General features: G+C 37.3%; 7 protein-coding genes and 2 long non-coding RNA genes across 10 annotated transcripts; 7 read left to right on the plus strand and 2 right to left on the minus strand.

The window, feature by feature from the left end:
- The first annotated feature begins 8126 nt into the window (after positions 1–8126).
- Positions 8127–9203, plus strand: LOC126704186 (RNA polymerase II C-terminal domain phosphatase-like 4). Its single transcript, XM_050403210.1, has one exon. It carries the CDS (start codon positions 8127–8129, stop codon positions 9201–9203), a length of 1077 nt encoding a protein of 358 aa, XP_050259167.1.
- A 12735-nt stretch (positions 9204–21938) lies between these two features.
- Positions 21939–23360, plus strand: LOC126704188 (zinc finger BED domain-containing protein RICESLEEPER 2-like). Its single transcript, XM_050403211.1, has 3 exons — positions 21939–22288; positions 22380–23262; positions 23331–23360. Exons 1-3 carry the CDS (start codon positions 21939–21941, stop codon positions 23358–23360), a joined length of 1263 nt encoding a protein of 420 aa, XP_050259168.1.
- A 4-nt stretch (positions 23361–23364) lies between these two features.
- Positions 23365–24432, plus strand: LOC126703291 (zinc finger BED domain-containing protein RICESLEEPER 1-like). The gene is made up of 2 exons (XM_050402252.1): positions 23365–23968; positions 24069–24432. Exons 1-2 carry the CDS (start codon positions 23395–23397, stop codon positions 24167–24169), a joined length of 675 nt encoding a protein of 224 aa, XP_050258209.1. The 5' UTR covers positions 23365–23394; the 3' UTR covers positions 24170–24432.
- A 2432-nt stretch (positions 24433–26864) lies between these two features.
- LOC126703358 (uncharacterized) lies at positions 26865–29561 on the minus strand. Of its 2 annotated transcripts, none has more exons than XR_007648025.1 (4): positions 29259–29561; positions 29019–29159; positions 28616–28871; positions 26865–27182 (listed from the first exon to the last, which is right to left on the minus strand). It is a non-coding gene; the product is annotated as an uncharacterized LOC126703358 (long non-coding RNA). The 2 variants fall into 2 exon arrangements; XR_007648024.1 differs by having other exon boundaries at positions 26865–27193.
- A 389-nt stretch (positions 29562–29950) lies between these two features.
- On the plus strand, positions 29951–30745 carry LOC126704189 (RNA polymerase II C-terminal domain phosphatase-like 4). The gene has a single exon (XM_050403212.1). It carries the CDS (start codon positions 29951–29953, stop codon positions 30743–30745), a length of 795 nt encoding a protein of 264 aa, XP_050259169.1.
- Positions 30746–34632: 3887 nt separating this feature from the next.
- On the plus strand, positions 34633–35778 carry LOC126704190 (RNA polymerase II C-terminal domain phosphatase-like 4). Its single transcript, XM_050403213.1, has one exon. It carries the CDS (start codon positions 34633–34635, stop codon positions 35776–35778), a length of 1146 nt encoding a protein of 381 aa, XP_050259170.1.
- An 8381-nt stretch (positions 35779–44159) lies between these two features.
- Positions 44160–45326, plus strand: LOC126704191 (RNA polymerase II C-terminal domain phosphatase-like 4). Its single transcript, XM_050403214.1, has one exon. The coding sequence runs from the start codon at positions 44160–44162 to the stop codon at positions 45324–45326; it is 1167 nt and encodes a 388-aa protein (XP_050259171.1).
- Positions 45327–48927: 3601 nt separating this feature from the next.
- Positions 48928–50076, plus strand: LOC126704192 (RNA polymerase II C-terminal domain phosphatase-like 4). The gene has a single exon (XM_050403215.1). The coding sequence runs from the start codon at positions 48928–48930 to the stop codon at positions 50074–50076; it is 1149 nt and encodes a 382-aa protein (XP_050259172.1).
- Positions 50077–55100: 5024 nt separating this feature from the next.
- On the minus strand, positions 55101–56237 carry LOC126702610 (uncharacterized). The gene is made up of 3 exons (XR_007647801.1): positions 55898–56237; positions 55480–55637; positions 55101–55335 (listed from the first exon to the last, which is right to left on the minus strand). It is a non-coding gene; the product is annotated as an uncharacterized LOC126702610 (long non-coding RNA).
- Positions 56238–61445: the final 5208 nt, after the last annotated feature.

The raw sequence follows: 61445 nt of genomic DNA on the forward strand, positions 1-61445 counted from the left end.
CATTGAAAAATCATTAAGACTCGGATTCTCGGCTACGAACAATGAAGCCGAATACGAAGCTTTACTTCAAGGGATGACAATGGTTCAAAGATTGGGTGGAAGAGCAATAGAAGCATTCTCGGACTCCAGATTAGTGGTCGGACAAGTGATGGGAGAGCTAGAAGCTCGAGATACTAGGATGCAAGAGTATCTGGGACAAGTCAAACGGCTACAGACGAGTTTTGAATCCTTCAGTCTGACGCACATTTCCAAGAGCGTAAACACTCATGCAAACTCGCTGGCCACTCTTGCCACGTCCTCGGCACGTAATTTGCCACGAATGATCCTAGTCGAAGATCTGGTCAAGGCCAGTCCCATCAGCGGAAACCCGACCCAAGTCCATCAGATTAGACAGAGCCCCAGTTGGACGGACCCCATAAGGAATTTCCTCCAAGACGATATCCTACCAGAAGAAAAACTAGAAGCCGAGAAAATACGTAGAAATGCTCCTCGTTTTTGGCTATCAGAGGACCGCAAACTTTATCGGCGCTCCTACTCTGGACCGTACTTACTCTGCGTACATCCAGAAGAGTCCGAGTCTCTTCTTGAGGAGTTGCATGAGGGAGTATGTGGAAGTCACACCGGAGGAAGATCGCTGGCGCACAGGGCACTCACCCAAGGATACTGGTGGCCAAACATGTAGAGACAGGCCCAGGAATACGCTAAGAAGTGCGATCAGTGCCAAAGATTTGCCCCGAATATCCACCAACCCGGAGGGGTTCTCAACCCACTCTCCAGTCCATGGCCGTTCGCGCAATGGGGTCTTGATATTGTCGGGCCCTCCCCCAAGGCTGCGGGGAACAAGCGATACATAATAGTCGGAACCGATTATTTCACTAAATGGGTGGAGGCTGAACCTTTGGCCAACATCAGGGACGTGGACGCCCAGAAATTCATCTGGAAGAACATTATCACCCGCTTCGGAACTCCGAGAACACTCATTTCCGACAATGGTCTTCAGTTTGACAGCAAGAATTTTAGGGAGTATTGCCGTGAATTTGGGATCATTAATCGATATTCCACCCCCGCATACCCCCAAGGAAATGGGCAAGTCGAGGCCGTAAACAAGGTCATATTGAACGGATTGAAGAAAAGACTAGATGAGTTAAAGGGGAGATGGGTAGAAGAACTACCGCACGTCTTGTGGACCTATCGGACAACGCCGCGGCGTTCAACCGGTGAAACCCCCTTCTCAATGACTTATGGGGCTGAGGCCGTGCTTCCGATCGAGAACAATTTCCCCACGTTGAGGTCTAGCTCGTTTACCCCAAGCGATAACGATGAGTTGCTAGGAAGAAGTCTGGACCTAGCCGAGGAAAGAAGGGAAAAGGCCACGATTCACATGGCCTATTATCACCAGAAGCTGAGACAAGGGTATGATGTTAACGTCAAATTGCGGCCTCTGGGTCCAGGTGATCTCGTGATGAGGAAAATTCTTGGCAGCGCAAAGAACCCCTCTTGGGGCAAGTTGGGGCCCAATTGGGAGGGACCATACCGTGCCACATCCGTGGCCGGAATAGGCGCCTACTACCTAGAAGATTTGGATGAAAAAGTTGTACCTCGACCATGGAATGTAAATAATCTCAGGAGGTATTATTATTAATAAGAATGGCTTAGCATACGTTTTCTTTCATGAGTATCCGCCACTTGCTGGTCTACGTGACAACTATTTATAAGTTTTAAACAGAACCTAAGTACTGCATGGCTCCTCGGACCACAGACTTAGGGGAAATTAATACTTAAGTCAACTATTTATAAGTTTTAAATAGAACCTAAGTACTGCATGGCTCCTCGGACCACAGACTTAGGGGAAATTAATACTTAAGGCAACTATTTATAAGTTTTAAACGGAACCTGAGTCCTGCATGGCTCCCCGGACCACAGACTTTGGGGAAATTATTACTCATGACAATTCATGGTTTTAAACAGAACCTAAGTCCTGCATGGCTCCTCGGACCACAGACTTTGGGGAAATTATTACTCATGACAATTCATGGTTTTAAACAGAACCAAAGTCCTGCATGGCTCCCCGGACCACAGACTTTGGGGAAGTTATTACTCATCACAACTCATGGTTTTAAACAGAACCTAAGTCTTGCATGGGGAAATTGTTACTTATGATAGATTGGGAGATTGTTACTTAAAGGAAATCATTTTTAAGGCGTGCGTATAGCCTAGCACCATCGCAACCGTCAAATGCGCAACCCCAAAAACCCATTTTATTTTGACCGATTACCTGTATCCACATCGATCGTAAATGTTTAAAGAAGGGTGCTACTGATGCCCATCTGTAGTAAGCAAAACGAACATTTTATATTAATATTCCGAGTACATTAGAAAGAGAAGTCCTTACAAAAAAGGGAAAAGTAGGATAACTCTCATTTAAAATAAAATAAAATAAAATAAAAAATAAAAACTATTCACAGAGATTGAAAGCCTAAAAGGCTAAGCTTGAGCAGGAGGATCTTCTTTCTGCTCGGGTTGAGGAGGAGGAACCTCGATGTAGAGTCTGCGGCGGGATCCTCCGCCATATCAGGCACAAGGACGGCATCAGGCACTGCCAGGTCCTGCTCCGAAGCCACTTGGGCGTCTTCAGGATTCGCACGGATCTCCCTAGGATAGAAGATGCTCTCGGGCAGTCTTAGTGCCGAATCCGCAGGAACTCCTGCAGCGTCGAGAGCATGAGCCCATGAAATGCCGCAGTACTCCCTGCATACCTCGGGAATCTCCTCAGACAGCCTGGCCTCCGTCTCTTCAGCCCCGAGCTGGTGAGCAGCATTCTTCTCGGCCTCTGTAGCCTCTCGGATCAGCTGGGCCTCCTCCTTTACTCGCCTCAGCTCATCCTCTACTTTTTGCAGGGCAATCTTGAGATCCTGCGCTGCCTGCCTCTCGGTGACGAGGTTAAGCTGCGTCGTGTACAGCTCTTTGCGCTGGTCCTCCGCCTGGGTCTCAGCACTCTTTAAACCAGCCTCTGCACTTTTGCGCCGGTTCTCCGACACCTTGAACTCGTCCGTGAGTTTAAGATGCTCGTGCTTGAGGGACCCCAAGGCTTTTTCCATCTCCGCCCGAGCCTGGGTCTCAGCCTCAACCCGACTACGGCTATCGCGACAAAACTCATCAGCCACGAACACCTGCTGAGTAATCTGCGAACGAAATAAGAGTGTTAAAGAAATCTAACGGGGATAAGTAAATTAATAAAACAGTAAAAGGATTACTTACCAACGCGAGATCCCTTTTTAGGGATAGGAAGAGCTCGTGCTGAGAGAACCGTCTATAGGCCTCCATGTCCCGAGGAAGGAGTAGGGGTTGCTCTAAGGCGTCAGCCACGTACCCTGCTCGGCCTCGGTTATACTCTCGGACCGAAGCATTGGAAAGGATGGCCACCCCATCCAGTTCCAACTTGGGGTTCCATGCACGAGGGGCAGCGCGCACTTCAGCAAGGTTCTCCTCATCTCGGTTCTCCGAGGAGTTGCCCCTTCTGCTCCTTGGCGCCCGCGTGGTCTTTTGCTGCTTGGTCGGCTGGGCAATCACCTCACCTTCCTCAGTAGTGTCAACCGGCCTCTTCTTCTTCAGGTCCGGATTAACCTTAAGACCAGGGTCCGAGACGCCCTGAGGGACCACAGGGGGAAGGGTTTTGACCTGTGGTGGAGTTGGTCCCTTCGATGACTGACTCTTCGATGACTGACCTTTCCCTCGGGAGGACATCAGCTCCTTTAGAGTCTTTCCCTTTCCTGCCATGGGCTCTATCTCTTCGTCTGAAGTATCGTCCGAGCAGATAACGATTGAGGGAATACCAACTGTGGAATGTTGGTCCTGCTCTGCTTCGGGATTAGAAAGCTCCATCAAGGGGTTTTGCTGAATTTCCTCCTCGAAGTAAAACTTATCTATCTCTTCCTCAAGGGAAAGACGAGATGATTCAGCCTCTTCTTCAACCAAAACAACAGCGCTAGGCTCGTTTACCGGAGGTAGCTGCTCTGCTAAGTAGAGATTTCTGACACCTGGCAACACAACTGGTGGCAAATCGTGGTCAGCTAGGAATCTGTCCTGGGACACGTCAATTCTAGCCAGTCTCGGACTGCCAGCCCTTATAGCGTGACCGACTGCCTGAAAAGCGCTGCTCAGAGGTTGATAACCCAGAACCAGATGGGCCGCTCGCAACTGTCCGTCCTCGGCGACGTAAATCTCCGACCTAAGAAGATAGTTCAACGCTGGCACGTTCACAAAGTTTATCCGAGGAGCAACATGAATTTTGTCTGCAAACAAACCAAGAAAAGTGAGGTTAGACAATGAAATTTTCCAATTACAAAGAAAGCAAGAAAAATAACCCCTCAACACTAAATCCTTTCCCAAAGAGGACCAATCCTAAAAGCGCTGCACCTGGGTTTCCTGCCCGAGTTGGACAATGAATACCGTCGAACCACTCCCCAGAAGCAATGAGGAAGTCATTCTTCACGGTCTTATTGGAAACTGGAAGACAAGAGATCAACCTAACGTCCTCGTTCCGGGATTTAAGATAATACCCATCATCCCCGAGGCGGTGACATTCGTACAGATAAGCCACATCGTGCCAAGTAAGGCCTAGATTCATCCGCTCGTCTAAGACATCTACACAGCCTAGTATCTTGAACATATTCGGGGCACACTGATACGGCGTCAACCTATGGTTGAACAGGTATTCCCTTGTGATCCTACGTATGGGAAGTGTCATCCCTCCCTCTATGAAAGCAATCATGGGGATAACGACTTCTCCCTCAACTCTATCTGTCAATACTCCTTCCAGAGGACAGTATCGCAGCCCAACCCCAGGGGGAATGTGGTATTTAGCCCTAAAGGCCTCCATAGCGGCTGAAGTTTTTACTAATTTTTCGAATCTACCCATCTGAACTGAAAGGGGGAAATGAAAGTAGAGACCAAGAAGAAAAGTAAAGTCCGAGGAGGGAATTGAAACGGTGAGAAAAACGAAATGTACTGGTACCTTCACAAAACGCTCAATGGGACGCCTGGAAATCTCTCTTGGACGAAACGCTTCACAAAGACGGCTACGGCGGCGTAACGGACGCAAGTGTTCGTATAACTCTGGGGTTCGATGGAGTTCTCTGGAGTCCTTTGAGGTTTGTGAAATGCAGATGAAAGAAGGAACTGAACCCCTCTGACGTCTTATATAACCGGGAGGAGAGAGAAAAGATCATCCCTGCCTAAAAATACGAGAAGAAACGATGGCCGTTCGATCCATGCCAAGCCGTTGGATGAAGGGAACATAACGCCTCCAGAAGTTAATGGCCGCGCCTCGTAAATTGTAGCGCGTCAAAAGTAACAGTCCGCACGCGCGCCCCACGATCTCCTTATTTCCATCCTCTCACAAACATCAAAACCCCGCTTTTCTCCTCGGAGGGAGGTAAAAACCGGAGTTTTGAGGGGCTATTGTGGGGCCCGGCCCAAAAACGATGGGCTATTCCAAACGCAGGCCCAGCCGAGGAGCGTCCTGGCCGAAGAGAAGCCTCATATGAAGCGTTACTCAGCCCCAATAGCGCCAAGGAAACCTGTCCGAGGAGTAACTCCTCCTCGGACATCATGAAGCCCAGACGAGGAACTTTCCCCAGCTATTTCAGCTCATCCTCACAACATATAAAAAGAATTAAATCCAAAATATCTCATGGAAGGCTACCACCACATTAATTGCGCCCCAACCACCCTCTTGGCCGCATTAATGAGGAAAAGACACCTGAACAGTACCGCCTTGGCCTCTGCAACTCACGAAGGGACTGATGAGGGCGTCTGATGGGACAGGTGCTCAAGTGGATGCTTAGATGATCAACAGGTGTAAGGTTGAGATGAAAAGAAGAGAACTATATAATGTAGTGGAGTCCCTCAAAGAAGGGGACGAGAGAAGGAGATCAGGAACAAAAAGAAATAAAATCATACTTGAGAAATATCCATTCTTGTGTTTTTATTTTCTATTTGCAAACAATACTGTCCATGCATTAGACCGAATAAGTTCACTGAGGCTAAGTTCTTTGACCCATCCTCTACAAATATTTATTGTGGGTTGCGCTTTGGGCCAAGGCCTAATCAACATAAGTTGGGCCAGGAAAATCGTGCAACTACAAAAATATATATAAAAAGTGTTATTTTTGGTTTTATCTAGTAGGGACATAATTGTAAATTTATACAAATCACATTTTATATCCTTCCATATTTCTTTTCAGCCAAACAAAAATTTCTATCTTTCTATTTTTCCATTTTCCTATTCAAACACAAATGAGGGAAACTAAAATCCCTTCTATCATTTCACTTTTCAATCTTACCAACCAAACGAACCCTAAGTGTTATACCATAGATTTGCCAATTAAATCCAAACATATAATTGCTTTGAATTTAATTCTACTTGAGAAAGATAATATTATTTGTGTAGTTTTGGTCTAAATCATAGCCCATACACACTAAAGTATTAGCAAGTACAATTGATTAAAAAAGCTATCAATTGTTGGGAAAAATATTGTCTCACATTAGTTTATGTGTGTGTTTGGGATGAGCTGAATTTTTTATCTTATCTCTATTTTTAGCTTATTTTTGCTACTATTCATAAGTTTTACTGCACTTTTTGGTACTATTCATGAGTCTCACTACACTATTCAACCAACTTTTACCTTTATCTACTGTACTTTTAGTAAAAAGTTTTTAGTTTTAGCTAAATAAGTTGTTCTTAAATTAACACTACATCTACTTTTTCACACATATATCCACAATTGATGCGAAAATGTTTACATTTTAATACATAAAATTGAACATGAAAAAAAAAAAGATGTGAAATAATGGGTGTGAGAGAATCAAAATGTTTTTGTACCCCTTAAGTAGTAAATCTGAGTATGTTCCATAGCGCTAATGAGTTCACATTTAAAAACACGAAAAATAGAGGGTAATTCATAGGTGCATAAAAATGTAATTCATAGGTATAATCAGCCTTTGGTGGAAGAACAAAAAGGGTTACACTCATATGCAAGATTAAGTGTTTGTTCGAGAACAATTTATCCAACTTTTTGTTGAAAATTTTTTGATGAAAATATGCTAAAATATACTTGTATCTTGAAACATTTAGAAAAAGAGAGAAAAAACAAGAAAAAAAGTTTTAAAAAACTGTATATAAAAGTAAAAAATTAAAAGGTGATGCCAAATTCATCCTAAGGGTCCGTTTGGATACAGCTGAAAACTGAAAACTGAAACTGAAAACTGAAAAACACTGTAGCGAAATAATTTTTAAATGTGTGAATAGTATCGTGGGACCCATTTTTAATGAAAAAGTTGCTGAAAAGTGAAATTTGTGGGTCCGTGAACAGTACACGATGTGCTGTGATTGGTCCAAAAAAATTTGAAAAGTCAAAGTTTGCAGCTACTGTTCATTGAACAGTAGCCGCAACACCCAAAACGCTCCAAAACGCGTGAAAAAAAAAAAAAAAAAAAAAAAAACGGAAACGCAGAAGCAGAAGTTTTCATCCCAATCCAAACGCAACCTAAGTTTCTTCTAGGTAAACTCCATACTTCTCCTGTAGCCTCTTTCACTTCTACTTAGAATCAAGAAAACTGCAGAGTATCAAAATCAAATGAATTGGCCGGATACAATTCTTTAATGAATGGGTTAATTAAACTAATTAACAGAATTAATTAGATTATTGATCTATAAGATGACTACAGCTGGATTAATCACCCACGTGCAATGCACGTGTCACAACTAACTTTGCTAACAGATAAATATTACATAGGAAACACGACAAGTAGCACAAGTACGCAGACTAACAAAACGATTGCAGTTTCTGCAGTATAATTCAAACTGCAACTATGTTCATCTAGGATAGAAAAAGTAAGATTAAAAGAAATATTTTTACTATTTAATCTCAACTATAGAGTGAACCCATTTTTCAGTTTCAGTTATTATTTGTTAATCGTTATACACAAATAAGAGAGAGAGAGAGAGAGAGAGAGAGAGAGAGAGAGAGAGAGAGGCTGTCTTGTCACTATCTTTTGCTAATTAAAGAAACTTCCAAGATTCACCATGAAGATAATTTCCGAGAGGGGTTTTCCACAAGATGACTATGACGATTATGATGATACACTTGAAGAAAATACTGAGGAGACTTGTGAACATCTATGTGTTTATAGAGGAAAGTGTGAGCTGTGAAAGGCTAGCATTCAAGAACGTTCATCGGGGTATGTGGTTGTGGCTTAACAAAGAAGAAATGGATCGGATTCGGAAGGTCGAGTCAGAGAAATTGTTAGAAGATAAGAAGATGGTTTTGGTTCTTGATCTAGATCAAACTCTGATTCATTCAACAGAACAAGAAAAATATCTGAGAACCCCTCAAGAACTCATGCAACATGAGTTAAGGGATAGCCTATTCCGTCTGAGTCGACCTTGGGAAAAGATGATGCTCAAGTTGAGACCTTTTGTTCATACTTTTCTGAAAGAAGCGAGTACCATGTTTGAGATTTATATGTGTACAACGGGTACACGAAGCTATGCGTTGAAAGCGACTGAGTTTCTTGACCCTGAAAATTTTTACTTCAAGTACTCAAGAATCATTGCACGTGAAGATTTATTTGAAACAGACGAAAAGAATCTTGATCTTGTGCTAAGGGAGCAACGCATGGTTCTTGCTCTTGATGATACCAAGAGCGTGTGGAGAAAGAATGAAGTAAACTTGATTCTTGTTAAGAAGTATCATTACTTTGATTCAGATGATGACTTGAGTCATGTATCTCTTTCTGCATCGGAAACTGATGAAGATGAGGCCACTGGCACCCTCCCCGCTGTTCTCGAAGAACTTAAAGTAATACACAGACTGTTTTTCAACCCAAAATTTGAAGCTGGTTTAAGTCATAGAAATGTTGGATTCATATTTGCTCGCCGTAGCGTTCTCCGAGGGTGTACATTATCCTTCAAACATATTTTCCCTTCAGATTTTATGCGTGAAAATTCGCGTCTCTGGCTGATGGCGGAGGAGTTAGGGGCCAAATTTTCAATGGATATTTTGTTATACCCCATCACACATATGGTCACTTGGTTTGCCACAGCGGAGGAGTTTCAGAAGGCAGAGCTGGAAGAATTTATTTTGATCCATCCAAAGTGGCTACGTGCTTGCTACTATGCAGTCAGTAGGGTATCTGATTAAGCCAAAAGATTAGTAGTTGAGATGATCTTTGTTCACTTCTATTAGCAGCACAGGTATAATTTCCAATTTTTTGCAGTTGGTGAAATAGGGGATTTTCTTTTTCCTTGACAAAAGAAATTCAGGGTTCTTTACTTTTAATTTTTAGAGCTTGATTTTAAGTAGTTAGTGCTACGTGAGGAATTGAATTCTTCCTCAATAGTGATGAGGAGACATAGTTACAATGGTTTATCTCCTTGTTGATGTCTACAATTTCTTATGTGAATGTGGTGTTGGAAATTAAAACGATTCTACCCTGTTGGATATATCCAAATTTTGCTATTGTTAGATGGAAACTAATTTTGTATCTGCAATTACATGAATTGTAGGAGTGGAAGAGTATTTAGCCAAGTTAGTCTAACATTAGGTGGTAAATGGATCTTGAATCGTAGTTTAACGTACATAGAGAATGGAAGCGACAAGTGATTACTATCACCAAAAGTTAATAAACAGTGAACAGAAGCCACAATGCATCAACACTAGGTTATGCCGAGTGAATGATATGCAAGAAACAGCACTGCATTGGCCACCTGTTTTTCTTTCAATACTAATGTGGTTCATAAATTTTTTAAATTCGCTCATCATCCATCGATCCCCAGCACATTGCATGTCATAGGCTTAGTAATCACAAAAGTTTATATGTAGTTCACTCTAATCCCATGCATCCCATAGCCACCATCCCAAACTGCTTGCTTGTTAATTGAACCAGCCCTAGCACTGCGTACACACAAACTAATCCTAAGGTGCCCTTTGACCATGGCACTCGCTGCACGCCTTACTCAAGCTGATGTTGCTAAATTGGACATATTTTTAGATGTTACTTTAACAACATGCAATTTTTTTTTTTGGGTGCATTTTGCTTAACCAGATTTGAGACTCCTTTTATTTATTTATTTTATTTATTTATTTATTTATTTATTTTTTGTAGATTTGATGCTACAAAAAAAAAATTTAAAATTGATAGGAGTTTATTTTGCATTCCCAGATGGGAATCCTAATAGCACTTCAAAGACTAGAGCTTGTGAGTAGTTATCGCCGTATCGGACTCCCATGTATCTCTTAGGATCTATGAGATTTGTCATGCAGCCAGGATTGTAGGAATTATTTTTTAGCTTCCATGATGTCTAATACACAAGGAGTAGTCCTCGGGTGGCTCAAATGCTGGGTTGAACAATTCAGCCAAAAGGGATAAAAAGGGTTCATTTTAACACTTTTTTTTTTTTTTTTTTGAATGGGGTTCATTTTAACTTAATTAGTTACAATACCTGAGATGTAGTGCATTATATACTACAATTGAATGTAAACACTTTGTTATTATTTGTTTTCAATTAGTTTTTTTTTTTTTTGAAACCGGTCCGACCATATTATTAATCATTCAAGTGAATAGAATCTGTGTACAATGCTTCAAGAGCTGGAGGTGGAGACTCCTCCATCCAATAGACATCCTCCTCTATCAAACTAGCATGCTTAGCTAAGGAGTGGGCCACACGATTTGCACTACGATTGACCCAAAGATAAGACAGACACCGACACCCTGTTGCTAATACATGAATGTCTGCATAAATATTTCCTAGCCTAGAGTGGATGGCACTTGAAGAAGCCAAAGATCTCATCACAGTGACATTATCGCCTTCAATCTCAAGCTCCGCAAATCCCGCATCAACTGCAAACTCCAGAGCTCTTCGACATGCAAGTACCTCAGCCTCTTCGCTATCCCCAACAGCAGGTCCTTTGGCAGACATAGCAGCCAATATCTCCCCCAAATTATTCCGTATAACCACCCCAAAACCTGAAGAGTTTGAATTGGTAAACACCGCGGCATCGAAGTTCACTTTGTAAAGCGAACCCACTGGAGGTCGCCATGCCTCAACTGAACCAACCGTTCCCGAGAAACCGAGCTGTACCTGTGCCATCCTAAACTCCTCCAGATAGTCTCTAGCACGTTGGTTCAGTCTGCCCGGGTCGTGGATGACTCCTCCATGCATCAAGGTGTTACGTTGGTTCCAAATCAACCAACTTTGGACCCAAAACAATTCCAGCTCCTCCTTGGACAATCTACCTTGCATTTCTTCCACCAAATGTAGCATATCCACGTGACCAATCCTGCCCTTTTGCAAACCTCTTGTGCAACCAGCCCAAACATGTTGGGCTAGTCCACATTCCCACAACGCATGGTACTCTGTTTCAATGGCCGATAAACAGACCCCACATCTTGCATCCTCAATAATCCTTCTTCGAGCCAAATTCTCACGTGTAGGCAGAATCTCCTGACAGGCACGCCAACCAAACACTTTAATTTTGTTTGGGATCTTGAGCTTCCACAACCTTGCCCAGACCGGACCACCAATCACCTCCCCTGAACTCTCCCCCTTCTCTGCTTCTTGTTTTGAAAGCAACCTCGCAGTGTGATATCCAGATTTCACTGAATACTCACCATTCTTTGTGTAGAGCCAGAAGATGGTATCAGGGACCTGTCTACGGCTTAAGGGGATTTGAAGGATAGCTGCTGCATCAGACCTCTGAAATTTAGACATTACCATCTCCCGGTCCCAGGAATTTGTTCTCCAATCAATGAGGTCCGAAACCCGCCACTCCCATTCCTCTTCCACTGGTGGGTGCAGTACTCGGTTTGTGACTTGATTCGGAATCCACTTATCATAAGTAACCCGAATGGCCGTACCGTCCCCCACTCTCCAACAACAACCCCGCTTCAAAATAGACTGTGCTGCCATTAAGCTCTTCCACACATAAGAGCTGTTAGGAACATCCGAGGCCTCAAGAAAACTGGACTGTGGAAAATAACGTGCTTTGAAACACCTGTATAGCAATGTGTCCTTTGTTTGAATCAACCTCCACCCTTGCTTGGCTAGCATCGCCAAATTGAAATCCTTCAAGTCGCGAAAACCCATACCACCATCTTTTTTGGGCAGACATAATGCCTCCCAATTTTTCCAGTGAACCTTCCTTTTGTCTCCGGTTTGACCCCACCAAAACCTTGCACACAAGGCATTAAGTTCATGGCAAAGCTTATCCGGGAGCAAAAATACCCCCATAGTATATGTTGGGATTGACTGAGCCACAGCTTTAATTAAAACTTCTTTACCCGCTCGTGATAGCATTCTCCCTTTCCATCCTTGCAGCTTCTTCCAAACTCTATCCTTCAAGAAGGAAAAAGCTTGGTATTTTGATCGACCAATAAGCGTAGGCAGCCCAAGATAGGTTTCAAATTTATCCACCTCCTTCACCCCCAGCATGTGTTTTAAGATTTCTCTCTGCCCATTCGACGTGTTGTTGCTGAAATACATGGAAGACTTTTCAAAATTAATACATTGGCCGGAAGAGTCTGCATATAACTGCAAAGTATCTGTGATATTTTGCACTTCCTCCTGAGATGCCTGACAAAAAAGCAATGAGTCATCTGCAAATAATAAATGAGAAATGCGAGGTGCTCTTCTACAAACCGCAACCCCAGTCAGCCTCCCCTCAATTTCTGCTTTAGTCAGCAAAGCTGTGAAACCCTCAGCACAAAGCAAAAATAAATAAGGTGATAATGGGTCACCCTGACGAAGTCCTCTTGAAGGCATAATATTACCATAAGCTTTGCCATTAATACAAACTGAGAATGAGGGAGTAGAAACACAGCACATCACTCTCTCAATCCAGGTCATAGGAAATCCCAATCTGATCATTATGCCTTCCAAAAACCCCCATTCAACCCTATCATAAGCCTTACTTACGTCCAGCTTCAAAGCTAGAGACCCCTTCTTGCCTGATTTTCTACAGTGCATAGCATGCAAGGTTTCGTATGCCACTAATACATTATCAGTGATAAGTCTGCCTGGAACAAAAGCACTTTGGGTAGGGGCAATCAACTGAGGGAGAATCTGTTTCAATCTGTTAGCCATCACTTTAGAAATAATTTTATAAATTACATTACAAAGGCTAATAGGTCTAAAGTCAGATATTTTCTCAGGAGACTTCACTTTAGGAATAAGAACAATATGAGTATAATTAACTTCAGGAAGCATGTTACCAGAATTTAGAAAATCAAGTACAGCAGCAGTCACATCATCTCCAACAATGTGCCAATATTTTTGGTAAAAAAGGGCGCTCATACCATCAGGTCCAGGCGCCTTTGTTGGTCCCATTTGGAACAATGCATCTTTGATTTCCTCCTTGCTATAGTCACAAGCCAATATATCCTGCATTGCTGAAGTCACCTTATGTTGAACTGCACTAAGACATTCCTCCATTCTTTGACATGTACCCGTCTGGAAAATATTCTTAAAATACTCTACTGCCACACCAGCCACTTCTTCAGGTTCGTCCACCCAGTTATTGTGTTGATCTCTCACCCCATGAATGAAGTTTCTCTTCCGCCTTTGAGAAGCTTTTGAATGGAAAAACTTAGTGTTCTTGTCCCCATGCTTCAACCACGATACTCTAGACCGTTGGGCCCAGTACACTTCCTGTTTGAGAAGCAACTCATCCAATGTCTTGCTTGCTGCCAAAAACTCATCCTTGTTTGCCATTGTCGGTTCAGCCATGCTTAAATCTTCCACCCTTTTTTGGAGTTTCTTGATTTCCTTCTCACCTGGATTATTATCAGATGCCCTCCATGCCTGGAGTACTGATCCACACCTGCTAATTTTCTCCTGCATGCAGCGTAAACCTGGCTCCGTAGTGCCTACTGACCTCCACGCCTCATTAATTACCTCCTCACAATTAGCCTTCAATAACCAGGCTTCTTCAAACCTAAAACTCCTTGTACTCCTACCTCGGTGTCTTAAATTTGTTTTGGCTTGCAGCAACAAAGGTCGGTGATCTGATGCATGTGAAAATAAATGAATCACTGAGCCCGCTTGAAACTTAGCCTTCCAACTTGAATTGACCACCACCCTATCCAATCTCTCCTTCGTGTTTTCCAGCCCCGGCCTTTTATTATTCCATGTAAAGGGATAGCCAACAAACCCCAAATCTGCCAATCTACAATCATCCAGTGCGTTACGAAAGTCATCCATTTGTTTATAAGGAGAAGGATACTTACTTTGTTTCTCTGAGGAGTGTAGTATAGCGTTGAAGTCGCCCACACAACACCATGGTCCATCCACAAATGAGCGTAAATGATTAAGCAAAGCCCATGATCTTGGTTTTTGGCTTGCTTCTGGCCATCCATAAAAACACGTCAACATCCATGCAAAGCCGTCATCTTCCACCACCCTAGCTAAGATATGATTATCTGTAAAGTTTATCACTTCCATATTCACCTCCGTATTCCAAATAAGAGCTAGACCACCACCACCAGTAGGCTTTTTAACTATAAATTTATTTTGGAAAGGAAGTTCTCTACAGTGTTTCTCATAACCTTCTCTGTCTAAGCATGTCTCCATTAAGAAACATGCATTGGGAGCTTGATCCTTCACTAGCTTGTGAAGGCTACGAACTGTCCAAGAGTTCCCAAGCCCTTGGCAGTTCCAGCTTAAAAGTCTCATTTTGCTCGGCAAGAGTGCTCCTGCACCCCCGCCGCTTCAACTGTTTGAAAATCTGCAGAACGTCGACCACGTTTACCCAACTGACCTTCAGACTCATTATCAACTTCTATTTTAGCTACCTGGATACCTCTTTTCCCCAACGTTGGTGGCCTATTTTCTGTTTTTACTAAGCTCGGCCCACACTCCATCCTTGCAAGTCTTGTCCAAGTGGGCTTCGGCTTAACACCTTGAGGCCCATTAAGTTCCTTCCCCTCCACGCGGCCCACAGTAAATTCAGACTCATTGACCTCCACGTGTTGTGGCTTATTAATAGGGGATTTACTCTCCTTATTTAAATTTGATTCCTCAGACTTGGTAACCGCTGGAAATGGCTCCAAACTTTCCTTAGACGTTCCATCCGTTACGGAAGCAGCATCCGTCAAGCCCGGAACAATCCCTGCATTTCCGTCCTTTCCATTTACGTGCAAAGTACCAGCTGTAACGGTAGATCCTTTTGACACCTCCTCCGCCGACCGCCTCACCGGACTGCTACCATTATCGGTCTGAGCCTCAGTCGGTTTTACATTATTCGAATGGTGATTCTTGGCCGGACCCATCCTTGGCGGAGATCTAGAACGGCCTCCAGCAGCTTTTAGCCACTCCCCGTACTGGTATTCCACCTCTCCTCCATTCTTACACCGTGCAAAATGTTCTGCACAGTGTTTTAAATCATGTCCCAAAAGTCCACAGAAGTGGCAGAATAAGGGGAGTCTATCATACTTAAACGTAACCCATGATCTCTTTCCGTCCGAACCGCCGATAAAGCCACCGCACCGTAGAGGTTTGGACGTTGGGACAGCAACCTTGACCCTCATATAGAAGCTTTGTGCATCCAGTTTTTGTCTCTTCTCTACCTCCTCCACCTTTCCCAAGCGACCACCTATCTCTTCCGCCACCTTGGGAGACAACATATCGAATGGCGCTCCCCAAATCTGAACCCAGAGAGCCACTGAGTCAAACGTGACGTTCGCCGCTGTCATGCCGGGTTGCCACCTTCTCAACAAGAGCACTTGATTGTCAAAAGACCAAGGTCCTCCTTTTAGCACCCGTTCCATGTCAAACTCTCTATTGAACTTGAATTGAAAGAGATTGGACCCTACTTCTACTGTCTGAACTGAACCCTCCAGACCCCAGGCTTGCCTCAACGTTGTCTGAGCAGCCCGTTTGTTGAAAGGCTTGCATGTGAGAAACTTGCCGATCAAACTCAGATGACAGCTTTCAATTTCTTCCTTCCTGCCTTCATCCGAGATCAATATTACTTCTTCTTCCTCCAACGTTAACTTCATCTTCTCCAGACCTTTTATTACGTCTTCAGCCATGAAAAGGAAACACAGATCAAAACAAAAAAAGGAAAAGTCAAACCCTTAGGAAGCCCAAGGGAGGGAGTAGGCTCACAGCTAGTCGAGAGAAAAGACTCCTACGTGAGGAGAGATTATTAGGTACTTTTAGACTTGCAAAATATTCAAAAATTTTCAATTAGTTAATGCAACTAGACTAGGTATTGAATTTATATATATAATGTAACTAAGTTTCGGGTATACATACATACATACATATATATATATATATATATATATATTTTGGTAACTAAGTTTTACCTAAAGGTAATTTTCAGTTTTATATCCTATAATATATAAATCTTTTCATGGTATAAAAAATAGTAAATAAATAAATAACGTCCATAAAACCTAATCCATATGTCCTGCCAACGCCAAGTTAAAAAAAAAAAAAAAAAAAAAATTTAAAAAGGTCACAGTCAAATACAAGATTAAAGCTTCTTCTATCAAAAAGAAAAAGAAAAAGAAAAAGAAAACCAAAATTTTCTTCAATCACAAACATTATACTTGTCTAATCTCATTCATTTGTATGGAAATTTAATTTAAATGAATGTGGTGTTATCCATCTATATCTATATAATATCTAAAATCTGAACCATAGTATTTATTGTTGATATGCTCTTCTTGAGCCATATCAATGCAGCATTTAGGTTCATTTAGTTCACTTTAGACCACTATGATCCATTTGGTCCATTCAATCTACTTTGGTTCAGTTCACTCCATTTAGTCCATTTTAATTCAATTTGGTCCATTTGGTCTAGTTTGCTCCATTTTGGTCCACTTCGGTGCATTTGAGCAATCATAATATTTCCTTGAAAAAAAATTGCAAAATTTAAAACACTTTCAAATGAGAAATATAGATAGATTAATTTAAAAAATCTAATATATTATAACAATTATACTTGTAAGGACACGATTTGTAACGACCCGCAACGGTGTTGGGCTCACACGTAAAAAGGCCCAAACAATATCATTTGTAGAGCGTGGGTTTGAAAGACTAGGTCTTGGTCACCAGACGGTGGGTTTTTCATGGTGTTCATACATGGTTAAGTCGTCTTCGCCCTAAGAGTCTTTCTCCTGGAGGCGGGCTGGGAGGCTCTGGTTTTTGGCCATTTTTCCCAGCCTCTTCCTTTGGATCCTTACTTTTCCTTTTATACCGGCCCGTATCCTTTATCCAACGTCCACGTGTAGGATCGACCTTTCCAAGATTGATACTTGTCCCATCAACCCATACCCAGAGTGGTTGGGGGTGGTTGTAAAAGCTGAAGGGTATGGTTCTGTCAGGTGCAGAGTATTGAATGGCAGTAAGGGCAGCTTTTTCTTTGTCCTTGGTCGTTAAACTATCCAGCTTATCCTTCCCTATTGACTTAGATATTTTTAGATTTTTTCCAAACTGTTCCTATACCGTTTTTGTCCTTCCTTCCAGGAGGACCTCGGACATGCCGATGACTGAATCGTCCTCGGCCGTGTCCCAATACTATTTTGTACTTGTATTACCTATCCTTGGCTATAGCTTTCCTCGGCTCGGACCTTAGGCCCCAATGAATAAATGGGTCAGGGCCGCAAATTATTGGGCCCCACAATAGCCCCTCAAAGTCCTGCTGTCCGACCTCCTGGTCGGAGAGAAGGGTTTTGGTAATGCCAAGCCTTTATTACGGCTCGTTTAATTCTGTCCTTCATTAATGTTGGCGTCTCTTCATCTATCCAGGAAACATACCGAATTACTAGACATTCTTTTGAATTCATTCATGATGCGTTACTGTCGCTTCATTACCCGAAACGCGCCTTTAATGATTTCCCTTTGCGAGACCATTTAAATTCGACGGTTATTGACGGTGTGGGGAAGTGGAATGGGTATATTCTCGTTTACCAATTTTCTTGTAAATATGGATAGATTAAATGCCTCCCGTTTTGCCCTTCATATAAGAAAGAAAACAAGAGGTTACCTCTCTTACACAGAGCCCTTTCAATCCTTTTGAAGTCTGAAAATCCTTAGCTTCCCCCAGAGTTTCCCTTATCCGCTTGCTTACACCTTGAATCGTGATAAGTCCAAGATAGGAGTGGGAATGAAGAGACCATACCCTTCCCAGAAATGCTACGTTCTTGCGAAGCTCAAAATGGCTCGGTCAGGGCAGGGATGGGAGAGACTCAAGATACTTTTCATCCTCCTTTCAGTCAAAATCCGAAACAGGGGCTCGTCGCGTCAAACTTTTGGTACGGCTGAGCTGGGATCACCCATTATCAGTACCAGCCGCTCTCTTATGAGCATAGCTAACATGACACAAGCGTATTAGGAGTTAGGACTGACGCAGGGACAAAGTATCCCTGCTTCTTCCTCTCTTCCTTCACTGGTGCCTCCTTTTGCCTCTCTTTCTTCTTCTTTCCACCACCAGATCCATCCTGGTGCTTTTCTTTCTTCCTCTTCTTCTCCTCTCCCACCAAGGAAGGTCCTCCTCTTAATATGGGTGCCAATGGGGCAAAGTTTGGAAAGACTTGGGAGCAGAGCTTAAAAAGATTTCTGTTTGTTTTTATTTTTTATTTTTTTTGTAACTCTTTTTCTATATAGGCTTGTTTAAGCTCTTCATTGTACACTGTAATACCTCTTTATATTAATAAAAGTCAACATTGCTTAATTTTGTACATTCTATCTCTTCTTTTTAAAATAATTGTGCCATGAATAAACGTACTACCATATGACTTCTTTTCTATTATTGTATTCTGAACGATGCTTAGGGCCGAAATCCTAGTTAATAAAAAGACTTTGCTCTGTGCTTATTGGAACTATCCGGCATAATAATGCCGACTTGAATAAATGGTACTTAGGGCAGAAACCCTTACTGAGAAAAAGATATTTATAATGAACTTAATAAAATTGTTTGGCACAATAATGCCGACCTGAGAAAGCGATACTTAGGGCCAAAATCCCTTACCAAGATAAAAGATATTATTATGAACTTATTGGAGCTATCGTGTATAATAAGACTGACCTGAAAGTGGGTTGTATACCCCAAATTTGAACGAGGTGATGGCTGAATGCTCGATGCCATGTAGGAAGTAATCATTCGAGGATATATAACTCAAAAATGTACAACCCCTGTTGGTCGCTGAGTAATAAGGCGTTTCGCCATCTTCCTAATAACTTTCCTAGCCTTGACCTTTTCTGTTATTTGGTCCGAGGACTGAACGACTTAGAATTCTTCTTAAGTAGCTGACTTCTCCATAGGTTTGAGTCCGAGGACCATGCAATATCCTGGTTCTGTCCAAAACTTGATTTTGATAAGTAGTTGGTTTCCCCACAAGTTTGAGTCCGAAGACCATGCAACACCTTGGTTCTGTCCAAAACTTGATTTTGATAAGTAGTTGGTTTCCCCATAGGTTTGAGTTCGAGGACCATGCAATACCTTGGTTCTGTCCAAAACTTGATTTTGATAAGTAGTTGGTTTCCCCATAGGTTTGAGTCCGAGGACCATGCAATACCTTGGTTCTGTCCAAAACTTGATATTTAAGTAGTTGGTTTCCCCATAGGTTTGAGTTCGAGGACCATGCAATACCTTGGTTCTGTCCAAAACTCAGTTTTCTCATCTAAGTAGTTGGTTTCCCCATAGGTTTGAGTCCGAGGACTAGGGATGGCAATTTTGGCCCGACCCGCGGGTACCCGGTCTGGCCCGACCCTAATGGGCCGGGTTTTACCTGGTCCGATTAAGGATAGGGTCGGGTATGGATTTTTAAAAAAAAACCCGAAGCGGGTCCGGGTCGGGTCCGGGTTTTATTAAAAGAACCCGAAACCCGGCCCGAAACCCGCCCCATTTAAAACCCGGTACCCTAAATTACTAAAATGCCCTTTATATATATAAACCTATAATTCTAACCTAAATCCCCAAATCTGAAATCACTCACTCAGCCTCACGCAGCTCTCCCTCACGCAGCCCTCCCTCACGCAGCCCTCCCTCACTCCCTCACTCCGACTGGCAGCTCTCCCTCACTCCGTCGCCCATCTCCAGTCACGCACAGCTCTCCCTCACTCCCTCACTCCGACTGGCAGCTCTCCCTCACTCCGTCGCCCATCTCCAGTCACCCATCTCCAGTCACCCATCTCCCTCACTCCCTCACGCAGCTCACGCAACTCTCCCTCACTCCCTCACGCAGCACGCAGCACACAGCTCTCCCTCACTCCCTCACTCCGCAGCTCATCTCCAGGTTTGTGTCACCGGTTCTTTTTTTTTTTTTTTTTTTTTTAAGAGACCTGAAAGGGTATTGTTCTGTTCTTAAACGATTGATTATTGTTCTGTTCTCAGGAACATTTGGATGATAAGCATCTGAGTCGATTCTTGGAAGCTGATACCCTTGTCAATCTCAACGAATCCACTTAACGGACCACCTCACTCCCTCACTCAGCTCTCCCTCACTCCGCAGCTCATCTCCAGGTTTGTGTCACCGGTTCTTTTTTTGTTTTTTTTTTTTGCTGTAATGTTTTTTTTTTTGCTGTAATGTTGTTGAGCTTCATTGTTTTTGTATTTTTAATTTTAAGTTTAATTTTTTTTTGCTGTAATGTTATGGAGCTTCATTGTTCTTGGTCTTTTCTTGATTTTGACAAGTCAATGTTGACATCTATGTTATTGAAATTGATTCAACAGTATTTTTTCATCTCTGTATTTGCCTCCACTTATTATCTCTCTGCCTTCTTAGTATAAGACACATGAATTCTGTACCAAGCTTTTGATCTATTTACATTTGATCTAATACAGATTGCTTTTTTCTGATTGGTTTTGTATACTTATACGGGTTGCTTTTCTGGTAAGGTTTTAAAGACAGTATATTGTTATTCTAATAGAATTAGAAATTTCCCAGTAAGCATAGTTGTTATACTCTTTGGATTTCTATTATGTCTTGTGGAATATCTTGTATTGGTGATATTTGGGTATTGATATTTGTTTTTACTATGTATTTGGTGGATTGATATGTGGCCCAGGGAATGTTGGGATTCCAATTGTTTACCTCTTGAGAAGTAAACACCAGAATTTCAGATACCTTTTGTAATTTTCTTTTTTTAGAGAATTTGGAGTTTAATAGGATTGGCTTATTTATTTTTGATTGGCAATTTTGTATATGATTTTGTAATTTGTTTGAGAAATTGAATATCCCTTTTTGCAAAATGATTAGTAGCTCAAAGCTTGCTCTTGAACAAAACTTATCAAATTTCAACATGCAGATCCTAAAATGGAGATGGAAGACACAAACACAGACACAGACAAATCTGGTTCTTCCTCGCCAAGTGGTTCTCCCTTGAGAACCGGATGTTGTCCCTTGCCGACTTTGCGGTCTCCTTCGCCATTTTCACGGTCACCCTCACCATTGTCACCTGGCAGTTCACCCTCAGGATCACCATTAAATGAGTAAGTGTTTGAATTTGTAGTTAATCAATGAGTATGTGTAATAATAAATTTGTGATAATTTGTTTTGATTCTAACTCCCAAACTTTTGAACCAATTAGGAATCCGAAATCTCCGACGGTGGACTTAGTAGGAGAAGACTTAGAGGTAGAGGAACAAGAAGGGACAGAGAGAGAGCAAGAGCCTACAAATGAGGACTTGGATACAAGTAGAAAAAGAAAGACTACCTCAGATGTTTGGTCTCACTTTACAAGGAAGAAAGTTGACGGAAAAGTTAAAGCCCAATGCCATCATTGTAACAAACTTTACTTGGGTGAGTCTAACCAAGGTACAACTCATTTACGTAATCATTTAGCAAGATGTCCACGAATGAAATTTAAAGATATAAGGGATATGAGACAACAAGTTTTGATCAAACAACAAAATAAGGTGGATGGAACCATGAGTTTAAGTACTTATCAATTTGATCAAGTTAGAGTGAGGAATAAGCTTGCCCGTATGGTCATCCTACATGAATATCCTCTTTCAATGGTTGACCATATTGGGTTTAAAGAATTTGTGACCGATCTTCAACCTATGTTTAAACTTGTCACAAGAAATACTTTGAAGAGTGACATTTTTAAGATCTATGATAATGAGAGGGAGAAAGCTTTGAAGATGATGGACAAGAATGGAAGTAAGGTGGCCATTACAACCGATATGTGGACTTCAAGTAACAAAAAGAGAGGGTTTATGGTCATTACCGCTCATTTCATTGATCATACTTGGATGTTGCAAAGCCGGGTTCTAAGGTAATTTTTTTATCTATAAATTGAATGTTAAAGACTTTACATTTAGAATGATTTTTGAATTATGTTATAATTATTCATATTATTTTTCTAGGTTTGTTTATGTTCCTTCTCCACACATAAAAGAAGTTCTTGCTGAAGTCCTTGTTGATTGTTTTTTAGAGTGGAACATTGATAGGAAGTTGTCTACAATTACTGTTGATAATTGTAGTACTAATGATGCCATGATTAGACTTCTTTTGAATAAGCTTGATACTAGTTCTCTTATGTTGGGTGGGTCTATGTTGCATATGAGGTGTGCTGCACATATTTTGAATTTGATTGTTCAAGATGGGTTGTCTCTTATTGGTGATGGTATTGAGAGGATTCGTGATAGTGTGATTTATTGGACTGGATCACCAAAAAGAAGGCAAAAATTTGAAGAAAATGCACGTCAATTGCGTGTTCAATGCACCAAAGAGTTAGTCTTAGATTGTAAAACTCGTTGGAATTCAACTTACTTAATGCTTTCTACTGCATTGATTTATAAAGATGTTTTCTCACGTTTGGCTAAACGTGAAATATCTTATACTTGTTTACCATATGATTATGATTGGGAGTTAGCCAAAGATATTTGTGGGAGGTTGGAGTTGTTTCATAGTGCGACTGAGTTTTTCTCTGGTCGTAAGTACCCTACAACTAATATGTATTTTAATGTGGTGTGTGAGTTGAAAATTGCATTGAATGAATGGAGTGTGTATTCAAATGAGATGATAAGTACGATGGCGGAAAGTATGCTTGCTAAGTTTAATTCTTATTGGGCTAATGTTAGTGTTGTTATGGCTATTGCTGCTATCTTAGATCCAAGATATAAGATGAAGTTATTAGAATTTTATTATCCTAAAATTTATGGTGATAATTCTAATTTGGAGATTGAAAAAATTAAGAATCTTTGTTATGATTTACTTGATGAGTATGGTGATATAAATGAGTCCTCTGTAGATAATGAAGGAAGTTCCCATGTTCCTGCTAGTACTTCAAGCCCTGTGGCACAAATGAAATTTAGGTTGAGTGGGGCAATGTCATCTTTTGCTAAGTTTAATTCTTATTGGGCTAATGTTAGTGTTGTTATGGCTATTGCTGCTATCTTAGATCCAAGATATAAGATGAAGTTATTAGAATTTTATTATCCTAAAATTTATGGTGATAATTCTAATTTGGAGATTGAAAAAATTAAGAATCTTTGTTATGATTTACTTGATGAGTATGGTGATATAAATGAGTCCTCTGTAGATAATGAAGGAAGTTCCCATGTTCCTGCTAGTACTTCAAGCCCTGTGGCACAAATGAAATTTAGGTTGAGTGGGGCAATGTCATCTTTTGATGAGTTTGTGAATAATAGTTCAAGTAGTTCAAAGAAACATGGGAGTGCTAGAATGGAATTTGATCATTTCATTGATGAGGGAGTGTTGAAGAGGAGTGAAGATTTTGATATTTTGGGATGGTGGAAAAGTAATGGTTTAAAGTATCCTACTTTACAAAGGATTGCAAGAGATATTTTAGCCATTCCTATTACAACTGTTGCTTCAGAATCGGCCTTTAGCACTAGTGGGAGACTTTTAAGTCCACACCGTAGTAGGCTACATCCCAAGACTATAGAGGCAATGATGTGTGCTCAGAATTGGTTATGGAGTGAAATCAACGGTTAGTAATTGTCTAATTTCTATTTATAAAATTAAAATTGTAGTTTTATATTTGCTAGTTACAATTTGATATTTCATTCTTTAATTCATTGTTATTGTAGGTTCTTCAACTATGTCTGGAGATTGTACCGTTCAAACAATTCTTGATGATGGGGAGCCTAATGAAGAGGATGGGAGTTGTGTCACAATTATGGATGATTAGACATTTTGTAATAATTTAGTAGCCATTTTAATTTCTTAAACTTGTTGGATTAATTTGTTGGTTTGTAATTATTTTAAGCCTTTTTAGCATTTTGTAATTTTTTAGCCTTTTTAATTTGTTGGTTTGTGGAGGATAAGACATTTTGTAATTTCTTACACTTGTAGGATTTGTTTTGTAACTTTTTATTTTTGAATTTCTTGAACTTGTTGGACTTTTGATACTTAGTTCTTGGACTTATTGGATTTATTTTATTTTTATGTTTAGTTGGTGAATTTAGTTATGATTTACTGATTTATAGATGTATTGATGTTTGGTGATTTATTGATTTATAGTTATGATTTATTGGCTGCCCAATGAATGGGCTTGAATTGGCTGCCTAATAATGCCTTGAATGAGCTTAAATTGGCTGCCCAATGAATGGGCTTGAATGGGCTACCTAATAATGCCTTGAATGGGCTTAAATTGGCTGCCCAATGAATGGGCTTCAATTTGGCAAAAAACAGCTCAATGGGCTTTAAAAAAAAAAAAAAATTAGTTGGGCCAGATTTGGGCCCAACAGGTTAAACGGGGCCCGCGGGGCCCGGCGGGGCGGGTCTGGGCCCCAGGAAAAAAACCCGATTATTATTCGGGCCGGGCCTGGGTTTAGGGTCTTGGCCCGCGGGTCGAGCCTGGGTATGCAAAAACCCGGCCCGAACCCGACCCGTTGCCATCCCTACCGAGGACCATACAATACCTTGGTTCTATCCAAAACTCAGTTTTCTCATCTAAGTAGTTGGTTTCCCTATAGGTTTGAGTCCGAGGACCATACAATACCTTGGTTCTGTCCAAAACTCAGTTTTCTCATCTAAGTAGTTGGTTTCCCCATAGGTTTGAGTCCGAGGACCATGCAATACCTTGGTTTTGTCCAAAACTCAGTTTTCTCATCTAAGTAGTTGGTTTCCCCATAGGTTTGAGTTCGAGGACCATGCAATACTTTGGTTCTGTCCAAAACTCAGTTTTCTCATTTAAGTAGTTGGTTTCCCCATAGGTTTGAGTCTGAGGACCATGCAATACCTTGGTTCTGTCCAAAACTCAGTTTTCTCATCTAAGTAGTTGGTTTCCCCATAGGTTTGAGTTCGAGGACCATGCAATACCTTGGTTCTGTCCAAAACTCAGTTTTCTCATCTAAGTAGTTGGTTTCCCCATAGGTTTGAGTCCGAGGACCATGCAATACCTTGGTTCTGTAAAAAACTCAGTTTTCGATACGTAGTTGGGGGGAAATGACCCCTCAGCTATGGCCTGGGACCTTGGTTTTAGGGGGATTGGCTCCTCGGCCAAGCCCCTAGAACCATCCATGCGATTGACGCTACAAAGCGTAGCCCCTAGTCAAGAATCATAGCCCCTAGTGGAACTCTACGCTAGAACACTATAACCGGCTGTTAGAAATGACAAGGGGACTTTCTCGACCTATTGTCTATGCCAACACACAAGCCTTTCCCACAGACGGCGCCAATTGTAAGGACACGATTCGTAACGACCCGCAACGGTGTTGGGCTCGCACGTAAAAAGTCCCAAACAATATCATTTGTAGAGCGTGGGTTTGAAAGGCTAGGTCTTGGTCACCAGACGGTGGGTTTTTCGTGGTGTTCATACATGGTTAAGTCGTCTTCGCCCTAGGAGTCTTTCTCCTGGAGGCAGTTGGGAGGATCTGGTTTTTGGCCATTTTTCCCAACCTCTTCCTTTGGATCCTTACTTTTCCTTTTATACCGGCCCGTATCCTTTATCCAACGTCCATGTGTAGGATCGACCTTTCCAAGATTGATACTTGTCCCATCAACCCATACCCAGAGTGGTTGGGGGTGGTTGTAAAAACTGAAGGGTATGGTTCTGTCAGGTGCAGAGTATTGAATGACAGTAAGGGCAGCTTTTTCTTTGTCCTTGGTCGTTAAACTATCCAGCTTATCCTTCCCTATTGACTTAGATATTTTTAGATTTTTTCCAAATTGTTCCTATACCGTTTTTGTCATTCCTTCCAGGGGGACCTCGGACATACCTCGGACTGAATCGTCCTCGGCCGTGTCCCAAGACTATTTTGTACTTGTATTACCTATCCTTGGCTATAGCCTTCCTCGGCTCGGGCCTTGGGCCCCAATGAATAAATGGGTCAAGGCCGCAAATTATTGGGCCTCACAATACTTTATTAGAAAATAATTGCATCGTTTTAAGAAGAGTTTGAAACTAATACCTTCTTAGAACAAGAGATTGTCTAGAGATTTTAGGATAGATGAGGGAGATCGAATTAGAGAAACAAGAGGAAAAAAAAGAGTGAAGAATAGAAAAGAGGAGAAATATATAAAACATAATTAAAAAGATATGTTCATCACATCAACAGTTTGTAAAATTTTTTGTCAAAAAGTTTGTATCTCTAGCATTACTCTAACAGAATTAGTTAAATAGTTAATAACCTATAAGATAAATACAGCTGGATTAAACACCCACGTAACTGCACGTGTCACAACTAACTTTGCTAACAGAAAAATACTAGTCGCTAACCCGTGCGATGCACGGGATTAACAAAAAAAAAAAAAAAAAAAACAATATTGCAATTATCATCTCCATAAAAATACATACATGCCGAAAAGATTAATACCACTACCATAGGTCCATTGGCAATGAAGTTATTTTCATAGTTACATATATACTATGAATAAACAAATAAACAAATTGCAATAATGATCGCAATCTTATTTTCATAATAAATAAATAGAATATAGTTACCAATGTCAAATTCTTTTGCTATGCATCAAATAGAGTAGAGAAAGAACATAATACAACAAATCTGCATTATATAGTACATCATATATTTATTCAACATAAAACATTGAGTTTTATAAATCTTCTTTGCTTGCTCACATTCCCAACCACGTCTCTTGTGCTAAGATACCATAGATATTGCTTTTTCAAAATCATGAATAGACTTTGCCAATAAAGCCTTCTCCATGTCAAACCCTTTTGCTTTGCCTTGAAATAGTTCCTAGAAAACAGCTGCTTTACCCAAGTTAGGGGCTTTGAGAATAGAAGAAGATTTATAGTATTTGAGAAAGTGCGATAACCACAACATATTGGTGTTATTTTCATATATAACAAATAACGAAATGTGGAAACACCATTACTAAACAAAACGTATTCTTTAATCTCAGAAAGTATCATTAACAGGCAATTCTGTCAACTTCTTCTCTCTTTTCTTAAGGGAAAAAAAAAAATTGCTTTACACCTACCATAGGCAAAAGGACCATAATCCAAAGCTCTACCCAAATACAATTTAGGATAGTTAAGGACAACCAATATGAGAATCAACTTCAAAATAATTAAATAAGAAATAAAGACCACCATAGCTCAATTTTTAAAGTAGCTTTCCTCATAGACACATGCATAAGAAATCACTATATCAGACGCATAAAGAATCAACATTTAAAGCAACCCAAATGAGATTTCAAGAAAAATAAGCTCGATTATGAAACCCATATGTCATAGTAGTGAAGCTAAAATTTTCTTAACTGTGACTTATGAACAATTATGAAGCATATATAAATCATTAAACAAACTTTTTAAAAAATCAATGACATAGATAATCCATTTTCACAACCCTTTCTTCTACCAAAGTTCCAGACTTGTCCTGTAAATTCACCTACTTGGCTGCCCTGTTTTTAATTGATATAATGGTGGTTAGGATGTTGAGAGATAAGTAGAGACTCTTTTTACTTTCAAACAGGGTATAATCAAGCCAAGTCTCACATGTGTATGAGATACAAATTGCAATGCCATCAACAGGATATAATATGTATGAGATACCCTCACTGAGATACAAATTGCAATACCTGGTCGATACCATATCTCAAAACAGGAGAAGCAGAGTAACCGTAAGATTTTCCATAGCTCAAGGGTATCTCATAAGATTTTCCATAATCAAGCCAAGTCTCACATGTGTATGAGATACAAATTGCAATGCCATCAACAGGAATAGACATAATAAGCATAGTAACTGTAAGAAACAGCAATTAAACTTCCTTAGCTCAAGGGTTCAATTGTTCCCCATATGCAGAATCCCACTAAGACCTAGCATCAAACACCTCACAGGCACAACCATTTAAATTGCCACAATGATTTCTTGTATACGAGTGTTTCAATTTAGGTCCACGACAACCGGTTGTCTGTGGGGGATAAGGTTCTTATTATAATAACAACAACTTTAGTGGGTGAGGCATTTATGAACACGATACTTTATAGTTACATCAGAATCTTTCTGTGTCCTTGATCACTAAGGAGACACAGTAAACCAAGTGTGGTGGATAAATCATGACTAAAAGTCATATGATCCATTGGTTAATACTAATAGGGCAATAGATGATCGTTCTTAGCTATAATAAAATATGAAGACGAAGCAGAAGAAGAGTTTGAAGAAGTTACCCATGACTGGATTAGATTACGGCTTGCTCTTGCTCTTCTTCGTCATCTTCTTCTTTGACAATCTTTATCTTAACAAACTACACGCCCAAAAGAACACCATATGAGTTGTTATTTCAGATTAGTTTACATCCCCAAAATCACGGATCTTCAAAATCGTTTTTTGCTTTTGGGTTGTGGGTTTGATATGGTCTGATTATGGTGGTTTACATCCCCAAAATCGCCCAAAATCGCGGATCTTCAAAATCCCATCTACACACTAAAATAAATGAATAAATTCTCAACATTTGGATAACCAAAAAAATCTAAAGCGCATCCAAACAACTTCTAAGAAACCCAATGACCCAGAATCGAAATCATCAAGAAGGAAACGAAATAAAAAGCAATGGATTAGTAAAATACCAACCGTAACCAAACGCGGAGGTACCGTAAGTCGTTTTTGTAACGGCGATCGGAATCGAAGGTCTGTGCACACTTCTGCAAAAACCGTGGCAGCTTCTCATTCAGAACTTGCGAAGGTAGCGAATCCTTCATCTTTCTGATCCCTCTGTATATACAAAAAGCCAAACAATCTCACTTTTTAAAACCATTAACAGAGCTACCCAGAGAGAGAGAGAGAGAGAGAGAGAGAGATAAATAGGCATACCGGAGCCATATGGTTGGTGATGCCTTCTTTCTAACTCAGACCTGACAGTATGGGGATGGCTTCTAGGCAGGATTGATTTTCAGTGTTGGGTTTTAGGGAAGGAGAAGGTAGAGAAAAAGAGACCAAAGAGGAACGGCAGAGCTTTTTTGGTGCTTATGTTTTTTTATACTTAGGTTTTTATCGGGTTTTAGGAAAGGTTTTTCTTTGCTTATTTATTTATTTTTTTCATTTATGTTTTTTTTTTTAATATTGTGCTGACGTGGAAATTTGTGGGAGCTTCAAAAGCTTCGGTTTTATATATATATATAGATTACATAGGAAAAACGACAAGTAGCCCAAGTACACCGACTAACTAAACGATTGCAGTTTAATTCAAGCTGCATCTATGTTGATGTGTGCTGCCCTTTAGCTTGTTTTTCCACCATTTCCAATATAAAAGTAAGATTAAAAGAAATATTTTTACTATTTAATCTCAATTATAGAATGAACCCAATTTTCTTATCGGTAAATGAATCAATTCTAAGTATATAGGAGAAAAAAAAGAAGTATATAAGAGTGCGTTTTTGGTTCTCTAAACTCTCACACACTCCAGAAGTTTACATTTATTATTCGTTTCGTTACAAAAGAGCGAGAGAGAGATACAGGGGTTGTCTTGTCACTATCTTTTGCTAAAGAAACTTCCAAGATTCACCATGAAGATAATTTCCGAGAGGGATTTTCCACAAGATGATCACTATGACGACTTTGATGATACCCCTGAAGAAAATACTGAGGAGACTTGTGCACATCTATGTGTTATTAGAGGAAAGTGTGTGAGCTGTGAGAGGGTAGCATTGAAGTACGTTCATCAGGGTATGTGGTTGTGGCTTAACAAAGATGAAATGGATCGGATTCGGAAGGTAGAGTCAGCGAAATTGTTAGAAGATAAGAAGATGGTTTTGGTTCTTGGTCTAGATCAAACACTGGTTCATTCAACAGAACAAGAAAAATATCTGAGAACCCCTCAAGAACTCTTGCAACATAACTTAAGGGATAGCCTATTCCGTGTGAGTCGACCTTGGGGAATGATGATGGTCAAGTTGAGACCTTTTGTTCACACTTTTCTGAGAGCAGCAAGTACCATGTTTGAGATTTATATGTGCACAATGTGTACACGAAGTTATGCGTTGCAAGTGGCTGAATTTCTTGACCCTGAAAATGTTTACTTCAAGTCATCAAGAATCATTGCCCGTGAAGATTTACCGGAAACAGGCGAAAAGACTCTTGATCTTGTGCTAGGAGAGGAAGGAATGGTTCTTATGCTTGATGATACCAAGAGGGTGTGGAGTAATCATCCATTCAACTTGATTCATATCAAGAGGTATCGTTATTTTGATTCAGATCCTGAAAGCTGGAGTGCTGATGAAGTTGACTACGCTGGCCCGCTCATCACCCTTCTCCAAAGACTTAAAAGTAATCCACAGACTGTTTTTCAACCCAAAATTTGAAGCCGGTCTTCAGTATAGAGATGTGAGATACATATTTGCTCGCCGCGACGTTCTCCGAGGGTGTACATTATCCTTCAAACATATTTTCACTCCCGATTTTAGGCCCGAAAGTTCGCGTCTCTGGTTGATAGCAGAGGAGTTAGGGACCAAATTTTCGATGGATAATTTGATAAGCCCCATCACACATGTGGTCACTTGGTTTGCCACAGCGGAGGAGTTTCAGGAGGCAGAGCTGGAAGGAATTATTTTGGTCCATCCAAAGTGGCTACGTGCTTGCTACTATGCAGTCAGTAGGGTATCTGAAAAAGATTATCTGATTAAGCCGAAAGATTAGAAGTTGAGATGATCTTTGTTCACTTCTATTAACAGCACAGGTCTAATTTCCAGTTTTTTGTTGTTAAATTTTCTTTGCAGTTAGTGAAATAGGGGTTTTTTTCCCCAGACAGAAATTCAGGGTTCTTTACTTTTAATCTTTAGAGCTTGATTTTAAGTAGTCAAAGCTACGTGAAGAATTGAATTCTTCCTCAATTGTGATGAGGAAACATAGTTACAGTGGTTTGTCTCCTTGCTGATGTCTACAATTTCTTATGTGAATGTGGCCTTGAAAATTGAAACGATTCTACCCTGTTGAATATATGCTATTGTTGCTATTTGTTTGATGGAAACTTATTTTGAATCTGCAATTACATGAATTGTAGGAGTGGAAGAAAATTTAGCTATGTTAGTCTAACATTAAGTGGTAAAACTGATCTTGAATCATAGTTTAACATACATAGAGAATAAAAGCAGAAAGTGTTTACTATCACCAAAAGTTAATAAACAGAGAATAGAAGCCACAATGAACCACCACTAGGTTATGCCCAGTGAATCATCATATGCAAGAAACAGCATCCATCGATATCAAGAGCATGGCATGTCATAGGCTTAGCAATCACATACGATGATATTTAGTTCACTCTAATACCATGCATCCCACCCCAAATTGCTTGCTTAATATCAATTGAACCAGCCCAAGCACTGCATGCACACAAATTCATCCTAATGTGCCCTTGTCTATGGCAGTCGCTGCATGTCTTACTCCATCTGATATTGCTATTGTAGACATCTATTTTTTTATGCATTTTGCATAACAGGATGTGAGCTTGAGAGTTCCATTGTTTGCTCAAGTGGTCCAAGAATTGTGTCTTATTCCTGATTGAGGTGCAGGCTACCTAATGCGATTGTGGTCTCCTCAAAGAATTACAGGCAGTGAATTGGTGTGTTAGGTTACTTCTCCAGAGACTATTGTCAATGAAGTCTTTCCAAAATGTTGAAGTTGCTGTGTGATTGTGTAGTGTTGTGTGATTGAATGGTAAGTGGAAGCATAAAATAGAGAATACACAAAGATTTATGCGGTTCAGCCTAAAGGCCTACGTCCACAGTGAGAAAGTCCTTGACGACTACATATTATATTAAGCACTTGTATTACAATGAACTCAATGTAGGGTTTATATACTAGAGAATACTTGATTGACCCTAGGCTAACCATAGACTAACCCAAGGTTAGTATGCTTGTTCTACAAACATAAGCCTACAATTGGTTTGGGCCACTTAGGGCCATGATATGTCTTACACAAAAAAATTCATTGGCAGTGGAGGTCATTACAACTAAATAAATCATCCTAATACTTTATTTAATAATGATCATCAATTAAAACATATAAAAATGAGTGATTTGCAATGCTAAAATTATAATTTTGGGCGACTTTCTAGAGGAATTGAGCCCCTAGCTAGTTCAATTCAGCACATGGCAAGTTTGCCAATATCTGAGGCTAGTCTTGCACGTAGTGTTTTTAAACTATGGATGCAAATTCTAATGCAGATCCTGTAGATGTCCCAAACAATTCCTAGAGCCTCTTTTTAATAACAATACCAGATTTTCAATTCAATATGTCAACTTATAATGTAAACTAATATTAAAAAAAAAAAAAAAATTCTGAAACAATAATCCCAGAAGTCTTTGATCTCTTCCATCTATAGATAATGTAAGAATCAACAAAAAAATAGCATCAAATTTTGCAAAGAGATCACATTTTGCATGCAGAAAACTTGAAATTTTATGTGTGGGAGCATCATTAGTCTTTGCAAAAGCATCGACCCTTAGACTGGTAAACCATCAATTTTCCATCTTTATAGCATCATTTTCTCATTATATAAAGCACTACTTTCATCAAACAAAGTCCTTTAACAACATGAACTGAAAAGTCACACAAATAAAATTGTATTTTTATGACTTTTCGGTTTTCTTAAATTTTTCATAAAATAATCAAGTGCTGACTCCAAACACATATTTGCTTTGAATTTAATTCACTTGAGAAAAATAATACTATATTTGTAGTATTGGTCTAAATCATAGCCCATAGACAATAACAGTAAGCTCAAGCTGCTCAACTGGTTAAAAAGATTGTTTATTGTTAGGAAAAATATGGTTTCACACAATCCTATTTAGGTGAGGAAAACGTATCCTTCTGTGATCCCATTTCCGCTTTCCTCCAAACTCCAATCTTAGGCAAAAAGGGGCATTCTTATTCAAATCGCCTAAAAGGTATTGCTCAAGGCAGCCCCCTCTCCCCTGTGCCAATAAACATTTTTTTTGCATCAACTTGATTTGCAAATCAATTCTTCCAGCTTTATGAAAAAAGAAAGGAGGATCAGCTATGTTCGGTATACTGATGACATGATCATTGCTATCAAAAGCGGGGTCTATTCAGAAAAAATATATAATAGGTTTTGAAAATTGGTTCACTTCCAATATTTCACACATATATTCACAATTGGTATGGAAATGTCCACATTTTAACAAAAAAAACTGGATGTGAAAAAAGAGATGTTAAATAGTGGATATGAAATGTACATAATTATGTACCCTATAAATCTACCCTATAAATGGTGATATCAGTATAACCCATAGATCTAGTGAGTTCATAGTAGAAAAAAGGGTAATTCATTGGTGAATGAAAATGTATTCCATAGGTGCAATTAGCCTTTAGCAAAGGCAGACCCACTTGAAGCCCAGAGGTTCTAGAATTAAAAAAAAAAGGTCATATACAGGATTTAGTTTCTTCTAACGAAACTCCATACTTGTCCAGCCTCAATTAATTCTACAAAGAATTAAGAAAACGGAATTGAGTATCAACATCTAATGAATTGGATAAAGATTCATTAATGAATTATATCAATACATTGGCCTCTGTTTTATATATACAACTAAATAGAGAATCTACACTTGATCTTAGCCAAAGGTGCTGCTAATTCTCTAGCCAATAGATCTCTTAAGAATAGATTTGTAAGTTCTTTTGACTTGTGCAACTGCCCTCACTATGCTAGTGATATTCTAAGGGTTGAGGCCAGTTTAGCCTTTTTGTTTGTAGCCTTATTTCTTGCTTTAAAAAAAAATTGAACTGAGAATCCAACCAACTTAACAGAATTAGCTAGATAGCTATCCTATAAGATGACTACAACTGGATTAATAACCCACGTGCACTGCACGTGACACAACAAACTTTGCATAGGAAATACGACAAGTAGCCCAAGTAAACAAAGGAACTAAACGATTGCAGTTTATGCAGTATAATTCAAACTGCATCTATGTTGATCTGTGTGCGCTTCCTTTAGCCTGCTCTTCTGAGATAAAGAATGAACCCATTTTTCTTATAAGTAAATGAATCCATTCCAAATATATAGGACTTAAAATAAAGTATATAAGAGTGAATTTTTGGTTCTCTAATTAAACTCCAACACACTCCAGGCGTTTCAGTTATTATTCGTTAAGAGAGAGAGAAAGAGAGAGAGAGAGAGAGAGGTTGTCTTGTCACTATCTTTTGCTAAAGAAACTTCCAAGATTCACCATGAAGACAATTTCCGAGAGGGGTTTTCCACAAGATGACTATGACGACTTTGATGATACACCTGAAGAAAATACTGAGAAGACTTGTCTACATCCATGTGTTTTTAGAGGAAAGTGTGTGAGCTGTGAGACGATAGCATTGAAGTACGTTCATCAGGGTATGTGGCTGTGGCTTAACAAAGATGAAATGGATCGGATTCGGAAGATAGAGTCAGAGAAATTGTTAGAAGATAAGAAGATGGTTTTGGTTCTTGATCTAGATCAAACTCTGATTCATTCAACAAGACAAGAAAAATATCTGAGAACCCCTCAAGAACTCTTGCAACATGAGTTAAGGGATAGCCTATTCCGTCTGAGTCGACCTTGGGAAAAGATGATGCTCAAGTTGAGACCTTCCGTTCACACTTTTCTGAAAGAAGCAAGTACCATATTTGAGATTTATATGTGCACAACAGGTACACGAAGTTATGCGTTGAAAGCGACTGAGTTTCTTGACCCTGAAAATGTTTACTTCATGTCATCAAGAATCATTGCACGTGAAGATTTACTTGAAATTAACGAAAAGAGTCTTGATCTTGTGTTAAAGGAGGAACGCATGGTTCTTATTCTTGATGATACCGTGAGTGTGTGGAGTAACCATGAATCAAACTTGATTCCTGTTAAGAAATATCGTTACTTTGATTCAGATCATGATTTGAGCGTTGTATCTCTTTCTGCATTGGGCACTGATGAAGGCGAGACCACGGGTGCGCTCACCACCGTTCTTCAACAGCTTAAACTAATACACAGACTGTTTTTCAACCCAAAATTTGAAGGTGGTCTTCAGGATAGAGATGTTAGAGACATACTTAATCGCCGTAGGGTTCTCCAAGGGTGTACATTATCCTTCAAACATATTTTCCCTTCTGATTTTAGGCCCGAAAATTCGCGTCTCTGGCTGATGGCAGAGGAGTTAGGGGCCAAAATTTCTATGGATAATTTGATAAACCCCATCACACATGTGGTCACTTGGTTTGCCACAGCGGAGGAGTTTGAGGAGGCAGAGATGGAAGAAATTATTTTGGTCCATCCAAAGTGGTTACGTGCATGCTACAAAGCATTAGAAAGGGTATCTGAAAAAGAGTATCTGATTAAGCCGAAAGATTAGAAGTTGGGATGATCTTTGTTCACTTCTATTAACAGCACAGGTATAATTTCCAGGTTTTTTTTAGTTAAATGTTCTTTCCAGTTAGTGAGGGTTTTTTTTCCTAGACAAAGAAATTCAGGGTTCTTTACTTTTAATTGTTAGAGCTTGATTTTAAGTAGTTAATGCTACGTGAGGAATTGAATTCTTCCATAATTGTGATGAGGAGACATAGTTACAGTGGTTCATCTCCTTATTGATTTCTACAATTTCCTATGTGAATGTGACCTTGGAAATTGAAACGATTCTGCCCTGTTGAATTTATGCTATTGTTACTATTTGTTTGATGGAAACTTATTTTGTATGTGCAATTACATGACTTGTTGGAGTGGAAGAATATTTTAACTCAATTAATTGTAGGAGTGGAAGAATAGTTTCATTTACTATTTGTTAGATGGACTACCCAAAGTTTTACTCAATTAATTATTAGGTGTTACTATCGCATACTCTTGGTGCGATGGTCACTTCACAAGTATAAGTGCTTGTGGGGTGTGTGGAGGAAAGGGCCAGGGTTTAAGTCTCCAAGAGAAAGCTTCACAGATATATACACTTAGATTAAATTAAAATAGAAATTCTATTTTATTTTATATATATATATATATATATATATATATATATATATAATTTATTAGGTGGTAAAACTGATCTTAAACCATAGTTTAACAAACATAGAGAATGGAAGCGAAAAGTGATTACTAGCTAAAAGTTAATAAACAGTGAATAGAAGCCACAATGCACCAATACTAGGTTATGCCCAGTATTATATCATCATATGCAAGAAACAGCACTGCATTGGCCACTTGTTTTTCTTTCAATACAACCCCTTTTAATACTTAGTGTGGCTCATAAAATTTTTAAACTTGCTCCGCAACGATTGATCCCAAGCGCATGGCATGCCATAGGCTTATTAATCACATATATACGATGATATATAGTTCATCCCTACCACATGTCATTAGCCTCATAGGCTTAGCAATCACATATGGTGATATATAGTTCACCCCACCAACCCACCAATTGTACCCCACCAACCCAAACTGCTTGTTTGTCAATTGAACCAGCCCAAGCACAGCGTTCACACAAATTAATCCTAACGTGCCCTTGACTATGGCACTCACTGCATGCCTTACTCAAGCTGATATCATAAATTTAGGGGACTTTCTAGAGGACTAGAGCACCTAGCCTGTTCAATTCAGCATATGGCAAGTTTTCCAATATCTGAGGCTAGTCTTGCACGTAGTTTTTTTGAACTATGGATGCATAATCTAATGCAGAACCTGTAGATGTCCCAAACAATAATTTCAAGTCAACTAATATTATAAAAGTAAAATACAATTAACATTCTTGAGGTTTGAGCTATTGACGATTAGGTTCAAGACATTTCAAAACTAACCAACTTGATCTTTAATCACCGTGGTGAAAGAGAGGAGAAGAATGAACAACAATTTAAGGATTAAATTGGTCACTTTTGAAATATCTTGGACTTGACTGATATTCGTTTAAACTTTAGGAGTGTTGATTGTATTTTGCTCAATTTAAAAAAAAAAAAAAAAAAAAAATCTGAAAACATAATCCCAACAATAAATGATATCCTTATAAGGAAAATGTGAAACAATCTTAAGGTAAAAGAAATCCTGGTGTCCACACCAACTATCCTAGTTGGCATAACTAGACAAAATCTAATGGAAAATTATTGGGTACTGAGCGCATGGATGGAGCTATATATTGACTAGGGGGGCAATGGCGCAATGCCCCCCTAAATTTTTATTTTTTAAAAAATATTAGTATATTAATAGATACTAATTTTAGCAATTTTGTTTAATAAAATTACACTTTGCCCTCACTTAAAAATGCCATCAATTTCTTTAAGAGTAATGTTATAGCCATAAACATTTTTACAAACTATTAAAGTAGCAAATTCTTATTGGTTCGCACACTTGCATCATTTTTTATTTATCAATAATCACTCAGCACATTAGCAATTTGTAAATTTTTTGTAGTTTTAGCATTTTTCACCTTTTAAAGGCCATAAAAATTACTAGATTAAATTTAAAACAAAATATAAAAGCCCAAAAAAATTAGTCCAACAACAAAAATTCTAATAATAAAGCTAAAAAAAAATTAAGCTCAATCAATCTATTTTACCAAAACTCAACTTGGCCATTTAAAAAGTTTTAAACAAAAATTCTTAATAGTAAAGTAGTAGAGTTAAAGGTTGGAGTTTCCACACACAAATAATAGTAGAGCCGCCACTCCAAATTTCAAGTTTTGGCTTTGCCCCTAACTGAGCGTTGTAATGTGGTGCTCATTTCTTTTACATGCATGGTAGATCTCATCTTAAATTTAATTAGTGAGATCTATTATGAATGTAAAAGAATGGAGTACTACGTCAATGTACTCCAAAAGTACCTCATAATTTACTCAAAAAAAAGAAAAAAGAACCTCATAATTAATTGAGTAAAACTTTGGGTAGTCATGTATCAAATCAATTAGCATTGAATATTAACATTCATCATCCAATTACACCGAGTGGACTCTAATTGATTTGAAACATTTGGTGGTGCATCGATACCACTTTGGTATTGCTCCAATATGTTATGACCAAGCAACTATAAGTCTTCTCTGGTGAACAACGTACAATCTGTCTCAGGTAATCCTTGCATCAAACCTAAAGGCGTTGAATCATTTATCCCTAATGAAACATCCTACTCATCAAGGACAGGGTTGGTTGTGGAGGGCTTAAACTTAAACTTAAAAAAAAAAAAAAAAAAAAAATTCAATAATATAAATAAAATTGAACAATAAAATAAAAAATAAAACTTAAAAAAAAATTACCTTAAGTTATATGGTGAAAAGAAAATTGTGTAAGACCAAAATTTTTTTTTAATTATTATAAAACAAAAAATTATGATATATTTGAATAATAATATAATGAAACTCCTTATAAATTTTTTGAAAACTTGAGCAAAAAAAAGATTGAGATGAAAGGGTTAACTACTGGTCAAATTGCAACGCTTTGACTCAAAATTAGTATTTCGATAGGCAGACAAAATGAGGAAATTGGCACTCTGAGCTTTTGAAGCCTGATTTTGACTATGCTCAATTTTTTGTTTTGCGTTCTTACCATTTTTTTTTTTGGATAAATATGAATTGCATAACTTTGAGACGGAAGAGTTTATATCAAAGTCTAAGTCAAGAACCAACAAAAAACATAACATCAAATTTTGCAAAGAGAGACCCAATTTTGCAAATCGAAAACCTGAAACTTTCTGTGTGTGAGGGGGAGCATCATTACTCTTTGTAAAAGCCATGACCCTTAGGGTAGTAAACCACCATTTTCTCATCTTCATAGCATCATTTTTTTATTACATAAACCACTATTTTCATCGAACATAAACCTTTAACAACATGAACCGAAAAGTCACACAAAACACGTTCTAGTTCACATCCTAGCTTTGTGTTCATCTGAATTTCAAGAAATTCATCCTTCAACCCATCATCAACTCCTCAAATTCATTAGTTTCAAGACAGGTCAAGATCATCTCAAACATAAAATCAAAAAAGTTCTGAATTGGGTCAGATGGAAATCCCACCAAATCAACGTGAGGTGCTGAAGGCACAATTCTTTCATTAAAAGGTAGGGAAAGAGCTTGTGATTTGGTAAGAGAGGAAGTAGCAACACCATCTTGTGTATAGCTTGATCCATCCTTGAAGATAATCCACCACTTGTTTCTTTACAAGATGTAGTGAAGATGGATATAGCACCCTAACATTTTGGCATTATTTAATTTTAGGCATATATACAACATGTTTGGATTTGATGATAATGAATATATGGTTAGATTATGAACCTGACATGATGAAATATGATATGATATGTGATGAACATGCATAATTGGACCAAATTGGAATGTGATAATCCATGATTGCGGTACGAAAAGTACTTTCAAGACAAACATGATAATATGAGTATATGACGAACATGATTCTTGTTTATGAATGTTGAAGCATATGTTTGCGTAATGATGGCATGAAATAGATTGTATGTTTATTAGATCATTGCATGCTATGACCATTAAATTCTTGAAGTTTGACCTTCGAAAAAGGCAAAATGAGTGCGTAAACCCTTCACATCTTGTAACCTTGGCTATAAGATTAGATTTTGGGTTCAAGATGAGTGATTTTCCAAAGTAAATTTATGTTCTTAAAAATGAGTCAAATATATATATATATATATATATACACACATAATTTTTTCTTTAAATTATAATTAGGAAAATAAGCCATATAATTATTTGTTTTTTTATGTATTTTCATGAAAGACAATTGTGGTGGTCCTGACCCAGCAACCTTGGGCTTTTGGACCTAAACCCCTCAATCTATTTGTATTCTGAGTTGGGCTTGTCCCACAATGGGAAGTTCTACAAATGGCTCTAAAGATTACTAATGAATTCAAACTGTCATCTAAACCCTAGATTCTCTTGATTCTAGCTCAGTCAAGATGATGATTTGTATATATAGCCGAGCACCTACCTAGGGATTCGAGCAGGATTCCGTAATCTCCCATGCGTATATTTCCTTCTCTTGTGTTTCACTTCCCTAAAATTTCTAACCCCCTAAATCTTGTCTCTACTCCTCTATTTATAATCTCCCCTTAGTGGGATTGTCATTGTTACGCCCCAAACCCAAAAGGGTCCAAAGAATGAGGAAAATATCTCAAGGGTACATATAGATTTTTCCTTTTTGACAATTCAATCCAAAGTAATTTATACCAAATACCAACATCAATAATTTTTCATGATAATTTCATTAAAAATAATCCCAAAATAAGTCAGAGCTCTAAGCAATAATTATAAGGACTATTGGCCATAATAGAATAGAGGTTTGAATAAATACAATTACATATCATCAACTTGTCCCATTAGTGGGAATAAAGTCATAACCACTGTTAAATACAAAAGAATGAGTCAAGCCTACTTTATAGGATGTACATCATCTAAATATCAACATCACAAAAGTTTAGCCTCCATCAGTAGTTAGTCTAATTACTGCTAGCCACAAAAACCTGTCTCAAAATGATTGTTGCCTACTCTGAAAAAGTTTGTAAAAGAATTGGATGAGACAGAGCCCAGTAAATAGCACAATCAATGGGAGTGGGGGGAAATGCAGGTTTCATGATGATGAATATAAACATGCACTAATTTGGGAATTCCAATTTGATTTTTGAAATTTCAATTTCAATAATAACACGACAAGGATGATTTAAATAGTTTAGCACAAAGCTCCTTAAAATGTTTACCATGAAACTACATAATATCTATATATACTATGAGCAGTAACTATACCATTCCAGAACTAAGAAGTTTAACTCAAGGCCACAAGACAAGCCGTCATAAAGATGTTAGGTATTCCACAAAGACATCAGTTATGCCATGAAGACATCAAGTTATGCCACAAAGACATCAAATATGCCATGAAGATATCAATTATGCCACGAAGACATTAAGTTATGCCACAAAGACATCAAATATGCCACAAAGACATCAATTTGCCACAAAGACGGGTTGCCAAGATACCTATGTCACAAAGACTGCGGCATCTGGCTGGGTAATCACACCTGTCACGGCACAAGGGTAAAAACAACATAGAGCTCACAGTTAAATGAAAATGAAACTCGTAGTTTGTTTCCAAGTAGTTTCATAAAACCTTTTAATATCCAAGCATTTCACAAAGTTCTCAAATTTTCCAAAATCGTTTCTTGTCACTAATATTTTCTATCAATTTCCCAAATATCATAAGTCAAGATAAAACATTTTTAGAATTTGCAAATAATGCAGTAAATCCGTAAAATCCATTCCCAAGAATTTTATAACAGGTGCTTATCTTTTTCATGCCAAATATTCATGTATTTCCCCATATGCAATACCAAATATGATACACTTTTCATAAATACTCATCTATAATGGGGTCACAACATAATAATTTTTTAAAAAACATAATCCCACAAATAATTTTCTAAAATGTGTTTGACCCAAAAACAAGTTTATGCAACATTTCCCCCCCCCCCCCCCCCCAAATTAAAAAGCTACTTACCTTGCAACCTGCAAAAAACCTAACTCTCTAAGCTTCAAAGGAAATTAGTTAGAACCTAAACAATATCAAGTAAACCTATCACAATAAGCATAAAGCTTGAAATTGTATCTAGTTACAAATTAGGAATTACCAAATAAGTACTTTATTAGGCAAGCCTAGTATTTAACCTCATCAAATGTATTCCACTTCCAAAGTTTCTCAACAAATTAATTTACAAGGCATAGGCTCCAATTTATCTCTAACATCAAAACTTCAACACTTCATAAGTAGTTCCAACAAGATTTACACCACATCAACAAGAGACCCATGATACCAAAAATCACAATATCCTCCAAGACTAACAATTTAGAACTTCAACTAACTCCAAATAATCAATAAAAATTATATTCATTATTTATTTCACATTAAAAAGCCAAAACCCCAAAATCTCCACCATTTAGATAGGCACCATTGTAAAAACTATAGACCCACTCATCAAATAAATCCACCAAGACAAAACTCATACATATAAACACATGAATATCACTTCCAAAGCTCATAAATCACATGAGTATCATTATCAAAACTTAGATTAAAATAACCTCAAGCAAAAGCATATAAACCCACCAAAAGATTAGGAGTCTTACCCTAAATCAAAAGAGATGAAACTGCCTTAGAGGTAACTAGAGAGTTTTCCGGTGATCTTGCCGAAAAAATGGTGGTGGATATATGGTGGTGAGGAGTGGTACCGGTGGGAGAGTGTGAGGGAATGAGAGAGAAGTGTTTGTTGTGTTTGTGAGAAAATGAAGAGAAAACAAGTGGAGATGGCCAGCCAAGAGAGTGAGGGAGTGTGTGAGATGTGTGGTGAGTAGTAATTGGGGTAGGTGAGGCATATAGGACACCCAAAAAATTTGACCAATTTTTTTTTTTACTTGGGGCATTACAGTCATGATGATGGGGTTTTTTTCCTATGTCAGTGGGTCCCTTTGCCCTATATTCCTGACCATATAAGACCCACTGGCTGCTGCTGATATGACCTCCTTGAAACTTATACCAAACACTGATTATTGCTCGACAGATGGATTCCCCCAAGACATCATTGCTTGTTCACGGCACGTCAGGGGGATACGCGGTCTAAGTGTTCAGCTGGGCCTAACTGGGCTCGATTTAGTGTTGAGATAGATCGAGGCCCTCTGGGGAATGGGCTGCCAGCTCGGGAATGGGTCAATATTCTCGGTCCGCACAATAATGTAGTTTTTATTCTAGTTCAAATAAAATTGTATTTTTATTAATTTCCAGTTTTCTTTAAAAAAAATCATTAAATAATCAAGTGGCAACTCCAATTATAAAACTCTTAATCTAGGTGGTAAAGTTTCTCACAATGATATGAAGTTTTTTTATAGAGTACAAGGAAGACCATTATTTACATTTGGAAATTAGCATTGCATAGACTTGTGTTTGTGACAAGTTATTGGGCTTTGAAATATATATCTTGTAGTCTCTATGAGATTTTTATATGTGATATAATTAATGAATAAAACTTACGTATAGGTTTTTAAGTTCTGTGCCTTAGATTTCTTAATTAAATTCAATCATATAATTCTTTTGAAACTAGCTAGCTCTACTTGAGAAAGATAATACAATTTGTGCAGTATTGATTTAAATTGTAGCCTATATAAATAAAGTATGAGCAAGCTCAACGGTTTAATTAAAAATGTTGCTTACTATTTAGAAAAATATTTTTCACTCTAATACATATTGACTATTTCACACACATATTCACAATTGGTGCAGAAATGTCCATATTTTAATATATAGAAGTGGATTTGAAAAATAGATGTGAAATGTCCACAATTGTGTACCCCATCCCATACACAGTAAATCTAACCAACGGAAAGAATAACTAACTAATAACAGAATTAATTAGATGGCTAACCTATAAGATGACTACAGCTAGACAAATCACCCACGTGCACTGCACTTGTCACAACTAACTTTGCTAACCAATATTACATAGGAAATACGACAAGTAGCACAAGTACACAGACTAACTAAACGATTGCAGCTTAGGTAGTATAATTCAAACTGCATCTATATATGTTGATCTGTGTGTGCTTCCTTTAGCTTGTTTTTCTGAGATAGCGTTCCCAAACAAAGGTGAACCCAATTTTTAGTTATTTATACACAAATAAAAGAGAGAGAGAGAGAGAGAGAGAGAGAGAGAGAGGTTGTCTTGTCACTATTTTTTGCTAAAGAAACTTCCAAGATTCACCATGAAGATAATTTCCGAGAAGGATTTTCCACAAGATTCATCCATCAACACGGTTGTCGATGACGACTATGATAATACACCAGAAGAAAATATAGGGGAGAATTGTGCACATCGACGTGTTTTTAGAGGAAAGTGTGTCAGCTGTAAGAGGCTGGCATTCAAGTACGTTCATGAGGGTATGCGGTTGTTGTGGGTTACCAAAGATGAGATGGATCGGATTCGGAAGGTAGAGTCCGCGAAATTGTTACAAGATAAGAAGATGGTCTTGGTTCTTGATCTAGATCAAACTCTGATTCATTCAACAACAAAAGAAAGATATCTGAGAACCCCTCAAGAACTCTTGCAAAATAACTTAAAGGATAGCCTATTCCGTCTGAGTCAACCTTGGGAAATGATAATGGTCAAGTTGAGACCTTCCGTTCACACTTTTCTGAAAGAAGCAAGTACTATGTTTGAGATTTACATGTGTACAATGAGTACACGAAGTTATGCATTGCAAGTTGCTGAGCTTCTTGACCCTGAAAGCGTTTACTTCAAGTCAATCATTACACGTGAAGATTTACTTGAAACAAGCGAAAAGAATCTTGATCTTGTGCTAAGGGAGGAACGCATGGTTCTTATTATTGATGATACCATAAGCGTGTGGAGTGAGCATGAATTAAACTTGATTCATATTAAGAAGTATCATTACTTTGATTCAGATCATGACTGGAGTGTTGTTTCTCTTTCTGCATTGGGCACTGATGAAGGTGAGACCACTGGTAAGCTCACCACCGTTCTTCAACAACTTAAACTAATACACAGACTGCTTTTCAACCCAAAATTTGAAGGTGGACTTCAGGATAGAGATGTTAGAGACATACTTGATCGCCTTAGTGTTCTCCAAGGGTGTACATTATCCTTCAAACATATTTTCCCTTCTGATTTTAGGCCCAAAAATTCGCGTCTCTGGTTGATGGCAGAGGAGTTAGGGGCCAAAGTTTCTATGGATAATTTGATAAACCCCATCACACATGTGGTCACTTGGTTTGCCACCGCGGAGGAGTTTCAGGAGGCAGAGAGGGAAAAAATTATTTTGGTCCATCCAAAGTGGTTACGTGCTTGCTACATTGCATCAGAAAGGGTATCTGAAAAAAAGTATCTGATTAAGCCGAAAGATTCAAGTTGAGATGATCTTTGTTCACTTCTATTAACAGAACAGGTATAATTCCATTTTTTTTGTTAAAAGTTCTTTGCAGTTAGTGAAATAGGGTTTTTTTATCCTAGACAAAGAAATTCAGCGTTCTTTAGTATTAATTTTTAGAGCCTCATTTTAAGTCGTTAATGCTACGTGATGAATTCAATTCTTCCTCAATTGTGATGAGGAGACATAGTTACAGTGATTTATCTCCTTGTTGATGTCTACAGTTTCTTATGTGAATGTGGCCTTGGAAATTGAAACGATTCTGAATATGTCCAAATTATGCTATTGTTACTATTTGTTAGATGAAAACTTATTTTGTATCTGCCATTACATGAATTGTAGGAGCGGAAGAATATTTAGCTATGTTAGTCTAACATTAGGAGGTAAAACTGATCGATCTTGAATACTAAATGTGGCTCATAAAGCTTTTCAACTTGCTCGGCATCCATCAATCCAAAGCGCATGGCATGTCATAGACTTAGTAATCACATAATTAAGGTGATATGTAAATCACTCTAATCCCATGCACCCCAACCCAAATTACTTGCTTGTTAATTGAACCAGCCCAAGCACTGTGTGCACACAAATTAATCCTAACGTGCCCTTTAACCATGGCACTCTCTGCATGCCTTACTCAATCTGATGTTGCTACAAGTGGATATCTATTTTCAGATGTTACTGTAACAACATCAAAATAAATTTTTGCATAACCGGATTTCATACTCTTCTTGTAAATTTGATGCTACAGTAACATTTAAAATAGATTAAAGTACATTTTGCATTCTTTAAGTAGGAAAGCTCATAGCACTTCACGGACTTGAACTTGTGAGTGGTTAACGCCTTATTGGGCTTCCATGTATTTCTTAGGCTTATGAGATTTTTTATGTAGCCAGGGGTGTAGGAATTACTTTGTAGCTCCCACGATGTCCTTTATACATGGTGCTGTCCTCGGGTGTCTCAAAGGTAGCTAGGGTTACAATACTACATTATATACTTCAATTGAATTAAATCATTTTGTTGTGGGTTCTAGTTAGCTCAATTGTTAAAGTCTTTAATGGTAAATAAGGGATTTGAGGTTCAATCTCTGCCTACATAAAAAAACTAATTGGTATTTTCAGCCATATGTTTAAACTCTATAAAAACAAAAAAAAAAACACTTTGTTATTATTTGTTTTCAATTGGTTAATGCAACTAGTTGTTGAATTTAATTCAAAAATCTAATGACTAAAGTACTGTATTTTTATTGTAGTAACTAAGTTTTACCTCAAGGTAATTTTATTTTTATACCCTATAAATCATAAACCTTTTTTCATAGTATAAAAAATTTATAATAATAAATAGGTCCATAAAACGTAATCCATAGGTCCTACCAATTCCCTGTAAAAATAAAATAAAAAGAAGAAAAGAAAAGAAAAGAAAAAATGGGTCACTCTCATAATTACAAGATACAATCTGATTATCATTAACAATTAACTTATCACTAATTAGGGTTAAGAATAGACTTCTACAAACATGAAACATATAGGATTTCTATTTGATGTGGCTGCCGGATATGTCCTTATCTCTATCTCTTTGTATTTGAATTCAAACTGGTTAGATGAATGCGATCAACTGGAATGGACCCAATTCTTGAGAGAGAGAAAGAGAGAGAGAGAGTCGCAATCTTGGGCTAAAGTAACTTAGAAGATTCACAATGAAGATCATTTCCGAGATGAGCTTCCCACAAGATTCATCAGATAACCCGGATTCCAGTTCATTTAGCAACATGGGTGTCCATGCTTGTATGGTTTGTAAGAGTCAAGCATTCAAGTACATTGAGATATTATAACACCTCAATTATAACATGTTGTACATATTATAAAGAAAAGGTAAGTTCAAAACATATACATTTTGAGATATTAAATATTAAAAATTATTTTAGTAGCTTCATTGCACATTTGTAACCTTCTCAAGTTAAGCTTACTTAAAAAAAAAAAAAAAAAAAAAAATGAACCCAAAAATAAGTGCAAAAAAATAACATGACTATGAAAATCAACTAATTTGTGTTTTTTTTATAGATTATGGGGCTGTTTTGATAGAACTTATTTTGCTGAAACTGAAAACTGAAAACATTGTAGCAAAATAATTTTTAAATGTGTGAATAGTGCTGTGGGACCCATTTTTAATGAAAAAATTGATAAAAAGTGGAGTTTGTGGGACCCATGAACAGTGCACAAGTGCATTGTTCACAGAAGAACAGGTCAACCATTGCGGATGAAAATAAAAAAAAAAAAAAAAAACTGAGGAAACGCAGACGCAGCACTAATAAGTGCTATCCAAACGAGCACTACATATCATGAAATGAAAGTATGCCCAACTCTCTCATCGTCTTCCACTCATCAACAATGCAACATTAAGACATGGTGTGGGCAAATATGTATGTATGTATGTGTCTTATAGATGATTTAAAATTATGGTAGAATATGACTTTACATTGCGCACTAAATATTTTCTCTACTTATATATCCAAAACAAAAACTATCTAACCAAACTACCCCAAACCTAAATCATATTTAAGCCCCTAATTAAAAAAAAAAAAAAAATACTTGTAGGGATTTCAGCAGCTTAATGGGAGGCCAATGTGATAGAGGTGACGACCTCTCAGATTTTTCTTTGTCATTCTTACAAATACTTTGTCAATTTCAGGTCATTTATTTTGGTAATAGTGAAAAAAATGCATTTTATTTAATAATCCACAACATTTTTGTATCTCTCTATCTCCTCCCAAGCCTTATCTGATTAGTTATTATTATTAACCCTTAATTATTATTATTATTATTATTGCTTTTGTTTTTAATACTAAAATGATGGGTATGATAAAAGACATAAAAAAGAGAGAAATGTGTGGTATAAGTTCAGGCAATTAATGAGAAATTAATGAGATAAAAATAAAAATAAGTTAATGTGAACTTTAAGATAACATTAAAAAAAATAAAAATAAAAATAAAAACACTTAAGGAAAAGAGGTTAAAAAAAAATATTAAATACAAAATTAGAGCGCCATATGGCAAGCTCTTTGCTTATTGATTAACTGATTAATGCGTATTTATTTGCTTATTAATATTAATTAATGCAATAGGTGTTTGAATTTAAGTGAAAAAATATTACAATTATAAATAAATACTGGAGAATCTAAAGTGTACTTAAGGTATTGTAGTTAAGTTTAATCTAAAGGTTATATAGTCTTTTCATTCTAAAATTAAAAAAAAATAAAAGAAAAAGAAAAAAAATGGGTCACTCATATACAAGATTAAAATTTCTTTAATTACAAGCTCTATACTTATTCAGCCTCATTTAGTTCACTTATACGGAAATTTAAGTAAAATTAATATGTTGCTATCCATTTCCAATAAAAAGCAAGAGTAATATAAGAGTGCCTTGTTTGTTGGTTCTCTAAACTGTAAAACACTACACAAGTTCACAAATCAGAGGTGACGTTTTGGTTCTAATTTGTTATGCAAAAATATAAGAGAGAGAGAGAGAGAGAGAGAGAGAGAGAGAGAGAGCTTGTCACAATCTTGGGCTATAGAAACATACAAGATTCATCATGAAGATCATTTCCGAGAAGGGCTTCCCACAAGATTTGTCAGACTTGGAGTCCAGTTCATCCAGCGACTTGGATGTTGATACTAAGACTTGTGCACATCTCAGGGTTGTAAGAGGAATGTGTTGGGTTTGTAAGAGTGAAGTATTCAAGTATATTGATAAGGATTTGTGGCTTAGCCCTGATGAAATTGCTGGGATACGGATGGTAGAATCAGAGAAATTGTTAAAAGATAGAAAGATCGTTTTAGTTCTTGATTTGGATCATACTTTGCTTCATTCAACAAAAGATAGCAAACATCTGAAAACCCGTCAAGAACTTTTGGAACATAATATCAACAAGGATGGCCTAATCTCTCTGAAACATTTGGGGATGATGACCAAGTTGAGGCCTTACGTCCACACTTTTCTCAAAGAAGCAAGTACCATGTTTGAGATGTACATATATACAACTGCTGATCGACGCTATACATCGTTAATGGCTGAGTTTCTGGACCCTGAAAATGTTTACTTCAAGTCAAGGATTATCGTACGTGAAGATTTATTTGCCCCAGATGAAAAGAATCTTCAACTGGTGCTGAGGCACCAACGCATGGTTCTTGTTCTTGATGATACAAAGCACGTGTGGAGATATCATCCAGATAACTTGATTCTTGTTAAGAGATATTATTTCTTTGATGCAAGACATGACATTGTATCTCTTTCTGCCATGAACAATGATGAAGGTGAGACCACTGGTGTGCTCGCGACCATTCTCCAGAAACTTAAACTAATCCACAGACTGTTTTTCAACCCCAAATTCAAGGGTGGTCTTGCGCATAGAGATGTTAAATTGATACTTGATCGCCTTAAGGTACTCCAAGGATGTAAATTAACCTTTGAAGGTATTTTTCCTTCCAATTTTGAGCCCCAAAATTCGCGTCTTTGGATGATGGCAGAGGAGTTAGGAGCCATTTGTTCTACGAGTGTTTTTACATCCAGGACACATGTGGTCACTTTGGTTGCCACGGAGGAGGAATCTCGGCAGGCAGAGCTGGACGGAATAATTTTGGTCCATCCAGCTTGGTTACATAATTGCTATGAGTTAGCCAAAAGGTTTCCTGAAGCGGATTATCCGATTAAGCTGAAAAAAAAGAAATTGAGATCATCTTAGTTCACTTCTATTGACAGCACTGGTATAATTTCCAATTTTTTGTTGTTAAATGTTCTTTTCAATTAGTGAATAGAGTTTTTTTCCCCTTGGACAAAGACATTTAGAATCCTAACTTCTATTTTTTAGGGCTTGATTTCTAGTAGTCAATTGCTATGTCTAGGAATTGAATTCTTCCTCAATTGTGACGAGGAGACGTGATTACTTTGGTTTTTGATAATCAGATTCATATATCTCCTTTTTTGAGGCCCACATTTTTTTTTTTCTGTGAATTTGGCCATGGCAATTGAAACAAGGCCCTATTGAATATATCCAATAATGCTATTGTTAAATAGAAAACTTCTTTTGTATCTGCAATTGCATGAATTGTTGGGGTGGGAGAATATTAAGCAATGTTAGTCTAACATCAGGTGGTTAAACTGATCTTGAATCATAGTTTAACATGCATAGACAAAAAAAGAAGCTGAAAGAGTTTACTATTATTGCCAAAAAGTGTTTATAAGCACTTGCTGCATGCTTTACTCAAGCTGCCATGCGAGGAACAATAATTGCAAATAGGTGGTCAAATCTTGAAAACTTAAGATCAAGAATGGTCTGATTTGACCCTACTAAAAACAAACTAGCATTATTGAACATGAAGTCGAGCTACCTGAACATGGTGATCTAGATATTATGGACTGTTTTGGAAGTCGAAGTGATGAAAAGGTGCCTAGGAAAATGACATAACCTATCCTAGATTTGCAGTTCGTGGGATCCCCCGCTCAATTAGACTATGAAGGCAGTAGGGTGAAGAGGATTAACAACTACAAAATGAACATCAGTATGAGAATGCATAAATTGGCACATCTATTTCATAGTATATGCAAAGTCTGGATATGCGAATGTTAAGTATTGTATGGCACCAACAATGCTACGAAATGGAGTGTGATCAGATAGAATGTTGCCCTTTGTTTTTTCAAGTCATGAGGTAGTAGTGTAAGGAGTAGTGCAAGGCTTACAGTCAGCATATTATGCATGTGAAGAAGATCCGCAACATATTTTTCTTGATGAACAAAGAAGCCTTTAGAAGTATATTTTGAAAGGAATTCCTTTTAACCTAGAATATGTTATGTAGCAGATTATTAGGTTAATTTATGTGATGGTTTTTAGACCTTTTAAAACACAATTGAATTAACCTAGGTAATTAGTCAAGTTGTTACTTAGTCCAATTTAACAAATCTAGGTTATCACAATCAAAACAATCATATCATGCAAAGCAGCAGAAAGATAAATAACACAAAGATATGATCACCCAGGAAACCAAACCGGTAAAAATCTGGGGAGGATTTGACCTAGCTATCCTCAAGGTAAACTTGAATCCACTATCTTGAAAGAATCGAAGTTCATACAATAAGACTTACAAGCCCTCACGCTCGACTACTTATTGCTACCAATCAGTAGAACTTACTGACACGACCACGTGCAAGCTCCGAATCCACGGACTCTTTCTTTCTTGGATTCATCACCAGATACAAGCACATCCGCTTGTGTTTTCTTTAAGCTTCAATGGCAGTAATCGAGTTGATCATCAAGGTGTAGATAATATCTCTTCCTTGAAAACCCTAAGTTTGTGTAAAGGAAAGCTCCTCTAGATCTCACAAGAGATTTACACAAACAGCAATATGAGCAACACTAAAATGTGGTTAGGGTTTGCCTTTTATATTTATGACAAATTAGAAAACCTTAAACGTTTTAAACAACTAGGGCTGAGTTGGAAATCTGCAGAAAAACACATTCTGCCTGAGATTCGATCGATTGAGCCTAAGCTTCGATCGATCGAGTCAGGCCGAAATGCACAATACTTTCTGCATTAGCTTGATTCCAACTTTACATAAAATATACAACTTTGAGCAAGACTAAAACACTTCTAAACACATTGTTTTGATCATGGTTTGCCAACAATACACATTAGAGTTCTAAATACATAAAAACCTAAGTTTTTAGAACCTAACATTATGTATTTTTTATTGAACAATTCAGTTATAAAAAGTAATACAATGGAATCAGCAATCACCATATTTTCAAGCAATAAATAGTAAAGCATATGACATATATAAGATAAGGCAACGAAGTGGAAAACCAATAGATCAACACTCCTGAAGAAAAATTACTATGAAGGAAACCCTCCCCAATAAAACAATCCATTATACTAAGGAATTTTTTACAATCTAGTATAAAATATTTATACCTACATGGTAGATGAACTTATAACTTATACACCTTCAACAAGTTCATTGCTTTCAAAAAAAACATAATAATATGATGAACATGATTTTTCTTTATAATGTTAAAGTTCTTTTTAATGATATATTCAGTGTATGTTCACGTGATAGTGAAAATGAAAAAAATTGCATATTTGTTTTATTATAATATGATATGGTCTTTAAAACCAAGGAGATCATCTTTGAGTTGGGTAAGATGAGTATCCAACAATATCCTATCTTGTGACTTAACGTTTAAGCTTAGATTTTGGTTTCTAAATTAGTGACGTTTCAATGTAATTTTTTCTTTTAAAATGTATTTAGGAGTCAAAATAATGTAATTTTTCTTTTAGATTGTAACAAGATAAAATAATATATAGTTTTTACGTATTTTCATGGAATATAATGTAATTTTTAATTTTATTCTATTAAAGATGTATTTTTATTTCCATTTTTTCTTTTCTTTTTTTCTTAATTTTATCATGAGAAAATCTAGGGTTTTTTTTTTTTTTTTTTTTTTAAATTTTTTTTCAAACTTAAAACCCTCAATCTAAGGGGTAAAGTATAATCAATGAAGTTTTATTATTTTGAAAAGTCAAATTTAACTCCCACAGTCCCACTTGGATAGTGGTTCTCAACACGATGATATGAAAATTTTTATTATAATATAAAAGCAAGACCATTGTCTACATAATAATCTACATTTGGAAGCATTAATTAGCATTTCACGTATTTTAGCTTGTGAGTAGTTATCGGGCTTCTATATATCTCATAGGCTCTATGTGATTTTTGATGTGGCCAGTAGTGTTGGCATTATTTTTTTAGCTTCCATGATGTCCTATATAACTAACTAGTCGCTAACCCGTACGATGCACGGGAAAGCTACCAATTTTTTCCAAATGATGTGACATTAGCTATTGGAATTCAGCATCAATTCTCTAGAAAACAAAGCAAAACTCACAATTTACCAATGTATCTAAAAAGACCCATTCACAATTGATTGAGCTTCCATTTACTTGTGCTTCACTGTTTTTCTCTCCTCAACACCTAAATAGAAGCTTAATTAAAATTTTGAGAATATAATCCAACATGCAAAACCCATAAATATCCCTAAAAAATCACAAACTTGGTCATTCATAAAAAATAAAAACAAATCTGGGTATCAAATAACTAAATATAAGAGTTTAATTCCTCTCTGTTTCAATTTAAAACCAAATTGTGCATAAAAGCAAAAAAAAAATTCGTTTGTTCTAATACGTCTTTAGTATCAAAATCACAAATTGATTAAAACCAAATTGTGCATAGAAAATTTTAGAGATTGAAAGACAACTTTAAAATGTTTTTTGTATCTTCTTCCTTTGTTGCTTTGTAGTAGTCCCTAAATATGCCATTTTGTTTTCCTTGAGTACAGATGTTGGTGTGAGTTGCACATTGGTTTGAACATCAAGTTTTTGAAATTTGGTACAATCACCATCTTCTTCAATTGATAAGTTGTTGCTACATTCATTTGAAGTATCACTGATGTAAACCTGGCAATATAACAGGTTGAGGAATGTATTACAACATATACATCTTAAATATCATATTTGTAATTTTTCTAAATTAAAGAATACTTACTTCTGTCATTTTATCAAGTTGAATTGCTTTGTCAGTTTCTTCAAAAGAGTCAAAAAGTTTCTTGACAGTGTAAAATTCCGATCCATAGTTGAGATTATAGTCATTTAGTTGTATTTGGAAAACAAATTGTTTTCCTTTCAGATTTTCTACCTAAGTACAAAGTTAAAAACAACATCTAACTTTGTATTACTTATTTGTACCTTTAGTTAACAACCTCAAACTACTGATAGGCATCCTACATCTACTATCAATTGCATCCTTTCTTTCAAGAAATTTAAGGTCTCTATCATTTTTTTTAATATAATCCCTTCTATTATTCAGTCTGTTTGCAAAATCTTGATAATCTTAGTTGTTTATTCTTTGTTCTTGTCATCATCAATGCGCTTTAAAAATCACATTTAGGAGTATCATTTGAAAAGTCATATATGGTGCAATTAATAAACAGTAGAAAGGGAGCACAACATGCAAACACAAGAATGCTTTACATATCTTTAAATAAACTACATCCATTTAAATAAATAAAAAAAACATATTAAAAGAAAAACATTAAGGACCTTGAACTTTGTGAAATAAGGTTATAATATTATTACATATAAAGTTATTCATCAGCCTTGTCTCAGTCTTGTATGCACTGCAAGCAGTAGCTAGAGCATTTGAATCAACTGCAATCTTTTCTTTTCAAGGCAACACTTGCAGCGGTACCCCACATTCCATCTTGCCTTTGGATGGTTGTCCTCAGAGGTTGCTATTAGAGATATTTGAAATCACGGTAGCAACCATAGCCTATTGAGGTTACAGAGATAGAGAGAGGGGGAGTGCATTATCGGGTTCAAAGTAGTTCTAAGTTCAAACTAAGTAAAATATTTAACTAAAATACCATGCTAAAAATAAAAATTAAAAATATTGTTGAGGTGTAAAATTGTGAAGACTCCAAAGCTGAGGTGGCACACTCTTAAGAGGCCAACTTTTTATTAACATTTGAATTTCCTTGCAACCTTCTATTAACGTGAAGCAAACAAACACAGCCTATGCTAATATTTCTCACTAAGTGCTTTTTTAAGAATCTACCAATAACTACCAAAACATCCTGAACTTTGCATCAATTCCTAGTACAATGCCAACAATTACCAATTCCTAGAAGCATAATGCATATTAGCATGTACAACAACAACAAAAAAATTTCACAAACAGCAGCACCAGGCCTTAGTATAGCAGCACACAACAATAATAATGTTAGTTTGAATACTGGAAAATGAAGATTAGCCTTATGACCATAGGAGCAACATAGAAAGCCTATTGACTAAAACCTTATCTTCTTTCCTTTTTTTTGGTAAGTGAAAAACCCTTCCAAGGGTTCAAAAGAATGATGACAGTGAAGCATAAGCAGCTGTGAACAGTTGTCGGCCTAATTAAACCATCAACACAATAATTAGACTACAAATATGAGTTATATTAATAATTATTTTTCACAAAATTAAATCTAAAAAAAAAAACTAACAAATAACAAAACCTAAATAATATTTAACACAATTTTTGTTGTTAAAAATACCTGTACTGGTAGTGGTTCTTGCAGTATATGAAGGTGTCAAGAGGCAAGGTTGAAGGTGGGTGATGATTTGACATGGTAGTAGTTTGACAGTCCTAGAATTCCTCTCTTAATCTCTCTCCATCCATCTCTGTGTGCACATTTACAATTACCTTTATCGGCTACAAAATCATAATAAGAAATTATATTAAAAAATTAATGAGATGGAAACAAACGAACAAACCCAATTAATTGAACAAATTCTAAGGTGTGATTAGACTATTATAATCCAAATCGACTTTTGAAACCAACAATACTCAAACTAAAAGCAATTCAGATATAAACCAATTAGTAAAACTAAATAAAAGTTAAAACAATTCAAGAATATCTAATGCTATTCGTACTAAAATGGATTTAGTCAGAGAGAGAGAGAGAGAGTGACCTTCTTGGAGGAGTTGGCTCAAATGGGAGTGTAGACTGAGTATTGAGTAGACGAAAAGAACAACAACTCTGACTCTTGCTTGTCCACACTTACGTTGTTTTCTACTTTCATCATTAATGATATATTGTCTACGTCGAATACTCCTTTCAAATGGCTCATCATCTCTTGTTCTTGTTTGGCCTAGGTTACATACTAATTATTAGGTTACATACTAATTATGAGTTTTTTAAAGAAAAATATTTTTTTAATATGTCAATATCGTACCCCTTCCATTTCTCTTTTCAGATAAAATTAATCTTCGTCTCAATCTTGCATAGAAAGCAGACTCTATGCTTGTGGAATAAACTAAAAGCAAAGCATTCACAAAAATTTAATTCATAGATTTAACTATATAGCAAAAACATATATTACAAATTAACAGTTAGATGTTATAGAAAGGGGAAAATTTGAAGAAAAATATAGCATTCACATACTAACTTCAGAATTAAAAAAACATAAAGATGTGACTATGGTCATATTCCAATTTCAAATTCTCTCTACAAACATATTACCAATAAATATGCAATAAACAGTATAGAATAAAGGAAAGACTGGTAAATACCTGACTTTCCTCGTCTTGTAGTTGTATTATCAAATAATCCATTACCTGCAAAACTATAATAATCCAATTTTCAGCCAAGAATCATTAATAGAAGACAAATAGTACAGTGCAGAAAAAAAAAAAAAAAAAAAAAAAAAAAAAAAAAAAAAAAACAGATTTAAAACAGCAATCATATATTTGCTGTTGTACACATATATACAGCAACTTTTTCATCACAATGATAAAAAAGCATAATTGGGAAAACAGTAGGGGGGGGGGGTCATCAACCTCAAATGTGCCATTTACAGCATCTCCATATTGTCCAATGCATTGGGCACATCAATTTTACACACCAATACACTGCATTGCTGCCCATTAATTTCATATATATAATATATCCCAAACCAAAGTCAGATCTCAGGATTACAAAAAACCCAGATATATATTTTCAACCCATAAACAGGGCAAAACCCAAGTGGGGGACTTCCATTGAATTTGGTTCAATTTGCAATGAGAGGAATAAGATGATGACATTAGAATTTAAAATGCTAGATATCAAACTAAGATTGGAAAAACTAATAAGGAATTGGGACAAAAGAGCTGTAAGTAGTATTGATTCAACTTTTCACTTTGGTCAACTACAACAGAGCTGTCAAGATGTTTAACCATTAATTAATTAACTTATCTTCATTGCTAATAATGAAAGATTCAATAGCTTCAATGCCAAAAGACAACATAAAACATTATTTGGATCTCATGGAGTATGAAGCTGCTCTAATTTTATTTTTGATAGATCAATAAAAGTTTACAGTTCCTTATAGATAAATGCCATTAATTAGAGGTGTGCAACTAAAACAACCAAAATAATTTAAACTGACAGGACTCCAACAAACCTTTGATTTTACCTAAAACCCTTTTCATAGATCCACCTCAACTTCATAGAACATACCAACTAAGAGGACCAGTCTGCAACAAACCTTTCATATAGTTATATTAAAGTCTGTTGAAGTTAAAATGGAAAAAATATGAAGCTATTTTATCAAACAATTTGCATGCATATAGCAAAAGGCAAAATTTGAGAGAGGGAGAATGGGGTGGTTTTCTAGAGACTCTATACCCATCTAATATTCATGTAGACAAAAAGAAAGCTATTTAAAGAATAAGGAGAAAAGATACCTATATCAAAACTAAGCCAACCAAACCTATATAACGCATATGTATTTATCTAAATTACTGGTAGTGGTTTTAGGAATATGACATTGACGGAATGGTGTAATGATAACAGGTGGCGGCTTTCGTAGGCGTGACCCTCAAATTTCTCTATGAACCTTAGAGACCCTGTCTCTCTCTTAATTTTGTCTCAAATTTAAACAATGTAAGTAGAACTATCTCCAGCAGACTTGTTTTTAGAACACATAAGATGATTAACCAAACAACATAGTGAAGAACAAATAAAAAATAAAAAATCAAGAGCATATCTGAAACCTTAAACATGATTTATTTTAAAGAATTTCACATTCCAAAAATTACATACCCAAACCTAAGCCTAAATCAAAATCAATTCGATTGAAATCCCTAAGCCTAAATCCTATTTAAACGATAAAATTTTAAGACAAATCAAAAAACCTTACCAGTAATGGTTTCGACGTGGTGAAACCTAGTGAAGTGGATATGGGTGAGATCGATGGTGTTAGGCAAATCGGCGGTCTGAGGAAGGAGATATCGGATGCGATGGTGGGTATGGTGGATGCGATGCCGTCGTCGGTGGTCTGATGAAGGAGATTGATGGTCTTAAGCAAATCGCTGGTCTGAGGAAGGAGATATCGGATGCGATGGGAAAGGCAGAGGATTGGGAAAGCCAGAGCATCGTGAAAGGGAATGGGAAAGGACGTTGCGATCCCGTCTTCGGTAGTCTGATGAAGGAGATCGATGGTCTGGAAAAGGTAGATGATCGATGGTCGATGGTGGAAAAGGCAGAGGATTTGGAAAAGCAGAGCATCGTGAAATCCATCGTGAAAGGGAATGGGAAGGGATGTTTTTAATACTGTGCTTTTGGTTTTATTTTTATTTTTTTGTTTTGGTTTTGGTTTTGGTTTTTTTTCTTTTTTTTATTATTATTTTTTTAATACCGTGCTAACGTGGAAAATTGTGGGAGCTTCAAAAGCTTCGGTTTTATATATATATATAGATTAAGTCTCGGGTGTTTGTTTCTCTTAGAGACGAAAAAAAAAGAAGTCTCTCGGGTGGCTCAAACTGATAAAGTGGGTTACAATATATTCAGCAAAAAAAAAAAAAAAAAAAAAAAAAACAAAAACAAAACAGTGTTAGGTAAGATGTAACATTAGCTTAAAAATTAAAAGGTTAATTTTGGCTTAAAAATTAGTTACAATACCTTAAATCTATCAATTATAATACCTCAATTGAATTCAAATATTTGATTGCTATTTAGTTTCTTATTAATGTTAATTAATGGAATTAGATGTTAATTATCACCGCGCATCCTTGGTGCGGTGGTCACTCCACAAATATAAATGTTTGTGGGATGTGGGGGGTAAGAGTTAGGGTTCAAGTTTTCAAGAGAAAACTTCACACACATATACACTTAGACTAGGCTAAATTAAAGTAGAAATTCTATATTGTATTTAAAAAAAAAAATTAGGTGTTAATTTAATTAGAAAATTTAATAATTATAAATTTCAAAAATTGAAGAATCTAATATAGTGTATTCGAAACCTTTCCCCTTAGCCCAAAGGTTATTTAGTGTTTTGTATCCTAAACCATAAGGGGGTGTTTGGTACATGCACTTAAAAACAGAAAATTGTTGTTTGAAAACATGTGTGAAAATACATGTGGGTGAAAAAGTGTGTAGAAATACGTGTAATGTTGTTTAAAAACTGAAAATTGTTGTTTGAAAACATATATCAAACACCATCTTTTCATCATTAAAATATTTTTTTTTTAAAAGAAAAAAAATGGGTCACACTCATATACAAGTGTTGCTTTAATTACAGACTCTATACTTTGTTCAGCCTAATTTGATTCCATTGTACGGTAATATAGTGCTATCCATTTCCAATAAGAGGTAAGCACTACAAAAAAAATGGTCTATGGCCGCGTTTTTAAAACGCGGCTATATGTAAAAAAAACGTGGTTATAGCCTATAGCCGCGTTTTTTTAGGCCGCGCTTTCTAATGTGGCCTAAAACCTGTGACTATAGGACTGACGGTCCTATGGCCGCACTTTTTAACCGCGGCCCAAGACCAGGTCCTATGGCACTAACCCGAGTCTTCAAGCAAGCAAGTAAATGTGAACGCATATTTCAGTGGGAACTTGCTGCACAACATTATTCTGAGAGTTTTTTTAGCAAGCCCAGAAAAAAGCCAGCCTTTTCAGCTTATTTTGGCAGGTTCCACACCCAAAAATTTTATTAAAAAAAAAAAATCCCCCTCTTTTTCTACAATCCTTTCAGGTAATATACAATCAACAGAGCGCATTCAAACGCACTTCTGGTTTGGCTTATTTACTGATTCGCTGAAAGTGGATAAATCTATAAGGCTTTAAAACACTATACATAAGCAAATAAGCTCCAAAAATAAAAAGCAAAACCGAAGGCATCCAACACAACAACTAATCCTTGTAAACCATTATCAAACACCTAATGACCAATGAAATGTTATACTTTGGACATTTATTCACTGAACCTTAAATACTTCAAATAATCATAATACGCAACTACAAAGACTTGATCTAATCAAAGAAAGAGAACAAATTTCAGAATGACTTACACAGGTAACATCAAAAAGTTCCAAATCAATGTCTTTAGGTCGCACTAAACCTAATGCCTAATGAAACACAATTATGTGTAGTATGCCTGCACACAAAATTTTCCCTCTAAACTCTATTCAAATCAATAACCCAAAAAAAAAAAAAAAAAAAAAAAAAACCTTATTATAGTTAAAAACCCAAAACAAAAACAAAAATTTGAGAAAAAAAAAAAGATAGTATCTTACAGCGTAGAACTTCTCATATCTCGAAGTGCTCCACTTCCTACAAAGCAATTTTATATATATATATATATATATATATATATATATATATATATATATATATATATATATATATATATATATTTCAATAATATAGTGATTAAAATCAAGCTAAATATATATAAATTTTTTGTGTGAATGTGGAAAGAGTCATAGCTGAGGCCATCGTCGTCGACAATAAAAGCCGTAGCCTCCTCTCGTTGCTTGGCCATGAGTGCATCGTACTCGTCCTCTTCGACGGTGTCGTAAATCCGTTTCTCCAGCTTGATCTAGAACCCTACGCCAGCATTGGATTCTGATCGGCAAGATCCGCCCTGATGAAGGGCTTTTAGTCGCTCTAGAGCCTCGTGGCGCGCTGTCGCCTCTGGGCCTCCAGCCCAACGATGAGCGGAAGCTGCGGATTGAGATCAGAGATGAAGGGTGAGGGCTTGAGAGATGGAGGCTTGGAGGGTGAGGGTTGAGATCGGATGGAGGGTGAGGGCTTGAGAGATGGAGGTTGATGATGTGCGATGGGAGAGTGTTGGAAATTTTTACTATACTATTTATACAAGGCCAAAAGCCGCGTTTTTAACATGCGGCCATAGGCAAAATATGAAGTTGCGTTTAAGAAACGCAGCCCCATCCCAAACTAAAGCCGCGTTTCTGAAACGCGGCTTCAGAACAAATTTAAAGCCACGTTTTATACATGCGGCTTCAGACCAAATTTAAAGCCGCGTCTATAAAACGCGGCTTTAGGAGGGCTAGAGCCACATTTTTTAAATGCGGCCACAGTTAAGGAAAAAATAAAAAAAATAAAATTGGTTTGCCAAAAAAATTAAATAGGAAGGTCCTATGGCCGCGTTTTTTTACTTTTAAAAAACGCAGCCATAGGTCCACCCCTAAAAATGCGGCTACAGATAAAAAAAAAACGTGGCTTCAAGAC

The sequence above is a fragment of the Quercus robur genome, chromosome 10, assembly GCF_932294415.1.
Source record: "Quercus robur chromosome 10, dhQueRobu3.1, whole genome shotgun sequence".
NCBI classification, from domain to species: domain Eukaryota; kingdom Viridiplantae; phylum Streptophyta; class Magnoliopsida; order Fagales; family Fagaceae; genus Quercus; species Quercus robur.

Bases quoted from the DNA above. Each gene is read 5' to 3' on its own strand.
- LOC126704192 (XM_050403215.1), top strand. From the start codon at position 48,928: ATGAAGATCATTTCCGAGAAGGGCTTCCCACAAGATTTGTCAGACTTG.
- LOC126703291 (XM_050402252.1), top strand. From the start codon at position 23,395: ATGGCTATTGCTGCTATCTTAGATCCAAGATATAAGATGAAGTTATTA. The intron at 23,969-24,068 runs GTTAGTAATTGT...TTGTTATTGTAG, and splicing joins GTTATGGAGTGAAATCAACG to GTTCTTCAACTATGTCTGGA.
- LOC126704189 (XM_050403212.1), top strand. From the start codon at position 29,951: ATGAAGATAATTTCCGAGAGGGATTTTCCACAAGATGATCACTATGAC.
- LOC126704186 (XM_050403210.1), top strand. From the start codon at position 8,127: ATGACGATTATGATGATACACTTGAAGAAAATACTGAGGAGACTTGTG.
- LOC126704190 (XM_050403213.1), top strand. From the start codon at position 34,633: ATGAAGACAATTTCCGAGAGGGGTTTTCCACAAGATGACTATGACGAC.
- LOC126704191 (XM_050403214.1), top strand. From the start codon at position 44,160: ATGAAGATAATTTCCGAGAAGGATTTTCCACAAGATTCATCCATCAAC.
- LOC126704188 (XM_050403211.1), top strand. From the start codon at position 21,939: ATGAGTTTAAGTACTTATCAATTTGATCAAGTTAGAGTGAGGAATAAG. The intron at 22,289-22,379 runs GTAATTTTTTTA...TTATTTTTCTAG, and splicing joins TTGCAAAGCCGGGTTCTAAG to GTTTGTTTATGTTCCTTCTC. The intron at 23,263-23,330 runs GTAGATAATGAA...AATGAAATTTAG, and splicing joins GTGATATAAATGAGTCCTCT to GTTGAGTGGGGCAATGTCAT.